Source organism: Glycine max, chromosome 1, assembly GCF_000004515.6.
Source record: "Glycine max cultivar Williams 82 chromosome 1, Glycine_max_v4.0, whole genome shotgun sequence".
Lineage (NCBI taxonomy): Eukaryota > Viridiplantae > Streptophyta > Magnoliopsida > Fabales > Fabaceae > Glycine > Glycine max.
This window is the reverse complement of record NC_016088.4, coordinates 57,746,325-57,816,981: the sequence shown is the minus strand read 5'-3', so window position 1 is coordinate 57,816,981 and position 70,657 is coordinate 57,746,325. Positions and strand designations below refer to the sequence as shown.

Sequence of the window (70,657 nt, the reverse complement as noted above, 5' to 3'; positions counted from 1 at the left end):
AGCACAATTCTGATCCTCTTTCTCGTTCATGGCTTCCGCAATGAATTCTCCTCCTTCCTCCCCGCTGCTGCACTCTTCACTGGTGGCTCCTTCGTCGTCTCCATCACCGAAGACAATCTCGCATTCAATCTCTCTAAAGTTAACAAGAAAGAACTATATTCTTTGGAGTCAACAAGTTGAGCCAATCATCAAATGTCACAAACTCTTTCAATCTCCCGTAAGTCCAGTGATTCCGCCAAAATTTCTTACGATTGCAGATCGTGACAACGGAGTTGTCTTTGCTGAGTATCAAGCATGGGAAGAACAAGATCAGTTCCTCCTTGCGTGGCTTCAATCAATGATTTCTGGTGAAATGCTTTCAAGAGTTGTTGGATGCAAATTTGCGTGGTAGATTTGGGACAAAATCCACTCACTTCAACTCTATCACCAGCGCCAAAGCTCACCAAATCTGTAATGAGCTTCGTGATCTTTCTTTTGAAAATCGCTCTATTTTTGAATATCTTCTTCAGATCCAAGCACTGGTTAATTTACTCACTGCCGTTGGAGAGTCCATAACAGCCCCGAGCATCTCGATCTTGTGCTTGATGGACTTCCTACTGAGTATGAGGCCATGCTCTTGATGAGGTTGCCAATTTTAAGATTGGTGAAGTTGAGACCATGCTCTTGCAGCATGAATCTCGCATTGACAGGGCCAAAAAGCATTCCCTGGTTTCGTTTAATCTAACTGAAGGAAACTTTAGGGCTAATGATTCATCTTGACCCTCGAATTCCAATTTGCAAGGTCAAGTTCATCTAAGACCTATGTTGCTACTATTCCTATGGCTTCCAATCATACGGCTTCCATTGCTTCTTCCTTTGTTGTTTCGACTGTGGCTTCTCATGTTGCTTCTACAACTACTCAAGCACTAGCTCAGCAGTGCCCTCTGTTCTGGACTCCTTACTTAACCTCAATACATGTTGCCACCACAGTTTGCCTATCCTCAACTGTATCCAACTCAGCTGCCCTACACATTACCCAATCATGTGCCTTCAAGTTCCACATCTCAGGCTGCTCCTCAGGCTTATCTTACCAGCACTGCTCAGTCTCCTTCACAGAGCTGGCATCCTGACTCTGGTGCATCTCACCATGTCACCAATATGTCCCAAAACATTCAGCAGTTAACTCCATTTGAGTGTCCTGACCAGATTACTAATGGTAATGGTCAAGGACTTAACATCAATTCCTCAGGTGTCTCTACATTTCTTTCTCCTTTAAAACCTAATTTGTCTCTTGTCCTAAATAATCTGCTGTTGTTCCCTCAATTACTAAAAACCTAATCAGTGTGAGTCAATTTTGCAAAGATAATGATGTTTTCTTTGAATTTCATTCTTCTTTTTGTCTTGTTAAATCACAAGATACTAAGGTAATTCTTCTTCAAGGGTTGGTGGGACATGATGGTCTCTACCAATTTCCTGCCTTACAGTCTTTGGTGCCTCAGACTTCTCAGTCTCTTGGCACTGCTGATTCTGCTTCTGTTAATTCTGTTTTTGTTAATAAAAATGCTTCTGTTTCTGTTGATAGAAGTGATTCTGTTGTTTCTATTGTAGATACAGATTCTTGTAAATCTGTTGTTCCCATTGTAAAATACAGCTGCTTGTACTTCAAGTTCATTTTGACTAGGTCATCCTAGTGTGGATGCTATGAAAATTGTCTTCAAACTGTGTAATATTCCACCAATTAATAAAAATGATTGAGTTTGTAATCATTGTTGTGTTGGTAAGTCTAACAAACTTCCATCTTCTTCCTCTAAATCAGTCTATTCAAAATCTTTTCAACTTATATTTACTGATTTGCAGGGCCCTGACCATATTCCTTCTCCCTCAGGTTTTAAGTATTATATTACTTTTGTTGATGCTCATAGTTGGTTGACCTGGGTATACATACTTAAAACTAAATCAGAAACATTGGAAGCTTTTAAACAGTTCAAAGCTATGGTTCAAACTCAGTTTAATCTTCCTATTAAAGCTGTCCAATCAGATTGGGGTGGGGAGTTCCGACCCTTCACCAAATTCCTCAATGACCTGGGAATTTTGCATAGATTAATATGTCCCCACACCCATCACCAAAATGGGGTTGTTGAAAGGAAGCATCGACATATATTGGAACTTGGTCTAACCTTACTCTCTCAAGCTAACATGCCTCTTCATCATTGGAAGCAATTCCAGTCTCATTCAGTCCCTTGTCTCCAAACTGAATGTTTTTTTCCCCTAAAGGATCAAGGTGATTTGGATTATTTTTTGGGAATAGAGGTCTCAACTCAACCAAATGGGTCTCTTATTCTAACCCAATCAAAATACATAAGGGATCTACTTTGCAAAACCAACATGGAAGAAGCAAATCCTATTTCTTATCCTATGGTTGGAGGCTGCAAACTGACTACGACAGGTTCTGAAGATGTCTCTGATCCTACCTTATATAGGTCTGTTGTAGGGGCACATCAGTATGTCACCATCACAAGACCAGAAATTTATTTTTCTGTTAAATAAAGTTTGTCAGTTTATGTCTAAACCCTCTGAACAGCACTGGTCAGCTGTCAAGAGGAATCTAAGATATCTTAAAGGTACCATATCAATGGGATTAACGTTTCAGCCTGCTTCCACCAAGCATCTTTTTTCTATCCATGCCTACTGTGATGCAGATTGGGCCTCTGATCCTGATGACAGGAGGTTCACATCTGGTGCAGCTATCTTTCTTGGTCCAAACTTGATCTCCTGCTGGTCCAAGAAACAAACTGTTGTTGCACGGTCCAGCACTAAGGCTGATTGGGTTTTATCTCTACTTTCTGAACTCAAGGTCTCTCATGCTTCTCCAGTCATTCTTTGTGACAATACAAGTACAGTGGCTTTGGCTCATAATTCTGTCCTTCACTCTCGAACCAAACACATGGAGTTGGATCTGCTTTTTGTTCAAGAGAAGGTGCTCACTAATCTGATTCAAGTAGTCCACATTCCTGCTGTTGATCAGTGTGCAGACATCCTCACCAAGGCTCTTACACCTTTTCTGTCTACAGGAACAAGCTCAAAGTGCTTGAGAATCTTTCAGCCAACCCCCCTCATGAGCTTGTGGGGGGGTATTAGAGTATACCGACTCTGATGGTTTTATTTTTCTTTTCTTTGTACTATTGCGAAGTGGAAACAGCGACACGTCTCGTTTGGGGGGAGAGTTACGCTTATAAAGTCAGTCCTAACCTCTATTCCAATCTTTTTCTTTTCTTTTTTCAGGGTACCCAAAATCGTGGTGGATAAACTGGTTCGTATACAACGTAGGTTCCTTTCGGGCGGGGGAAGTGACCTCAACAAGATTGCTTGGGTCAATTGGGAGATTGTTTGCCTTCCAAAAGAGAGGGGTGGTCTGGGAATCAAGGACATCACCAGCTTCAACTTGGCACTTCTAGGCAAATGGAAGTGGGAGTTATTTCATCGTCAGGATGAGCTATGGGCAAAGGTTCTGGTTTCAAGGTACGGGGGCTGGAGGGGACTTGCTGAAGCACCATATGATAAAAATAAGTCCTTATGGTGGAGAGACTTGAAGTTAGCTTTACATCAACCATCAATACAAAATGTGTTTCGGGATGGCATAGCATGGAAAGTGGGGAGAGGTGATAAAATATTGTTCTGGGAGGATAACTGGCTTCAGGGGGATGCAGCTTTGGTAGCACGATATCCTAGACTATATCTCAACTCCTGTCAGCAGAACCACAAAATTATGGATATGGGAGCGCAGAAGGATATGGGCTGGGAATGGAATTTCAAATGGAGGAGGCATTTGTTTGATAGCGAACTAGACATGGCTGCTAGATTCCTATGTGACGTGGATGGCTGTCATATACAGAGGAATAGAATGGATGAGTGGATTTGGAAAGCTGATCCGAGTGGTTCATATTCGACTAAAAGTGCATATGCTGAGATGTGGGGGGAGGCTGCAGCAGATAATCAAGTGCAGGATTTTGAAGAATTATGGAAATTAAAAATCCCACCCAAGGTTGTTGTTTTCGCATGGAGACTCTTTAGAGATAGATTGCCGACTAAGTCAAATCTGACAAGGAGAAATGTGGCACTCAATGACACATCTTGTCCATTTTGCAGGAGGACTGAGGAGGATGCAGCTCATTTGTTTCTCCATTGCCACAAAATCCTGCCTTTGTGGTGGGAATCTATGGCGTGGGTGAACATTCTGGGGGTTAGTCCGCAGTACCCAAGGCAACATTTCTCCCAACATGCTGCAGTTATGGTTAAAGGAATCCGACAAAATAGATGGAAGTGTTGGTGGATGGCTCTCACTTGGGCTGTGTGGCAGCAGAGAAATAAGATACTTTTCTCACAGCAAACTTTTGATGTTAGAACTGTCACTGAGAGTGAAGAGACATGAGTGAACGTGGGAGAGAGTGCGTGGGAGGGAGGGGAAGAGTGAACGTGAGTGAGAGGGAGAGGAAGAATGTGAGAGAGAGGGACAAAGTGAGAGAGAGGTTCAGTTCCTTTGAGCGAAACACAGAAAGGGAACGTCAGAAGGAAGCAGTGCTGCCGGAAGTCGGTGAGTCTGAGTGGAAAACGGTGAAGTCAAGGAGGAGTAGATATCTGCGCACACAGATACATGGCAGGAACGGACGTCGGCAGCAAACAACCCGACGGAACTGGAGGGATGATGCAGACATCACCTCTTTCTACTTCACTAGATTCTCAGAGGAGGTAACAAAGGCAGAGCTCTGGCAACACTTTAGCCAGTGGGGGGAACTGAAAGAGATTTTCATCCCCAACCGGAGGAACAGAGAAGGGAAGAGATACGGTTTTGCTCGTTTCAGAGGAGTAGGCGACAGGAGGGGCATCGAAAAGGAGCTCGATAATAGCTTCATACGGGGACTCAAGTTACACGTTAACATCCCCAAGTACGGACGCTGTGAATTGACGAAGGAACCACTCCGACAAAGGCTTGCGGGCGTAAAGGTGGACATGACTGAAAACACGCGACTGGGGAAGGCTCCTTGCGGAGCTACAGTGTATAAATCAGTCAACAGATCATACGCAGAGGTAGCAGCATTGCCAACACAGAGGACGAACCAGTTGACTAGAGCGAACAACCAATCTGCCGGAGGTGATTCATCATCGTCTACGCTGTCGCTAGACATCTCGGAGGAAGACAAGGCTAGATATGAAAATGTTTGGGTAGGCAGATTGAAGAAGCTGGAGGTTTTTGAAAGGCTTGAGGAGGAAGTAGCGTGGCATATAGGCCCAACCATATCGGCCAAATATATGGGCGACGACATGACCCTTCTTCTTGGCCTATCAGATAAGCGAGCAGCAGAGATCATTCGTGAAGAGACAGAACAATCTTCGTCACTGTTCTACTCTCTAACGAAATGGAGTCATCAACTGCGGATGGGTACCAGATTGATATGGTGTCGTTGCTGGGGTATTCCGATACTCGGGTGGAAGGCGGAATATATTCGGCAAATGGTGGCGGCAGTGGGTGATATGGTTGACATCGACGAAGACGTTGAGAATATGCAGAGATTAGATCGGGCTAGGGTCTTGGTGAGGACACCGCGGCCACCGCTAGTCCACCACACCACGCGCGTCCTTATTGATGGCGTTAGCTACTGCATTTACATTGTTGAAGAAAATGGCGGTACGGAGACAAAAGGGTACCGCCATGCTAGGAGCTCATGGACGTCCTCGGAAGAGATTATCTCTGACATAGACGGAGACGACTTGGCCACTGTGCGGTCGTGGTCGACGGATGTACCTCCGACAGCGGCAGTCGGCGAACTGGGCAGCGAAAAGGCGCATCACCGTTGCGACACTCAGCCAGCTCCTTTAACCACTGGTCTCGACAACGAACCAGTGGGTAATGACCCGTCCGACAGGTTGGTGGTCTCAAAGTCCGCCTCGGATATCGTGGAAAGCTTAATGAGGAAACAATTTGAATGGGGAACAGAAAAGCAGATACCAGCAAGTGTAACGTTTTATGAAAAGTCAATGGAACCAAAGGATTTGGGTGAAAAACTTCCTCAAATAACCAGTGCAGGCCCCTGTTTTTCTGTTCGTGATTCTGAGATTTCTCTTTATGAGGAAGAAGCAGCAACTCCCAAGTCTGGTCAACATGTGGAGTCTAGTTCACACGAGCCACACACCCCTTCCCCTGGTGTTTTAACAGCCCATAATCATATTGGGCCTTCCACCTTTAACTATACAGAAGCCCAGTTGCATGGATCCCATCAGCAACACCAGGACTTATCCAAGGATCTACAGGTGTACTCAAGAAAGAAGTGGTTCAAAAAGAAACAAGCCCATCATGACTCTTCAACAGAGTTAAAACCTGCTCACTTAGAAAAAGAAAAGGAAGATACTACGGAGAGACAGCGTGAATTAATATATCAAATGGGGCTGACCCATGGGGGAGATTCACAACAGCTCATGAGGCTTATGGCAGATTTGGAGCAGAGAGATGGTGACATGGCTGCAGAGAAGGGAGTAGACAGAAGCACTAATGATTATTCTCTCTTATAACTGTAGAGGCTTGGGGAGGGGGGTTAAGTGGGCTGCTATTCGCAAGCTCAACTTAAAGTATAAGGTGGACTTAGTTTGCTTACAGGAAACAAAAAAAGACTGTATTACTAAGCTTATCTGTCAGAACCTTTGGGGAGATCCTACTGTGGCTTGGGATAGTGTCCCAGCAATTCACACTGCTGGAGGACTACTCTGCATGTGGAATAATTCAGCCTTTGAGGTAGAAAGGAAGGTAAAAGGCACGAATTTCTTAATGTTGGCAGGGAAATGGATTAAGGAAGATATGAAGATGTCCATAGTAAATGTTTATGCACCTTGCGATAATGCTGGGAAGAGAGAATTGTGGAATCAACTGAAGCAGCTAAAAGACTCTAATCCTGAGGATGTTTGGTGCTTCCTTGGAGATTTCAACAGTATTAGAAGCATGGATGATAGGATAGGCTCCTCTCAAAGGACTGTGGGTGATTATGATACTGCTGGCTTCAATGACTGGATCTCAGATATGGAGTTGCAGGAAATTAAAAGCCATGGCAGTAGATTTACTTGGTGTAGGCCAAATGGATCTGTGAGGAGTAGACTTGACAGATGTCTGGTATCTGAGCAGTGGATAACTAAATGGCCTGATACTTCTCAACAAGTGTTGCATAGGGATTATTCTGATCACTGCCCAATTCTTCTAAAAACAGACATGGTGGATTGGGGTCCCAAGCCATTTAAGGTGATGGACTGCTGGCTTAAAAATAAACATTTCCAAGCTCTGGTCAAGGATGTGTGGTGTGGGGATCAGCAACCTGGATGGGGGAGTATTGTGTTGAAAAATAAATTGAAGGTCTTAAAATCCAGCATAAAAAAATGGAGTCTCGAGTTTGGGGATATTACTAGACATAAGATGCAACAATTGAAGCAGCAGTTACACCAAATTGATATTTCAGCCCAAGACAGACCCTTGGGGGATGATGAAATGCAGACCATGAAGTCTATACAGCAGGAATTGTGGGAGATTTCTTTTGCTCATGAATCAATCTTGAGACAAAAATCTAGAATCAAATGGCTCAGGGAAGGTGATAATAACACGGCCTTTTTCCATAAATCTATCAACTTCAGAAGGCACTATAATGCAATTCAAGGTATGCTCATTGAAGGTTCATGGGTTCAGAACCCAAAACTGATTAAGGATCAAGCTGTAAGCTTCTTCTCTGCCAGATTTACAGAAGAAAACCATGACAGACCTACCTTGGATGGGGTTATGTTTAATTCCATTACTCACACTCAGAGGGAGGAGCTGATTGCCCCGTTTTCAGATCGTGATCTTAGGGAGGCTGTGTGGAGTTGTAGTGGAGATAAATGCCCTGGGCCGGATGGCTTCAATTTTAATTTCATCAAAGAGTTTTGGGAGATTTTCAAACCAGATTTCAGGAGATTTGCTGATGAGTTTCATGTCAATGGATGTTTTCCTAAGGGTAGTAATGCATCTTTCTTGGCTTTAATTCCTAAATTCAATCACCCACAGTCTTTTGATGATTATAGGCCCATCTCCCTCATTGGCTGTATGTATAAGATCATTGCTAAATTATTGGCTAATAGATTAAGAAAAGTATTACCTGGCCTCATTGATGAGAGACAAACAGCTTTCATAAAGGATAGACACATCCTTCATGGAACTTTGATTCTCAATGAAGTTATAGAGGAAGCTAAAAGAAGTAAGAAACCAGCTCTGGTGTTTAAGGTGGATTTTGCAAAGGCTTATGACTCTGTTTCATGGAACTTTCTGGATTATATGATGGTCAGAATGGGGTTTTGCCCAACTTGGAGGAAATGGATCAAGGCTTGCAATCAATCAGCTTCTATATCCATTCTTATAAATGGCAGTCCCTCAAATGAGTTTGTCCCCACTAGAGGTTTGAGGCAAGGGGACCCCTTAGCCCCTTTTCTTTTCAATATTGTGGCAGAAGGATTGACTGGCATGATGAGGACAGCTCTATACAAAGGTCTGTACAGCAGCTATTTAGTAGGGAAGCAGAAGGTGCCAGTAAACATTCTGCAATATGCAGATGATACTGTCTTTGTGGGAGAAGCTTCATGGGATAATGTGTTGGTCATGAAGGCAATGCTTAGAGGCTTTGAGATGGCATCTGGGTTAAAGATTAATTTTTCCAAGAGCAGTGTGGGGATTTTTGGTGCTGATTCTAATTGGGTTCTTGATGTAGCTCACTTTCTCAAGTGTAGGCAGATGGAGATTCCCTTTCAGTTCTTGGGGATTCCTCTAGGGGCTAAGTCATCTAGCTGCTTGGTGTGGGAACCTTTGATTAAAAAATTTGAATCAAAGTTGTCTAAGTGGAAGCAGAGAGCTCTTTCAATGGCAGCGAAGGTCACACTGATAAATTCAGTGCTAACTGCTCTACCAATTTTTCTGCTGTCTTTTTTTAGAATTCCTCAAAAGGTGGCTCATAAAGTGAGATCCTTACAAAGGAATTTTTTGTGGGGGGGCTCCCAAGATCTCACCAAAATCGCCTGGGTGAATTGGAAAGATATTTGCCTTCCAAAGGAGTTGGGGGGTCTCGGGATTAAGGATATCTCTAGTTTTAATGTTGCCTTGTTGGGAAGATGGTTATGGGCTTTAGCCTCTAATCAAGATCAGTTGTGGGCTAGAATTCTTATCTCAAAATATGGTGGCTGGGCAGATCTTAATAATGGCAGGGATAGACCTTGGCACTCTTATTGGTGGAGGGATATTCGAAAAGTAAGTAAGCAACCTGACTTTAGTCCTATCCATCAACATCTGGTTTGGAAGGTAGGGGATGGAAGTATAGTCAACTTCTGGAAGGATAAATGGCTTGGGGCTGCTTCAAATCTTGAACAGCAGTTTAATCAGCTGTTTCTCATCAGTAAACAGCAGACCAGTTCTATTTCTAATATGGGTTTCATGTCCCATGGTCATTGGTGCTGGGATTTAAAGTGGAGAAGAAACTTATTTGATCATGAACAGGATGCAGCTGTGGCTTTTATGGAAACCATTAGTAATGTTCATATTCAGCCTCATTTGAAGGACACCTTGAGCTGGACAGCTGAATCTTCGGGTTTATACTCAACTAGGTCAGCTTATAGATTGCTAATCACTGCTAACAGCAATCATCCTCAGTCCAATATTTACAAGACAATTTGGAGGCTTAACATTCCTCCAAGAGCTGCGATTTTCGCTTGGAGACTTATCAAAGATAGATTACCCACTAGACAGAATCTCCTAAGAAGAAACATTCTCATTTCGGAGCAGCACTGCCCCTTATGTGGATCTCATCAAGAGGAAGCTGGGCATATATTTTTTCACTGTAAATTGACTAATGGACTTTGGTGGGAATCAATGAGGTGGAAGCGAGTGGTCGGACCTCTAGCAACAATTCCAATAGCTCATTACACTCAATTCTGTGATGGCTATGGTGTTGGGAAGAATCAAAACAGATGGCACAGATGGTGGATTGCTTTAACAAGCTCGATATGGAAGAATAGAAATCTCCTCATATTCCAAGGCAAAAGTTTTGAAACATCAAAAGTCATGGAGGATGCTTTATTCCTTTTGTGGTCATGGCTGAAATCTAGGGACAGAGACTTCTGCACTTCCTTTAACTTTTGGTCGTCTAATCTTGGAGACTTCTTTGGTTAATTTAGGTCTCTTGTATTTGTGGGGGGTTTGCTGTTTTAATTCTGTATTGGTGGGAGGTTTAGATGCTCTGCATCTATGTATTCACCAGCAGCACTTCTGGTGCTGCTGTGTCCCTTATGTTTAATATATATATATATTATCTTTTGCCTTTCAAAAAAAAAAAAAAAAAAAACTTTTGATGGTAACAAAATACTGGAGGACGCTGTTCTACTCCTATGGACATGGCTGAGGACTTTTGAGGAGAACTTTATGATTTCTTTTAATCACTGGTCGTCAAACTTACCAGCAGCTTTTATTCAGTAGTGGGGTAGCTTAGACAGATAGAGTTATTAGTAGCAACTACAATATGTATTCTTACCCAGTCTCTGGTTCCTATAGAGACTGCATATAGTCTGATTGGGGAACCAGGAGACTGATGGTTTTTGCTTCTTTGTAAATTAGTACCTCTGGTACTTTTATTAATATATTTATCTTTGCTGATCAAAAAAAAAATTGTTGACTGCTGTAGACAGCTGTAGTAACTAACTAACTTCAGTTAGTTACTCACACGGTTAGTTCTGTTATGTTAGTTAGCTCTTATATAAACAGAGCATGTAATGATTCTAAACTTGGGTTGAATAATAATATCTTCTTCACTCTCAATCTCTCTCTCTCAAAACTCTATTACTTGATGACCTCAAGATAGAATATGAGAAACCTATGAGGCTATATTGTGATAATAATTCTACCATCAACATTGCACACAATCCAGTACAGCATGACAGAATCAAACATACATAGATAGACTGACACGCCATCAAAGAAAATATAGAAAGTGGTCTAATAACTAGCACACATTCCTGAGGCTTCAATTGGCAGATGTGTTTACCAAAGGGCTCTCCACAAGTCCACAGAATGATTTTGCAATCTTACTTGCAAGCTAGGAATGATAGATATCCATTCACTAGCTTGAGGGGGAGTGTTGGCGTGACTGGCTGTATGTGATACGATTAGATATGGTATGTAATTAAGTAGGATTGTGATTGTAATTACTATAATTAGGGGATTGATTGTGTATGGTTTTAATTTGTGATTTGTTTCCTTATTTCCTTAATTAGGGCAGTCTCTTTAGGATATTTATATTTGTATCAATTTTCTACATTTCAATCAATAGGAACAATTCAATCTTTACTCCTCTATTTTCATGTAAGGGTGTGATACAGTTGTTTTGTTATATTTTAAAATTGTCAGAGGATAACTAGAGAAGGGACTAAAGTGCCACCCCACAAGGAGGTGACTTCTACACGATAGTATAAAATCAGTTCATCTAAGCAAGATTGTTAGTAGTAATAACTGAAAACATAAGCCTTGTGAGATTCATTATTTGGAAAAATATTTTATACTGGATGCTTCCTGAGCTGACCTCAAAAACTACATAAAATTGGTTATTCACAAAAATAAATCATCGCTTACAAGTATGGATCTTAATTCATTCTAAACAGTCACAAAGGTCAGGTACAACTTCTATTAAAAGAGAGCACCTCAATGTAACTTCTCATTTGTTACCATATACCTGAGTGTAGTTTGAGACAAGGACAATGCGGTCATTTGTTCTCTGACGTAAATGAGCAAGTAATCTTGCTAAGACATGCATTTTCCCTGATAGCTCAACCCATGCTCCATGCCCTCCCGTCCATGAGCCAGACCTACAATGTATACTACCCTTATAGGATGACTAAATTAAGATGTCAAATGAAAGGCTGAAACTTAAACTAAAAATATCTACCTTCCAGATAACATTTCAGGAGGGAAGAATCGGATACAGTCCTCAAAACCTGAAGTTCCTGGACTCCCACTTCGTATGGTATCATAGATAAGCTACAAGACACTAAATTCTTTGAGAATGAAAGTATGTGTGGAACTTACCTTATCAGACAGGAAAGTAGAAGAAAGATTTCCTTCACAATTTTTAATAGAGGATTTAGGGTTAAGAGGAGGAAATGGATGAAAAAAAAGAGTCTACTTGCCAATTTAAATGGCACTGAGAAGAGCTTTCACAATTTATTATTATGTACGAGGAAAGAAGTTATACAGACTGAACCAGTAAAACAACTTCCCCCAACTCTCCTCCGGAAAGAAGAAAAAAGATCCAGATCATACCTTTGGATGATTGCACAACTTTTTGAGAGCTGTTATGTAGGCCAAAATCTTTGATTGCTTCAGTTCTTCAGTAATTGCCCGCTTAACCTGTGATTGAGGACATGGATTTATCAATTCGGTTTTGATAATCTTGTTTCTATCAATTCCCAACAGTGTAAAACACCTTATGAAAAATAAATTTTGGCTCAACAAAAAATGGACTTTACATTTTTGGATTGTATAAAATGTTTATATAGTTCTGACTGCAGTGGAGTCAACTTGCAGCAAACAACTTCAACTATCTGTGCCACAAAAGAAATAGGTCATGGATATAAGATTAAGAGCATAGGTAATCACCAATTACCTACAGTTACTTTTCATGTGCTTTAAGGGAAATAGCTTCAGTCAATATAATAAATCAAAATATGTTCAAATACTTCAACAATCAAGGGCTGAAATCTACCTTCTCATGGAATCAGATGCCATTACCAAATCCGAAGGATTTCTTGGTGTGTAAAAGTTACTTTACTTAATCTAGCTAGTGGCTGTGGAAATCAACAAACATCTACAATTTGTGTAATGTTCACATCTGTGATGGTTTCTTTGAATGAGCAGCTTCATTGGGATAAAATTTGGCGTTTGGCTTCTACTTGGTGTAAACAGTCTTTTAGAAGGTTTTCTCTTGCAGAAAGTCAGAAACATTGAGGGATTGGGTAGCTTTGATCCATTGATGTTTAATTTAGTCTCTAGAGTTTGTTTTCATTTTATGTTCTAAACAGGATCTCTTATCCTCCTATCTCTTTGTACTCATCTCTTTGTTTGAATGAATTTCTTCTTTTATTATATAAAAAGCAAGCTCATACATTTCTAATTATTCAATGCAAGGAAAGAGAATTAATCTTTCAAGAACACTACAATGAAAATGCAGGGGAAAATAAAAAGGTTGCACACATTGTTTTTCTTTAAAGCAAAAGAACATGTGATTGAATAGTGCAACAATTCAGTAAGTTTGGCAGAAAGATAAAGAAAAGTGCAATACCTTAGGTGGTAAGTGATTTGATAACAATGCATTAGTCCTTCTTAATATGAACTGCAAAAACATGTTGTCCAGTCAATCTTCAGGAAAACAGAAGTATATTTTCTTATCAGAACACAAAAGAAATTAATTGCACTTCATAACCATTCAGCTATCAGTTCTATATAATAAATTCTTATAGTTATCAAGCAGGATTACAACTTCAATTACTAGTGATGGGTAATAATACAGCTTTCTAAAAGTACAGAACGAAATCTCAATCATGGGCATTACCCGGTTAACATTGACACTTAATTCAGCAGACTGTTCAGCACCTAGCTTCTTCTCTTCCGCAGTGGCAGCAGGTTCTCTTCCACAAATAATTGGTGCCTTCAAGGTACAAGTAAGCCATAGTAAAAATTAAGAATCAGAAGCAAAGAGAAGGGGGGATAACCCATTGTCCCATTCCAGCATCACATCTCCCGGAAACATTCTGAAGTTGGTTTTCCTGTTATCTTATCAGTGTCTAACGGAATATTCCATACATACTATACAATTAACAACTGGATAACTCCTCTTTCCTAATTACTTGTATATTCTGACATAGGACGAGCTAAAGCTTTTGAAACAATGTACATCCAAAATCTAAAAAGGCAATCAAAATATATAAAGCAATCAATATACCTCATAGTAACGTCGAAAATGTGCAATATCACCCAATATTCCAGGATTAGTAAAGTTAACCATTGCAAAGAATTCTTCTAAGTCATTCTGCAAGTGACATATGTCCGTAAAAATTTACAAGAGTGAAAAACATATGAGGATTTTGGATTGTAATTGACAAGACAGACGGACAATCATGCATAGATCCTCACTTGCAAGGGAGTTCCTGACAACAAAATTCTACGTTTGCAGGGGAGAGCTGCCAATGCCTAATCCAGGAAGTTTAGTGAGAAACATGCTAGTAAAGGAGGGAGAGGAAAAAACTCCAACAAAATACAATACCCGGTTTGTTATCGTCTGATCATTTTTCAGTCTGTGAGCCTCATCACATATGAGAAGGTCACATGAGTCAGTAGAGCTAAACTTTGACGAATGCATTCGAAATGTCTCATATGAAACAATGAGCACCTGCAAATCAGGGAATATTAACGGAGTACATATGTAGTTCACGCTATTTAATCAATAGAAGAATGGTTAGAAAATTCATTTCACCTGTAAATTGCTTTTGGGACTTGTAAAATTGTCAATCCCGGAGATGACATCTTCCCTTGTGCTTTCACATAAAGCAACAAGAGGAACTCTTTCTCCAACCCACTTTTTGATTTCAGCTTCCCAATTGCTGACAAGGCTGGTAGGAGTCACAATGATGGCCTTTCGAACCATTGGTTTGCCATCAAACCCTTGAGAAAGTAGAGTATATAGTAATGTGATGGACTGCAATGTCTTCCCCAAACTGTGCAAGAAAGAAAACAAAGGGACCCCTGTCCTCCTGTAATGAAAGAAAAGTGTAGTGTGATAATGAAAAGATTTGAAAAGAAACAAGTTACCCCATATCATCTGCCAAAATGCATCCGTGTATATTTGGTGTGGTAGACAGGCCTGAGACACAATCAAACATGAACTGAACCCCTTCTCTGCAACGAAAGAGTTAAAAGAAATGGTTATTTGGTTAAATTGAGTAAAAGTATGGTATGGAATGGACAATGATGTTGACCTCTGATGTGGACGAAGGTAACGAACAAGCAACGGATCAACTGTTATGGTGGTAAAATTAGCATTAGCATCCTCGGAGTCTTGAGGGTGCCACAATACGAGAGGATCAATCCCGGGAGGCAAAGAGGGCTTGAGCTCCTCGGCAACATCAGCAACAGCAACAGCAACATTGAATTTGGAGTCGTCTAAGGCAGATCTAGGAATAGGAATAGGAATAGGAGAGGAAGAACCCCAGGGAACAAACCTTTTGCGAGCGGAAAGCTTACGAGTAAGGTCTTGATTGTAAGCGGAAGCGGAAGCATGAGATTTAGAGCATGGAGGTTTGAAGGGCTTTCTACAAACAGCCGCTCCTTGCGATACTGATAGAAGTCGCGGTAGCAACGATTGTCTCTTCACCACGAGGTTGCCCCTACAAACACAAATACAATTCTCAATTTCATAAATTGCGCTGACGCTGTAATAATACCTTACTATACTACTTACCTGAGCAAGGCATCCACATTCTGAGATTTCCGTTCTTCGATATCGTCGTCGCCGTCGCCGTCGCCCGAATCAGAAGAACACCAACCCACTTCATCTTCCTCTTCCTCCATTCTCACGCTCACGCCGCCCCCGCCAAACATTTTCATTTAAATCTTATAAATTCAATTCCTTCACTAAATTTAATAACACTCGTTAATTTTTATTTTAGACCATAAAATCCAATTTGATTTTTTAATTTATTTCCCAATTGATTTCATATTTATTTTTTTATTATAAATTAAAATATTAATCTCTACATTTTAATTTTGAAACGTTAAATGCACAAAAAACTATTAGTTTACTTATCTTATTTATTACAAAACAGAGTTAAAAAATTAATTTTATTTAAGTATACCTTCTTCTACTACAGTGATACTCATTTCACTTTTATCACAATGATTCACTCATTTCTCTCTCTTCTTTCATTTTAAATTTGTTATTACTGTTACTAAAAGCAAGAAACTAAAATAAAAATCTGTTTATCAAATCTCATTTTATCCTAAGTTTTCAAACTTAATTAAACAGGTAATCAACTCAATCAATCAAGATATCGAATTAGAGTCATTGTTTGAACAACATGAATTAATATATTATTAAATATATAATTTTTCAATTAAAAATACAGTGTAAAGATATATTTTTATTATTTAAAATCGAATAATAATTATTGGTATAGTCTTTCTAATTTTTTTAACCATCCCGAGGTTTTGGGTTCTATTACTTCCAACCACAATTTTTCACAATATTTCCCCTTTGTTTGGATGCCAGTAAGAAAAAAGAGAAAATGGAAAAGAATAAATGAGAAGATAAAAAAGGAGAAAATAGGTGAAAGATAGGATGGAAAGAGAGATTGTTTGATTGAAGATAGATAAAATAAATAATAGAACAAAAATATTTGAATTAAAGTTGTTAAATTGATTCTTGGAAAAAATTAACATTTTAATCTTATCATGAGTGTTTATTTATAATTTATTTTTTTCAACTACATTTTTTTGTTCTCAAATGAATGGAGTTCACGAAAAAATCACAAACTCACCCACCAAAGAAATTATCAATTTTGAGTCTGATTGAAACTCAAATAAGTGACACACCTCCACAAGTCTCCTATTGTAAACATTTTTAAGACTTGCGTTGCATCATAAGACAAATTAGGATTTTTAATTATTTTGATACAAATAAATATCAAATTAAAAATGTTGTTGCGTTTGAAAATTAATAAATGAAAGTGTTGTGTCTATGTTTGTTGAAACAAACAATAATAGACACATGCTAGTTACTAAGCCTATAAGATACAAATAATGCTTTGTTGGTGTAATCCTTTGTGCAAGTTTGTTGAAGTGAAAAAAATAAGAAAAAAGTTAAGTTTAAACTCTTTTTAGATAAAAAGATATATCATTGTTGTGCATAATATGTCTTGGCAAAAAATTAATGTAATTAGTGAAGTCAACTAAAAAAAGTGTTGTTTAAGAAAGATAAATAATATGCTTTATATCTCAAAGTGGATGTATTTTTTTAACCTTTTAGTTTATAATTAGGAGGAAGAAATCCTCATTAATTTAGGATTCAACCGGAAAATAAGTAAAGTCTAACTAATAATTATTTTACAATAGTTTATTAATGGATGTTTTTAATTCTCCCAATAAACACTTACTTCTAATGATTTAGCAAACTCAAGCGCGTTTACACAAAATGATTACTTGTTGAAGAAGCCTATAATTTCAAGCCTTCATTCTTTTTGTATTCGATATTTTCTTAAGTTTGTAAAGTTCCAAAAACATCTTGTAAAACTGAAGAGAGAAAGATAACAAGTTTATCTTATATATTCATGTGTAAGATGCTTGTTTTGCTGTGTGCACCTTAGCCCGACCAAATCTTAGAATTTGTTTTATAGCCATAAAGGACTTGGTAAGAAAAAAAAAATACTTGGCTGATAAAAGTTTGGGAAAGTCTTTTTGTAAGAGACAAAAGTATCAGTGATAAAGTGGTTAAGAAATATATAAATAATTGTCATATCTAAAATGTTATCTTTTATAATAATCGTTTGATTCAAAAGTATTAAAATTAGTCAATGGATAAAATAATCTAAAAGATGTGTACACGAAATATAGGTATTTCTTTTTTTTATTAGTATAGATTAATATAGATTATTAGTATAGATTACATTTTGGGTTGTTAAATAAAATAATTTGTGAAAATAAAAAATATTCTACAGAACATCCCCAAAAGAATAAGTTATTTGGAGTTTTGTGTAGATTTTGAAATAGAAAACATTTGTGTAAGAAGCACAAAATGAAGGGGGAAATTATAGCAGTTTAATCAAATAAAAAAAATGTTCAAAGCATAATTGCGTTATTGAGATTTTGTAAAAGTTTTATTTAAAAACGAAGTTACCCGTAGGAAACATAAAATATAGGAGAAATTGAAGCAAATTACGCTATATTTTATATTATTAAAATGCATTTTCATAATTGTTTGATATTAATATATAGTTATCCAACCTTGAATGTGTAAATGAATGCGTAAATACAGAAAGACTAGAAGTTATGGGCTGGTTATCAGACAAACAGTAAGACTCAAAGTCTTGGACCGGTCGATGGACGAACGATATGATACAGTGACTAAAAAATCAATTTATAATTGAGTGCGGCTAGGTTTTGATAGTTGTGAAAAGGTCATAATGTCCCTTAGTAATTTTTTTAAAAAATAACCCTTGATTCTCTCTCTCCCGCGCGTTTCCGCTTCTGCTTCTACTTCATTCTTTGCGCCTCTTCTTCTTCATGTCGTCATCAGCTGCTTCTTCTTTGCGCTTCATTTTTTTCACCTCAGAGCACTTCTTCTTCTTCTTCGTTGAGGAGGTTGCCATCATTGTTGAGGAGGTTACCGTCCACCGTCGAGGTAAGCACCGTGAACCTTTTCTTTTTTTCCCAGTGTTGCCGACGATGACGGAAACCGCTATCGAAAAGTCGTTGTGAGCTTTATGGATCACCTGATCCATAAGCATGTTGATCCGGAAGATGCTTATGGATCAGGTGATTCGTAAAACTCACAGCTTCATTTTAATTGAAAATTTGTTAAATATTTAATACATTGTGAGCTTTTTTTGAAATTAGGAATTTTGGTTATTAGGATCACCTCTGAATATATGTTAAATATTTGATAAATAGTGTCATTTTGGAGAATATCTACTGTATCAATTTGATTTAATGCAAATATGTAATTGCCTTTTATGTAATTTTGGAGAGTATCTTAATCTAATTCTGCATTAAAGTCTGTACCATAGTATCAAACCAACCCATCAACACCACTAATAACAGAATCTGTTATAACAGAATTTTATACCACTCAGTTTGTTATTCTGTTTTGCAATGTGTAGTAGCTCTATATGTTCAAGCTTTCACTGTAAATATTGTACTAAAGTATGAATGAGGATATGAGAAAATTCCTTACGTATTTTCCTTGCCCTTTACTATTTCTGCACTTCCTTTAATTCTGCAATTCAGTAGTGTAACAACTCTTGAAATTCTTTAAGAAAATCCTCCCTTCAAAAACGAAAAATAACTTCCTGTAAATAATAAATTTGAAGATAAGACTTTCCATATAAGAAAGAAGCTGTTGGTTGTTAAATATAGCCACTATGCAAGGTTCAGTGGCAGTACTACATATAAAGTAAATAGGCCGTATATTGAAGTTGAACATAGAACAATAAAACAAGCTATAAGCAAGGAAAGGAAACTATCACAAGAAAATCATGTTCAAATGTCACAATAATCATCCTGTTTAAAGATGAATGATCTTTTTTAGTCTTAAACATGATGCGGTGATGCATTCAAAATTGACTTGTATATATGCTAACATCAAATAATGACCTCCTCAACATTATTGCTCTAAAGCTAAAAATATTCTACTATCGAATCCTGCATACATTGAAAAGTATAAAAATGAATGAAATAGAATGAATCCCATCTACTTTAGAGATGACGTTACTTCCAAGGGTAAATTATTACAAAAAATCATGTCTTGTATTTTGCTACCTTTCAAGTTAGAAACTCAAAATATACAAAGCTAGCTATGGATATGGCAGATATCTTATAAAACGAATACATGAAACTAGCTAAATTCTGATAAAATTAACATTTTCCCCAAACAAGTCTAACAAAAAGAATAATTAACACCTCATACAAGATCACATGTAACCAGAATAAATAAAGAAAAAGGGGGAACAAATGTAGCTGCTGTACAAGAACAAGAAGAAGGCCGCAAGAGGTTTCTTTGGTTTCATAGCATCAAACTTTTGCTTGCTCTTCTTTTGCTTTGCTTTGAATTTCTTTCTCGAATTAGTCTGCTGCACTGATCTTTTGATTCTTCGTTTGATTTAATCCACAACACTAGTTTGCTGAAAAATCCATTGTAACATAGCAATTAGTTATGTAAACTATTTCAGAATAACATTTATCTGGAACTATCAATCCGACACCCCCTCCTTCCCAAAAAAACAACACCTGAAGCCCGATGAATAAACCTATACACTCTCATTGGAACTTCGAAATGCCATCATTGTATTCAGTCCCTGGTCTAAAGTCTGAAGCCATCACATAAATATCAAGATTAATTGACCATATTACCTATATCTTAACCTAAATCGGCATTGGCCCATTAAGTTAAAATAAAAAGTCAATTCATTAAGTTAAACACAGTTAATTGTAAAGTTATGGATTATTGAAAATAAAAAAAAAAGATTGAATGCTGTCAAATAAGTAATGAAGGTGCAAAAACTCACATGAAAAAGCAATGCTTGTAAAAGAAAAAGTGAGAAGATGCTTAAAGATGAAGAGGTAGGTGAAGGGTTCCCGGAGAGTGAGGGGAGGAGGAAGAGGGGAAAGGGGAGGGGTAGAATAGAGAATACATAAAAAACAAAAAAAGTCAAAATCTGCCTAGAACCTATTTTTTTTGGCAATATTATTTTTGTCAGTTTCTCTAGGAGTTGTGGCTTTGTGATTTGCATATATCATCTGAAATAACTAATTAGAGAAATGATTCGAGCATCACATCAAATCAAAAAACCTAATTTACGGGCAAATATCACTGAATTTACACACATATAGCAAGTGACTTCAACTAGTTTGTTTTTTTTTTTGGGAATTGAAGGGGGCCAGAGGCCCCCCAAAAGGAAAATTACAATGAAACTAAATGGCATCTCCTCTCATATTTGATAAGAGCAAAGGCTGCATAGCAGCGGGAGAATGCTGAAACATCATAAAATCACACTCCAAATCATAAGTCATATTGACTAAAAAATGGCACATATATTGCCTTCACCATCGATATGCACCACATGAACTTGTCATCCTAGCTGAAGCATCCCATGAATTTCCTGAATGAGCTGCAAACTGAAGGCATTACCAGAATGTTGACCCAAAATAGTCTAGACCACTGCCTCCGAATCCATTTGCAGCTCCACCGCTTGAAACCCTTTCTCATACGCCATCTTGAGACCATGAAGGGCACCCCCTAATTCAGCAATATAAGAATTAAACATCCCAAGGAATTTTGCAAATCCACCTAGCCATCTCCCGAGACCATACCTTCCTGATTTTTAACAGAACCATCAGTAGTATTTATCACCACCCATCCGTCAAAAGGAGCTTTCCATTTGACAAATAGTTCCTTCACTAGATCACCCTGTCTTGTGCTCAGATCTACCCTTCCCACATTGCCATAATCAGTACAATGCTGTAAAATATGAATATATGGCTTGAAAGGTTGCACAGAATCACTCTCATACTCCTGTTTATTCCTCCAATACCACATAAAATAACAAGATGCGGCCCAAATTTCTGCCCACCTTTCACCCCATGCGGACCAATGTCATTATTCAGATTATAATGCAACCATTCATCAAAGTGGAGCCCAAAAAAATTACTTCTAGCATCCTCCTTCACCAAATGAACCCAAACAATGGAGGCTAGTGGACAATATCGAATAAATAGACTCCTCAACATTCCCATAATGGTGACAAATCGGGGATCCTAAACTCCACCGAGCAATCCTCTTATGAGTTAACAAACGACCATGTTTTTGAATGTATACATATATATAACTTATCTTAATTTGCTTGTTCTTCCACATTCCTCCATGCATGCCCTTGGTTGTGTAGAGAAAGGATTAATTTTCATTTGTCCAGAGTAAAATTAAAACCTTATCTTATCTATTTTTCATTTTAATTTTCAAATTCAAGGTAATGGAAAAAAAGGTAAATAAATAACTTGAAAAAAGAGAAGTTGAGAAAAGAACCAAATTAATCTACGCAAGTACTATGAAAATTAGTTACATCGGCACGACACCAAGCTGCATCTAGTCCGAACAAACTGCTTATTCATTAATCAGCGTACAAACTATGACAAGATACATGACAAACACGTGTAGGTAAATACACGTACTTAGTAATAACATATGATATATAGTACAGTTGATCCATAAATTAATCCACATGATGTTGTACGGTAATTAATATTAATATTAATTATATAGTACAGTTGATCTGATCCATATATATAAACGAATCCACGTGATGCAGCTATATATATATAGTATAGTAAGTATGAGGGAGATGAAATGGATGAACGAGAAGCTAGCTGGCTGGCTAGCGATGAAGATGATGGGGGTTGAGAGAGTTGTAAGTGAGCGGAGGAGTGGCAGTGGCGGCGGGGTGGGTGTGCGGGTAGTATCCTTTACAAGGGACGTAATGGAGATACTTTGGATTTGGGCAGGGCTTGATCTTGGAGAAGAATTCTGTGCATTGTCCGTGCGGCCTTTGATTTGGAAGCCCCAGAATGCAATTGTAGCTGACGTCCAGCACATTGGTTTTGATAAGGTTCCTGCATGCAGGGCCAACCTGAGTGAAATAGTTGTCGGATAAGGAGAGGTTCCCATTGTTGCGGAGGCCAGGGAGAAGACACAGCATCTCAGGAACCTCTCCGTAAAACTGGTTGCGGTCCAAGTTGAGGTACTGGATGCTTTGCAGGCAGGCAAAGGAGTGTGGGATGGGACCCGTTAAGGAGTTTTTGCTGACATCAAAGACGGTAGCCTTATCGAGGTAGCCAATTTGGTAGGGCAAGCAACCCTGGAAGTGATTGCCCAAGAAGAGGACTTCGGTGAGGGTTTTGGAGGCTTTGCCAATGCTTGCCGGGATTGGGCCCGTGAGCTGGTTGTTGGCAAAAGTGAGGTACCTGGCCGGTGTGGACCCAAAGTTATCGGGGAGATGGCCACTGAACTTATTGTTGTTGATGAAAATCACATCCAGATCCAAGTCAAAGAGCTGCGGTGGAATTGGGCCGCAGAGACTGTTGAACCTGAGGTCAAGGAACACCAGCTGCTGGTCCTTGGGCTTGGGCTGGAGCACTTCCTTCGGGAACTCACCCTCCAGTTTGTTGTTACTGAGATCTAGCTCGAAGAAAAATTTGTACTTGGTGATGTCGGTTGGGATGGCACCGCTGAAGTTGTTGGAGTTGACGTGGAAGAAAGTGAGCTCGGGTATGCTGTCCAAGATGCCGGTGAGCATGAGCGCTGTACATTTTTTTCCAGAGAGGCCAGCTCCATTCAGGTCTAATCCCGCAACTGCTTGCTGTCCGTCTGGATATTTTGCACATCGCACCCCCCTGAACTCACAAGTGTCTCTACCCTCCTTCCAGTTACTCGTATATCCATTTGGGTCATCCACCAAACGAGTGAATTTGATAAGCGCTTTGCGAGCTCTCTCCAGCCGTACGGGTGGCGGAGGTGGAGGTGGAGGACACATTGGAGGGGGTGGGTGACACTCGGGGGGAGGTGGTGGAGGAGAGCCATAAAAATTACCCCCGTGCACGTGGCCACTTGCTATGATAGTTTCCAATCCGGCCACCCGTTGATCTGCCGCAATGAACATAAATGAATGAAGCAATAATGACAATAATATTAAAGCGCACATGTACGTGATGCCCATCTTTAACTTCTCTCTGGCTACACGGTGTTGAAGTCCTGTGCTATATATATACATCAACCACCTTGCATCGATGAGAAAAGTCAAGTTTCACAGGCTTCCAAACTTTGGAGCACCTTTGGAGCGAAAAGCTCTTCTGCTTTCTTTTAATTCAGTGGGGAGCATTTTCTTCTTCTCCACACTCCATTCCTCTACTTTAATTTTTGGTAGGTCCTCGAGTTCTTTATTACCTGCACTCAACTCCCGAATACCGATGGAAAATTAATGACAACTATACACAATTAGATTGACGTACAGATATTTGCTCTTACCCCGTGAATTAAATTAGTTAGGGCTGTTCTAGGACAATTTCCGATCTTGCATGGTCGGCAGATAATTAAGGTACGTAAATGGTGATTTTTCTTTAGGTCTCCAACTAAAGAGAACACGTCTATTAATTTACGATTAAGAGAGGCGCTACCCTGCTGCATTCTGCAAGTCAAATTCACATGCCTATCGGCTATCATCTTATGCACCAATTTTGCAATAGGTAACGGAACAAACAATAACAAGGTTCATAAACTAATGGTAACATTTTCCTAAACTGTGGAGGAGAAGATGCACATATAATTAATTAAGGATTCTGAGGAGTTTGTTAATTATAGTATTGTGTTGCCTGGGCCTGGGGAGTTTGTTTGTGAGGAGAAGATGCAACTGATGTGATGTGATTCTGAGGGAATACCACTGCAGCCTTGCTGGCGATTCATTGCCCTTGCTGCTTTTAGGATCTTATGTTATGTAGGTCTCGTCACTTCCTATACTTAGGACTTTACTTAATTTGTCCCTTTGGGTCTTGGCCTGTCCCCTCAATGTAACAAAATATAAGTATCTTATTTGCTTTTACTTTTAATTTTCAGTACATGGAGAAGGGACAGTTTTTTTCTCACAATAACTAACATTATTTACTTTTAAAAGAAATTCAAATCCAATTTTTTGGTGATAAAGGTTGGGAGTTTCAAGGTAAAAGCATGTGACTATGGTCTGAGTGTATTAGCGACTATTGTTTCTTTTAGATTTTTTTAAATTAATTTTAACTCAAATTACTTTTTTAGTCTCTTTATATTAGATATTATATGAATTTGGTTCCTAAATCTATTTTGAGCCAAATATTTTTTTTTTATTTTGAAAAGTAAGTAAATTTTGCCTTGTCAATTTTCTTTCGTTCACCTAAAACTCCTAAACTAGTTTTATTCAAATATTTGAAAGTTTATGATAATTTTGGGACAAAGTTTATAAGTTATTATAAATTATTTGATACCTATTTTTATTCTTATTAATAAGAGAAAAAAATACACAATTCGAATGCAAAATATTACAAATTTGCAACCAACATCAAGTTATAAACTTATTTGATCAACTATTTATCTTATATTTTTTTAATTATAAAAATAGAGTACTTTATAGCACAAAAAATACTAAAAGATGAAGATAAGTGACTTAATTTTCATTTAAAATTATAAAAATAGATAATCATGGAATTAAGAATTCCATTTTTATTTTGAGACAAAATCTTTTATAGGTAATTATAGTTTTATGTTTTACTAAATTTAAATTTTGATTATTATAAAGGTTAAATATTTTATTAAAAATTAAAAGAGTAAAAAATGTTACAGAATAATTAAAGAGAGTAACATAAAGACAATTAAAAATAAGATAAAAAGTTAATTAAAATGATAAAGATAACAAATGAAGAAAAAATTATAAATAAACATATAAGTTATTAACTAATAAGATTATAAATTTAGTTAAATAAATTAGTGCAATAAGATAAAGACTAATATTTTAAAATCAATTGTGAAATGTAAATAGTCCCATTAGTGAGCGTCTGATCTGATGGCCCAGGAATCAAGTGATAGTGTGATACAGGTCTTGTACGGTATATAAATATAAATACGAAAAGGAAAAAGGAAGGACAGGGTTTGCGCGTTGGGTAGGTGAATTCCAATTTCAACGTTTCAAATTGCATACTGTTCTTCTCTTCCTCTCGGTGTCTCCACTGACTCCATGTCGTCGATAACGGGCATCCAGGGCCAACCTCTTGAGGTTACGGGTAAGCGAATGAAATTGAAATGAATGGATTTATGATTGTGAACTTAAAGACTAAGAGTGGATTATGGATGGCATGGCAGTGGTTTCGTGCTCCAAGTTGAAGGACACAGAATGGATTTCAAGGCAAGATCCGTACGTTTGTGTTGAGTATGGCAGCACAAAGTTCCGAACCAGAACCTGCACAGGTCGGTCATCCCTTTGCTTTTCATTTTCATTCTCATTGACTGGCTGGCTTCGAGTTGACCTCTCCTTTCCATTCCAGACGGCGGAAAAAATCCGGTATTCCAAGAGAAGTTCATCTTCCCCCTCATTGAAGGCCTTCGGGAGCTCAATGTCCTTGTTTGGAACAGCAATACTCTCACCTTGGACGATTTTATAGGAAGCGGAAAGTATGTGCCTCTTCTTCCTCCATCTATTCATCTATTCTTTTATTCTCATTTCTCCTCTCCTTCGATCTTCAGGATTCAATTGCACAAGGTTCTCTCTCAAGGCTTCGATGACTCTGCTTGGCCACTTCAGACCAAAACTGGCAGGTACGGTACCCTAATACTTCCCTTTCAATTTGGTCACCACTCATAGTAACTCATTTCCTTTGCCAGATACGCTGGTGAAGTCAAAGTCATATTGCATTACGCAATTGCAAATCATCAAAGGGTAAGTAACCTAGCTACCTACTTTTTCTCATCATTGGACTGTAGTCATATTATAATATGATTGGAATTGGTTGCAGCATAAATCAGTGTCAAGCCATGCTCCATCAGCACCTCCGTATGTGGCAACAACAACTCCTCCCGTCCCTTCTTCATATTCTACCTCATACCCGCCACCTCCTTCTGCTACTTCCTACCCACCACCTCCTTCTTACCATACAACTGGATCTTATTCTTACCCACCGCCACCGCCACCAGTAGCATCCACAGTTTCATATCCACTACCTCCAACAGCTTATCCTCCCTATTCCTCACATCCCCCATCATCATACCCTCCACAGCCCTCTTCATATCCTCCTCCCCCATCATACCCACCGCCTGCTTCAGCTTATCCTCCACCTCCATACCCACCACCTGCAGGCTATCCTCCTGGTAATTATTATTTTCTAATTCATGTCTACTACTTACTGCTGCTTGCCTTTCTCTAACTAACTAGATCCTTATTCAGGAATATACCCTCCACCGCCATACTGACTGGGATCTTCTACATTCTCCACCAAGGAAAAGGAAGCAACATCAACATGCCTTGTACATCACAATTCACTATCCCTGCTTTTCTATGTTTCTTACTATATTTTTACTTCACCACTTTTCTGGGTTTTCATGCTCCATATCCAACGCTGCTGTTTTGTCTTTAATTGCAACCTATCCAAATATATATGCAGGGCTATTAGATGGATTTGTGGAACACAATTTTGATGCAACACTACACTTAACACCCTTCTTTGTTTTCATTTACTCTTCAACGCACTCTCAGCCTTTCAATGCTTGTTCAAACACCCTGTAACTCGCTTTGTTTTTACTTTTGAGATGTCTAGCTTGTAAAGTGTGTTTATACACATTCAGATCCAATTAAAGGGCACAACTTTTTTATTTTCTCAATTGGATGTTCACTAACCATTTTCCAATTTTCTTTTGTCTCAGCTAAACTTTCTCTCTTTTACATGTAAACTTTTTCAACTTTCGATTTGTACCCATTGAACCTTAACTGATAGGTATTGTTTCCATATGTTTTAAGTTAAATCTTAGTCATTTATGTCTTTTTTTTTTTTTTTTACTTTTTAAACATTTTTTCTTATTTTTTCAACCATCGCCCCATGTTACTACTCGTGATTTCAAAAAGATGAATGAAGGATTTAAAAGTAAAAAAATGGTTAAGTTTTAACCTAAATCAATGATAAAAATCATTTTAACGTTAGTTATTTAACTCCCATGTTAACGGAAGATTAATATAAATTAGAATGGATCAAATTTGAGTATTTTTACTTAAAAGAGGTAAAATTTAAGAACTGTATATACTTTTTCTCTCTTAAAAATAGAAAATATATTGAGCATATTTCACTAATATACTAAGATAAAGATATAGAAGAACAAAAAAGGCCTATGGAGGTAGGCATGAAATTTGAAATAAAAAGTATTATAATAAGAAAATAGAACAAATAAATTTAATCGCATGATTGCTGTCATTTTCCATCTTGGCTAACACATCCTCACATGCATTCCTCTCACGGAGGGAATGAACATATATATATAAACTTAAAGCATTTTGTTAATACTTTGTAGTTTGTACTTTGTACTGTGCTCCAACCTTGACTTGGATTTATTGGCATCATGTCTAGAGTCGAGACTTAGGCTTTAGATAAGAAATTTTAAAATTTCAAAGAATTTAAAATATATAGAAATTTAATTACTTCAAATAAATTCTTTTATTTTAAAAATATTTTGTTTGGATAAAAAAATTCATTTCTTGTGTTTTAAATTCTTTATTTAAATAAACTAATTTAATTTCCATCACAAGGAAATTTCATTTTGTGTTATTTGAAATTCTTTTATTTTGCTCTAGAAAAATCCTCTATAAATTCCTATCATTTTTAAATGAAATATTTAATTTCCAAAAAAGTTATTTTGATGTATGGTATTTTAAATTCACTCAAGAATTGAATTCTTCTCTCAAAGTTTACTTAAAAAATAAATTACTACTTTTCCTTCCTGTTTTGAACCAAAATATTGGCTAGGGAAAGAACAGAGATGACATTTTGATGACTGAGATCTACGAGTTTACAGCAATGAGAATCCCGGATAAGTGAGTAACTATTCTGGAGCGTTATTCTTATAGATGCCCCTATTCGTATTTAAGAAAACTACATTCAACCTTATGCTCTTAAGATCCATTTCCAAGCACAGACCACTGTTGCATGTCAGCATATCCTAGCTGTTTCCTGAACCAGTTTCAAAATTCTATGTGCCATTGTCTGAAAGTGAAAGTGATAATGCAATTCGTTAGCATATTCATAGACGAAACAATTAACGAGAGGAACAAGTGTCACAAGCTAGCCTGCATATTTAAGAAAACAAAAAATGCAAGTTACCTAATTGATGAGAATGCATCTTATGGGTAAGCAATGGACTGTATATATTCCTGCTGCCACATCATCAAGCTTCAGGCCTTCCACGAGAATGATTTCCTAAAGCATTTTCACTTGTTAGTGTATATATATGCTGGTTCTAACTCCCGAAATTTGCTAACAAACAGTGAAACATAACACGTATCATTTCTCAATCGATCATAATTAAAAAAGTTTTCTTACCCTGTCTTTCAGAAAAACAAGGTGAGCTGTAATCAAGTGGTCGAAAGCAGCAACTGATAGTTAATCTATTCCTACATTGCATCGCATAAAATGTGTCATTGCAACAAAGTTGGTAAAGAAAAAGAAAACAAATATTTGAACTTAAAGTGATAGAGGTCTAGATTCAGAGTACTCGATCAAACTTCGTACCCCATTGCCCAGAGGCTCTTCGCTATGCAAAGGTATGGGGGAGAGATATTATACGCAGCCTTACCCTTGCATATGCAAAGAGGCTGTTTCCGGATTCAGAGTACTCGATCATTTGCCAAAAAAACAACAAATGAAATGGTAAACAAATTATCCACTAGGATTTGGGATGACTCTTTTATAGCTGCTCTGTCAGCACCGGAGACAACATTAATATAAGGGCACATAGAGTCTATAATCTATACTGCTTAGAATTAGGTCGTGTTAGTTAGGAAAAGGAAAAAAAATCAACTACGTGACCTAAAATCTGTGATATTGGGATAAAAGCAACCCAAACCCCAAAGCCTTACCCACAAGTTTAATGTCAGTGTTCTCCACTAGCCAATTTGCTCCATCTTCTGTGAATCCCACATAGCTTGTGTCAAATTCCTTCTGATACAACCGCCTAATAATTTTACAAGCTTTTCGTTAGTTTCACATTTCACTCCTATCAAACTACAGAATATTTGAGAAAAATACTCCCTATAACAACACCAATACATTAAAGAGAAATGTTTCTTCCTAGGATGAGAAGAACTAAAGAAAGATAAAGGGAAAAAAAATGAAGAGAAAGAAAGAATAAGAGAGAAAATAGAATCTGTAACATAAAATTGAAGATTATTACATGTAAGTATTTAATGTTCGGCAGAGCACACGACGTACGCCCCTTGGAATATTCAATGACTTCATAGCATGAGCTGGAAAATAAAATGGCATTTTCATTAAGAAAAGTTGTCTTCCAATTTTGTTTTAAGAAGCTATATATAATTGGTTATATATGCAGAAGTAATAGTTGAAGAAAGTAGGCCAGAAAAAGATTGTACTCCACTTGACGGTGATAGAATGCAAAAACTTGAGTTAGTATAGTAACTAGAAAGAAATTAAAATATGTTACATACCGCTGATGTTTGTATCTCTTGGAACATCAACTAATAGTGCAGGGCCTACATATTAATTAAACATGAGCATGGATCTGACAATTGATCGAAGTGGTGAGGTAGCATATATAGTAATATTAAGGAGTAGTAAGTCGACATGAAAACCTGCATGGAAATAGTGATCGAAAACGTGTCCGGGAGCATCGACATGGATGCCGCTGTGAGCAGGGATCCAGAGAACTTGTGACTAATATCAACGATCCATGATCGTACTCATCCTCCGCCACACATTCACAAACCCAACACACAACAACTCATTATCAGGGTATGCCACCAGTAAAAATTCATCTTCATGCTTTTCTTTGGTTAGTAAAGTAGTAAGTCTTCACTTTCCACTCAGCTCAATCATACATGCTACAAGACAAATTAGGTATATTCATGCATGAAATCAAAATTATTATTATAGAAATGTATTCGTTTATACTACTCTTGCCTTTTGTTTCTTAACTAATCACCTAGCTAGTCAACAAAACAGGCCTCCTAAGTCACCAGTCTGCTACCTAAACCCATTTGTTTTATACATTATTATTCTAATAATAATAAATCATATATAAAAGAAGGGATTAACTTACATCTAACATAGTGATACCTAACATTTTTCACAAAGTGATGATGAAGGGTATAATTTTACAAATCTTTTCATTTTCCAATTCAATACTATCTATTTATTCGTAAAACTATTTTCTTGATTGCATGGATCGATATAGAATCTTGAGAGTTAGTGAGGACAATTCATTTATAATAATAATAATAATAATAAATTAATTATACATATGAAGATAAATATATAAATTTTAAGATTATAAAGTAAATGAGAATTTTTTTTTTATGGTGAATGGGTTTCAATATTTGACAATATAGGAGTAAAATATAAAAAATTAACATTTATGTGTAATTTCATCAAAACGAGTGTGTGTATTTGCACACATTCACTTGAATATAAGTTTGTTCCCGGTAGAACTAACTTGTACTAATTAATTGTTTTTTGTTAAATGATTTTATCTCAAAATTTATCATTAAATTAAAAGTACATACTTATCACAAGTCTAGAAAGCTTATTTATAACTTATTTAGATGTAACATACATGTGAGTGTGTGAGAATGTACAAAAATAACATACGATAATCAAATACATAATAGCTACTATAATAGCTTATCAAATATATTCAATATGTCTATATACTACTTTTAGCTTATTTCAAAAAGTTCTTTAAAATAGCTTATGAAAATATCTTATGACTAATATAACAAAAAGTATAATCATATTGTTTGTTTAATATTAAAACAATTTATATATAAAATTTACATAGTAAGTAGTTATTCAATAAAATCTTAATTAAACTATTTATCCAAATGAAACCTTTATGTACAAAATTTTATACTAAAATTCAAAATATATCATTTGAATGTCTAAATTAACATAACATATATTTTAAAATATGTCAATGATTTAGTACCCAGTTTATCTCTTAATATGAATAAAAAAATTTATTATAGTAAAAATAACGTTAGCATAAAAGAAATGTCTTTTACTACTGATTGAGAATATGTATGAATTATCGTAGACTCTTAATGAATAAAAAATGAAAACATAAATTTCTTCCACGAAGACTGCTTGAAATAACTTGGATACACAAACAAATAAAATTGTATCCATGGGAAACACAGATACAGCGACTTTCTTTGTTTGTCCTTTTTCCCTCATTAAAGATACACAATCGATTGAGATATTCCAAACAGTCATGAATTGGCAAAACCGCTCAGAGACACTTCTACCACATTTCAATTGTTCTTCTAAAATTAACATGTTCTCATCAACAATACCCAGTCACAGCAATGTTGACCTGTAAAAGCTGGCTTCCTAGCCCTTGGCTGTGCATTATGCCCTAATTCATTGCCAAAGCTTGATTCCTAGCCCTTAGCTGTGCATTATGTAATTCATCGTCAAAGCTGGCAAATTTCAGACGGCATAGTACCCCATCTCATTGCTGACATTTGAATAATATTCATTATAGTTTAGATAATCCCAGAAACGAGAAAGCCCAAAATTCCCATGTTTAGGTCCCTTAATATAACATATGTGCAGTTCTTTTAGACTTCTATCAAACTTCTGCTTTATAGAAAGCACCTGCAAATAAATTCAAACTACAGGTCAATATATTTTACTCCCCAGCTTAGGACCAATTATTTGACAGCATACCTAACATATCCCAGATAGGATGATCATTCTTATCTAATGTGTGGATGTTTTCAAGAGACCTTTTGGCAAAGCTTAGGTTATTTTGAGGGAACCAGACCCTACAACTTAATGAGAACATTGAGAAGGCCCTCTCGAATAAAGGAATGTATGTATATTGCCTTACATCATATGTAGACATTCCTATGGATGCATAGCCAGTTAAGAATAATCACTAATATCTATATATAAAATGCCAAAGTGCCCAAAATATTTTTTAGGTAACAAACAGCCCTAGCCTACATGGTATTTTCATTCAATTTGGTTTTCTAAAGCATAAATGTACCAGATAAATGATGTATAGAGATTCAAGAAAAATTTCCTGGTTTACCTGGGATATATTGATTTTAGAAAGTTTGCCTAGCAAATCTTCTGGATCACTTCCAGAATCCCAAGAACCAACTGTAATACAAGACCGGAAATCGAGTGCACATTGCAAAATGCTCTCAATAATGCTGCCAACTGCCTTTGTTTCATCAGACAGGAAACATCTGAAACGAATATATACGCAAACAAAAAATAAAACACTGACTATCAGAGTCAGATGCTGAACTTACGGGTTATAAATATCACCAACTGAATGCAAGTTTGAAACACTACACTAGTTTACACTATTTACACACCACAATTTGCACACTTTTACACTAGTCATTAGTGTGCATGTAAATGATCAGCATGCATCAAGTGGTGAATAGGTTCACATTAATATACCCAATAATCACATAATACATGCTGATCACTAGCATAAAAGTGTTGAGCAAATTTCTGGACAGTTATCATTCTTTTTACACTAAACCCAGCAATAATTGAATTTGAAAGCATTACTTAAACCATTTAAATATGGATGGAAATCCAACAGATGCATCTCATGTGCCCCATCTTGTTTACCCTTTACTATTACTTTCCCTTAATCTTCTGGCTTTAAAAAGAAGAGCAACACACACCACTTCCTTGAAGCAGCTGCCACGGTGCCAAGTGCCAATAATAATGAGCACCAGTGTGATAAATTGTTGCCTGGCGTTTTTTGAGCAGAGACTTACTGAAAACCCCCATTGCAAGTTGCAACATGCCTGAATTGTCAATATTTTAAAAACCCTTTGATGCATCTTGGATTGGAAGATGGGTGAAGAGAAAAATTTATTATCCATCTGCTTTAACACATTACAAAATGGGCAGGCCCATAATGATCAAGCATTTGACCACGCATAAAGATCCACTAATCAGTAGACATTGCATGTGGCACCAAAATATGCATCACTGACTTTCAAAGATAATATTAACTTGGTAGAAATTTAACATAGAAGAGACCAGACAAGACAGAATTAATAATTGAAATTTGACCTTAAGTATTCACTATTTGCAGAAATTATTGCCCCTAAATTGACTTTCTAATAGCTGTCACTATAAAAAGTAATAAAAAAATAAATGTAAACTTACATGCATAACGAATCAGCAAGATATTCCATGTGCACTGATTCAAGATCCATCATATCTTTCACCTACATAATAAATGGCAGGAATATCCAAAAGATTTATAAAATAGTTGAATTACTACGCCATGTAAACAAGATCCAGCCATCAAAGTTATCAAAAACTAGAAAGCTATGAAATTAACAATTGAGGGAGGTAGAAGGAAAATATGGTAATCCAGATCAACAAAGTTCATCTCTCTATAACCCTTTATATGTGGTGGAAATTTTTTGTATTTCTACAACATTTAAAAATTATAATAGAGATGCTGCTGAGATGACTCTAAAATTTGTTTATAAGTTCCTACATAAAAATCTTAAAAGCATCCCACATAATAAACAATATTTCCAAATTTCCTCTTATGTTATGCTAAGCATAAAAGCCTGTTAGTGTCAAAACAGTGTTTCCAAATTTCCACTCAGGGTCAACTTGCAAACATACTCACCAAGGGGCTGAACGGCAGTAACTTTGAAAGAATTATATCCAAGCTGGGAATGGAGAACACTTATTCACCAGCTTGAGGGAGAGTGTCAAAACCGTGTTGCTTCTATTTTAGGAAGTTTTATATTTTATCCCTGCTGTATTTTTATTTTGTAATTGTTCTGTATCTTGCTATTAATACTAGGTGTGTATATTAGGAAGCAATCCCATAATCACAGGGATTTGTCCCCTAGAATTAACTGTCCCTATTTCCTAAAATAGCCAACAGGCTTGTGTATATAGGCACCTGATGTACCTCATAAAAAATATACAATAATATTCTTCCTTCTAAATCTGAGAGTTAGGAACCAAAGAACAGAAGACAGAGAGAAGATATGAAGTATATTATTGGTAGAACAAAAATGTACAGAACAAAGGAGAGAAGTCTCTCCTCCAAGGGTGTCCCCTTTCCAAAAGAATTTCTCCTTTCACACAAACAATCAAATTCACAGAATGAATCCCTATAATCTGATTTCCCCTATTTATAACCAATCCCTTCTATACAATGGAGTAACTGACTAACATCTGCCCTTATTCAGCTCTCATTTTAGTCATTAGCCAAAGCTGCAGCTGCTTGGTCTTAGAATGCGGGTTTAGGGCCTAACACTACCTACAAAATCGACTTGTAAGGTGAGGGTTCCCCCTCCTCCCCACTTATATACACTAATTTGGCCTTATCACTAGGTGATGTGGGACTACACCATCACTCTTGGTGTTGCAATTAAGGCAATCCCCAAAGAAGCCACAACTAAGGCGTGCTAGGAGGGGACCACAACTAAGGTGGCTTTCCAATACTCCCCTTCATGCCCAGGACCTCCAGCCTAAAGCATGACAAATGCAAGTGGCCCAACAATAAATCTAGGATAGGCTCTGATACCATCTTAAAAATGTGGGTTTAGGGCCTAACTCAACCCTACAAAACTGGTTTGTAAGGTGAGCATTGTCCTCCACTTATATGCACTAATTTGGCCTTATCACTAGTTGATGTGGGACTACCATCACTCTTGATGTTGCAATTAAGGAAGCCCCCAAAGAAGTCGCAACTAAGGTGGGCTAGGGGGGGCCACAATTAAGGTGGCTTTCCAACACTTTGACATCCTTGAGCAGTATAACTCTCTTGTATTAATATCAGTGTACAAGCATACAGCAAACACAAAATATCAAAGAATTACATCACAAGGTCAGAGGACCTAGAAATAATGAAAAATAGTATGATTTTGATTTATGGGCTTTAAAATAAAAGAAATAAAAAAAAACTTGCATCTCACAAATAAGGATGAAAGGATTCAATTAAATAGGAAAAATAGCACATTTGCAAAAATGATTAAATAAATCTCTAAGTTTACCTAATAACCTGTCATTTTTTGGGAAAACAAGATCTAGCTAATACATAAGGCATACCTAGCTATAATTCAAGCAGTGCCTAATTGTATCAGAATCGTACTCAAGTTGCATATAATTTTTTTTTTAAATTAATTTTGATGAGTACCCAAGTCCAAGTATACCCAATGAGTACCAGTACCCTTGAAAAGTAGTTTTCTACAACACATGCAATACATAAGCAGTTAAAAAACAAATGATTTTTTACTGAAAACAAATTATACTTTGAATTGAAGAAAAAGATGCCCAGAGAATGATAACTAAATAAATAGCTATACCAATTAGAAGCATTGGTCTCAAACCTTATGCTGAAGGGAATGAAGAAACCTGCACCATGATACATGAGATAATTGTGACTCTACATACTGCTGCAAAGTAGATACAAAATGGTTTATCTGGTGCCTGTCATTGAAAGTGGAACAAGGATGCTTAAAAGTACAAATATGAATATAAAATTTATATGAGGAACTATTTGAACTAGTAACAGAATCTGAGAAATGCTCATGATATCAAATAGTAGTATTAACAATGTGCCCATGTATTTAGAAAAGAAACAACTTTCAGTACCTCATCTTCATCAACATATTAAGATGCCCTGTCTCAAGCTGGTGTATTTCAGAATTTTGATTTTTATTGGTTGTATGCACCAAATCCTGTCCACCAAAATTCAAAGAAAAGTTCCATTACAATTTACACAACCAAAAGCCCTTGGATTCTTTTGGAAATTCTGACTGTAAGCATTTCTGAGCAACAGAAGCAAATTGGAATATCATACTAGAATGTAAGTACAGACTTTCTAAATTGCAAGCTCTCAATCATTTTAATAAAACTTAACAGTGATAAAATACAAAGAAATATGCAACGCACTATGCAGGTAAAAGAGAATATGATAATATATTTTGGGGGGTAATTTACAAAAATATACTTCTTGATTCAAATATTTCCTGTTTAGAAAAATTAAGGCTACAAGTAGTTACTCATCAGCAACACTTTGGACATAAATGACCAATTGTTCTTAAATTGAAATATTTATACAGAAGTATGGTCAATCTTTGGAGAGTCATTAGAACCATTGGAGGAGCTATTTTCAGCCACATGTCAGGCGAGAGGAGAGAGAAAGCTCAATGAAAAAGGGCAACTTGAGCAAGATGACATGGCACTTGGTAAAAAAACTGCACAAGGGTAAGAGAGGAGGCTTTGACAACATGGGTGCAGCAGAAGCAGGTCAGAGAATAAGTTGAAACAACAACTAGAAGGTGGACTTTTCAAAGGGATGCCATCAACTGCACAGTGGACCAAAGAAAACGGAGCAGATCCTGGTAGGGAAGTTGATGTGACTGCAAGCTAAATGGTGCCAATGGCAACGGGTTACCAGAAATTGGCCAGTTGTGTGAATCTAATATTTCTAAGTACATTAATTACTATTATTTCCAACACCAAGAATTCCATTTTGTGCCACCCCCCTCCATTTTTTCATAAATAATAGATTTTTTTATACCTATAAAAGAAATTGTATTAAAAATAGAAAACAGATTGATTGCAGTGGAACATATTCAACCAGAATAAGGCATAACACAGATAAGTGGGTGTGTTCCGATCATCCAACCATGAGTTGTTTTATTAATTAATTCATCAAAGGTAGAACCTTGGCACATGTTATTTCTAACTTCTACTTAGACATGTTACTCCATTTATTATATAGACAGAAAATCATAAATATATTTAGGAGATATAAGATAATAAATGCATATTTGTAACAATGAACACAAGGGAAAAAAAGGAAAAAATTCCCCAAGAAATCACACCTTCAACGAGCACCATACATCTGTCAATGAAAAAATGGCAAGCTTCACTTGTATCAAAAAGCTGAATATATCAGCATATACTTTCAATGCAGCAGGTGTTAAAACAATACTGAGTGGCCACTGCACATGGTAACCCAGTCCTAAGAAATCAAAAGAACGGACCCCTGCCATTATTTACAAATTCATTAGTTGATGCCAAAGAGAGGATAATTGGCGGGGGAGATAATCAAACTTGAAAATTGAAATCAAACTGATAAGAATAAATAACAACTACAATATTAATAAAAGTGAAAAAAACAAAAAGCTAATCAAAGTTGTTCTTAGTAAATTATTATTATTGTGGTGATTGTTATTTATACAGGAAATGAGTACAGTAATATCCAAGAAGAGGCACTCACACGGAAACTGAAAATCCACCTTTATTTATACAGGAAATGAGTACAGTAATATCCTAGAAGAGGCACTTACCTGGAAACTGAAAATCCATTTTTATTTAATTATATAAATGGCCTGACAATTTTTAAAAATTTTAAAACCAAATGAAAATTTATTTAAAATCAGGAATATGTAATAGGAAAATATCCTTAGAAGTAGGAAGTGAGCATAAACTTGGCCTATGTAGTGAAAATAGAATACTGGGCCTTTAGGAAAAGTAAAAATGGACTTTGTAGTAAAAATAGAATTGGGTAGCAACTGGGGAATCCCCTTTTCTATTGTATGGATGTACCAATAGCAGATGCAGAAAGAGGCAATTTCCCATGTCCTTTCATGTACACAAATAACCTATCCTTGTGAGTGTCTTGTTCACAAGAAGACTTCTGAATTGACAACTCAAGTAGACCTTGAATTTCTGAAAGTCTCTCATTTGCTTCTGTAACAGACCACTTCTGCAATTTCATGTAAACCAAAGAATGAGTAAACCAACAGTATTCATAGACAATAGTCAGACTCAAACAAAGAGACAAGATAAAAAAATCATTCAGAATCAGAATTTAGGAATACATGATGCCAAAGAGACAGGATAAACAAATCTGCCCAATCTGCTAACTCCATAAAATGATACCGCCGTAGTGCCAAAAGATGCTCTTGCAACTTAAATGCTTCCTCAAGCACATTGATGGCTAGCTTGCTGACATAATTGTATCTGACATCTCTAAGGACAGGCAACACTAGTACAGTATGCTTTCCTAAAAGCAATAAATATATTGAGCATCTCAAACTCAAACTCATTTCAATAGTGGAATAAGAAAAAAATGAAAAGAAGATTTAGACTTTTTTTAGTTCTTTACTTAACATTCATGATAAATTCATACTAGTTTAATCTAAGTACGCAGAGAAATAGAAGCAAAAAGAATAATAGTAACAATAAAAAAAAAAAAAGAAAAACCATACATAAACTAATCAATCAGTTTACCAAAAATAAACATAAAGATAAGGATACTGAAGCATGATTTCCTGCAGCAAGCACTTGTCAATTATAATATCGAGTGGTATCTCAAATGCTGACAACAAACTTTGTTTTTGAGTATCATCAACATTGACAGTTTTTCCAAAACTACCTAGTAATCTTTCCCAGCTGCTCCCACCAGATACAACTGTTAAATGTTTATGGTCCATCAAGTCCGGTGAAGCATCAAAACATACTTTGGGAACATCAACCAACCCATTCTCTCTACCACAGTCAATTTCTCCATGTTCATTATTCTTATCATTACGATTAGACACATTACTATCTAGTGTAAATGAAGATGCACTTCTACATCTAGAGTTGGTGGGTACCTTGTCCATATAAACCTTACATGGGTCCTCTACAGTAGAAAAATTGAAGTAAGGCAAAGTTTGTTCATGATCAGCCTTGTATTTTCCCCCATTCCTACCCATCAGGTGAAGAATTGAATTCCTTGTCAACATAGGGTTCACACTAAGGGGATTAATGCTGGGATGGTTACACTGATGGCCATATTTTTGTGGTTGGAAACCGTACAAATGTGAAGTGAGTGTATTATTGTCAGGTTGATCCTCCTTTGTGGCTTCCCCACTCAAAGTATTGCTAATGGTATTAATGTCATGGCATAACATAGAATATTTCAGGGGTCCCAGGTGCTTTTCAGTCACCTTTGGCTCAACAGTTCCATCATTATCAAATGATTTTTTCAAAAAGTGACCCATTCCTGAACAACTGTCAATCAAACTCTCTCTATCTTGAATACTGAATTTACATAAGCAGCTTGAATTCTCTGGATTTAGAGGATTAGACATGTGACTCGATATCACTACCTCATGGGAGGTCTTCATCAACACATCAGTAGCATCCATTTTATCACAGATTCCATGCGAATCACTGCCTGAGCTTTCATGATGGCAGGAATTTTGTATTGAATTATTTAAGGTACTACTCTTCAAGAAGCTTAAAGCAGATAAATGATTTTGTTGCCCAACTACTGGACAAGACCAGCCACTAAGCTGATCACAATCCAATTGCTCCTCAGAGCTGTATAAGGATGAGCTTTCAGATAAATCACACACATCTTCCAGCAAAGAGAACTCATCTATTGTACTTGAGACATCAGAGCCCAAATCACCAATGCCCCTGAGAATATCTATAAAACATCAATGAAGCAATAACAAAGGGAAATAAAGTTGTCAGGGAAAAAACTAAGATGTCAAGCAGCAAATAAAAGAAAACATGTTACTCAGTACTTGCATCTTCATGCTCACATTTCGGGGAAGGGGGGATTGTAGGATGAGGGGAGCAAGAGATTACATATTTAAACTTCTTTTATCTGCTGTGGGGCAACCAACAAAATTGTTTTCTGACATGATCTGGCCTAGTTTGTCTAAGGTACCTCCACCATTATCAAAAGAAGGTACTAAAGCACGCATGGCTACCTGCAAAAGGAAAATGTTCATGCATAAGGTAAAAAGGAAAAGAAATAAGCACCTACTCAAAATGGAAAAAGTAGTCTTCTTTCCTAAAACTATGGAGTATGACCACCTGCTGATATCTAACTTCTAAGCTGCTCAAAAGGCTTTCAATTTTTTCATTCATCCTTTTATAATAATTTTCTCTTGCAAGAACCATAGCTTCTATAACATCTTTGCTGAAAGTCAATGGAGAAGAATAAGACAGACTACTTGAAAAGCCACTCCAACAGGGTAGAAAGTCATGACAACTGTGTTCTCCAGAAGCAACATGAATGCACGTTTCAAGCAATTTCAACAGTACTTGAAGCTGCAGACCAGCTCTAACAAGTGGAACCAAGAAGTCTTTGAGAAATCCAGGAATGGGAACTCCATCTCGCACCTGATGTTAGGAAGACCCCATCATGAGAATCTATATAACAAGGCCACAATATAAAGTTATGATGCATATGAAAACTGCTTGCGGCCAGCACAGGAAAGAATTACCTTGACACTTGCTAATGGAAAGTCAACAGAATGGCCAGCTTTAACATGTGACTTATGAGGTAAACAGTCCATATTTTCTATAATAAATTCCTTATATGGGTCATGGACTTCTGCTTTGAAAATCCATGATCTTATGAACCCACAATATGGTTCACATGATTGAAGAAAAAGAAACTTGAGCAGGGTGCAGTGAGCAGGATCAGCTACCTAAATTGAAGAAAGCTGAAAAGATTAGAAGAAATTTCAATAAAGAATTTCAGAGACAATTTGATATTGTGCATATATTATAACAATAAGTTCACACTCAAATAAGCTAACCTGTAATTGTGCAAACAAAAAAGTTAACAGATTCCCCCCTCTGAAGAAGTTACGAAATTCAGAAGTAGCTTCAGTAATCAGGTCCTGGAAAGCAGTGTCTGGAAAGCAATGAACCCACTTTTGTAGGTTACAAACACTAGCAAGGGCTTCAATCTGAGTCCTTAGTTCTTTAGTGTGCAGGTAAAACTCAAGAAGTGTAATTTCAGAATGCACTACATTCTTCAAACACCCAGGCACAGTGAAATCGACATCCTTAGATGAACGCCTTAAAAGTACAGATGTATGAATAGTGTCCAATCCACAGATGTAGCCTTCCAAGACTTTTCCCACAGAAACAGCAAAGGCTTGATTAACGAGAGTAAAGGGAGGAGAGTCATGATGAATGAGTGGAAAAGTGTCTGTAAAATAATCAACAAAAGCACGGAGAAGAAAGAGCAGAGAGCCGGTGCAGCCAATAGAGATAAGTATATTTCCAAGAGAACGAGTGGTGGAAGCACGATTCCAGAGGAAGGACCTGACAGATGGATCAGAAGAAAAGATGGCAGACAGGTTTTGAATAATAACAAGGGAAGATTTAGCACCCTGCATGGCATTCACGGCCAACCTCACCAAACTAGATTCCTGGGGAAATTGGGGAATGATGAAATTAAAAAACTAAAAAGGCAAATGGAGTGAGTGAAAAAGGGAGAGGAACTTACAGAGAGAGTGGAGAGGTGGCAGAGAGGTTGGTTTGAATTAGGTATAGGAGAAGAAAGCAGTAGCCCACTTTCAGAAGGTATGGATTCCCATGTGTCGGGGGGAAGCCATGGATCCTGTAGCTTCAAATTCTCCAAAAGAAGGGACGCAAACTTGGTATCAGCCATGTCTCTCTCTCTCTCTCTCTATGTTTGCAAAGGAAAGATTTCTTGTCTACCAGTAAAGGAAAGGGCGCCTCTGCCCCAACTGTTTTCAGATTTTCAAAAATGGATCTCAGAATTCAGATCGGCGTCTCCCCTCCCGGGTGCTTATTTTTTAAAATTATTTTCATAGACTGACAATGTAAAGCTTTTTACATTATCGATTAATTAAAACTTATTTTAAATATTAATTATCTTACCTCAATCTATAATTAGATAATAATATTAAAAAACTGATTAATATTACATTCTAATTAAATCAGGTGTTAAATAATTTTAAATTAATGCTAAGTTTTCAAAGTATAATTTATATGACAGAATCTTTTAATTCAACTATAAACTTTCAGATAATCTTTTTTCTAGTAAGGAGTTTATTGAATAATGTAAGTGTGTATAACTCATAAATATAAGTTGATCTCTCATAATAAAATAACTAGTTTGTGAATGTAGAAAATGCTTACTACTATTTTGGAGAAACAACAAGTTATCTTTTTTGTATATATTATAATGCATTTCCAACCATCGAAAAACATTAAAAAAAATTATATGATGGATATGTATAAAGATACAATTGGTTAATGAATTTGAGTAGAAAATAATAAAAATAAATAAAAGCATAATTCAATTTTATCAAATTCGTGAAGTTATTTTCAATGAAATCTAAATATATTGCATGTAACAATATGTAAAGAATTCTAACCCATTCAATATATCAACAAATGATACAAAGTCAAAACAAATAATAAGAAGCAGTAAAAAAAAACAAATAATAAGAAAAGTTCTTACTTAATTACACGAATAGAAAAGTTCTTACTTATGCTCAACGATCTCGAATTTTGGTTCAAACTGAACCACTAATACATTTCTATAATATAAGTAAATCATTCTTGAATGATTTCCTAAAACTGATTCATGTATTACATTTGATGCTAACATGAATCTTAGCACCGTAAAACTATTTTATAAAAATAGTTAATCACATTATTGGCAAAAAAAAACATCTCTAAAAAACTAATTATCAAAATATCTATAGCTTTTTCATTAAGAAAAATAATTTCAATACTATTAATTTGATCATGTCCGTTAATTCTAAATACAGTCAATGATCATAAAAAAAAGTACAGTCCATAAACAAATCACATGAACCTTTAGTTTCCAATATATCAGGAACGATATCGTTAACAAATGTAATACTGAGAGCTATAGTAATATATGGAATATTTAATAATAATTTATTTAATTCATTTTTTATATAGAAAAAGTAAAGTACAGAGGCAAATCCGAGCGGAAGAAATTGCCTTTGATGACATTAACTCAATAATTTGTGACATCCCAACTTCTTTGCATGTATGGAGGCAAATCCGCTACCAACTCAAGCTCTTCAACTAGTGAAAGATCACAACTGGAAGCTGATTGCACATTCTGCAGTGCTTGAGATATATTAGGCAAGACCATTTGCTTGCAATGAAGATGTAAACGAGGATGATTCTCAGAGATGCTCCCTTTATTCAAATTAAGGCCAAAGGGGAGTTTTTCTTCATTGAGAAGTTCTTCACGTGAGTCCTCCACATTAGGCAAATCAAAATGTCCCCACTTCCTGTGAGCTTGCCATCCATACTTGTAGTCTCCTACTATTGGTGTACCTAACACCTCAGCACAGTGGACTCGAAGCTGTGGTACCAGTACAACGCAGTTAGAATAGAAATATGGTGAGGCATATGAAATGATTTAACATTTTAAGTTGTGACACAAATATCATCTTGTTACCTGGTGTTTTCTACCAGTTAAAGGGGTCAGCTCCAACCAGGTGTAACCTGCACTATTTGAGATGACATAAGTAGGGGTTGCCAATTAAGAAGAGCTGAGGGGAAGAACTTTGCACCTGCAGGATAACTCATGCCAAAGAGGGAGAAAAAAGACACATGACAAATTTTCTACACAAACGTATTGCAAACAGGCCCTGTTGTGATAAAAATCAGACATCTTCCAGCTGCTAGGAGTACTTATGCTGTTTGGCAGACTGTAAAATTCTATTTCCCAAACATGAAACTAAGTCGATGTCATACTTGATATGTAACTATTAGCTCTTTTTGTCTAGGACTCTCAGCTTTTCCAGTATCAAGTGAAAATGTTGAACTACATTATTTAATAAAACAATTTGTAACCTAACATAGTTTGGAAGCATGAATTTTTTGACATTGCAATAAATTTATAAGCAGTGGTGATATATTGCTTCTAGAACAGAACACTAATGACATTTAATGACTCCATCCTATTAACAATTAGTGTGAGTGAGAGTGGTTGAAACTAGGGTCCTAATAAGTTCAAAATGTCACAAAATAAAATGCAAAATGGGGAAAATAATGAAATTTATTCTTAACATTCTCAAAAGATATTTGATCAGATTTAATCTTAGAATTAAAAGTTTCATTACCAACCTTGTGATGATGATGCAATCACTCGGTACTCTGTAATTGCATGCTGTGATGACATTAATGTAGAATTGTCAACGATAGTTATTCGATCAGATCTCCCATTGTCAACCACCACCTTAAATCAAATAAAGAACTACAAGTTTACAACATTATTTTGCAATAAATGAGGAAAGCCCCTCAAATCAATGTCCATTTACTTTAATGCTGGAAGCTAATTTAGGTTATGGGCTATTATATTGTAACTGTAAGGCCTAAGCATTCATGTCACGCAATTCCAAAGAGTTGGTGGCAATTCGTGTGTATGAGGCTGCATCTTATGGATACTAACACGTTTGTTTTGAACTTGTTTTGTTGGTTCACAAGACATGTAAAGCATTAAAGGAAACACCATAACTGAAAAAAGGATTTATCAGAAGACTAGCTACCCAGAAGAAACATCAAAGTATTAAAGGACTAAGGGAAATTCCCCACACATAACATTCCCCACCATCTGAGTAATATAATTGTTCAAACTTTTTTTTAAATAGTGAAGAACATGGTAAATTTAGTGATTACTGACAGCATATACCATTGGTTGTTTAAAATGTTAGATGGTTTAGTTTTAAGAAAAAGCTATGATTCAGTGCAAACCTTTTTTCATTTATGCAGACATTACATACAAATAATTGCTGTTTTATAAGTTTGACATTTGTGAGTATGAAATGGATGAAGCATGCACAATGTATAATATGCCAGGAGTAGGGAGGATTAACCAACTGAAATTTTCTGGTAAATATAGTTAACAAGTGCCAATATGGATACAACCTTACCCAGTGAAGCAGTGACCAACCCCTTTGGACGTCTAGGACATCCAAGGACCAGTGCCCAGTACCTTCTTTGTAGTATTCTCTTCTCTTTGCCAATCTAACGGCACCAAATCAAGAAAAACAATGAAATGGATATAGCAATATGAGAATGTGACCATAATAGACTAATGATCTGAATGCTTTATCACTCACATCATCTGACGCCCTGGAAGTTTTCTCGCGGAAGATGGAATGCAGGACTGTTGTACTGGTGTGTGTCCTTCCCATGACCAGAATGCCAGAACAGTCTCTGTCTAGTCTATGCACCTAAAAACAATAAACTACGAATCATATTGGCACAGAACTAAAAGATGAGATAGTGAATGTGAATAATGAGCTCACCAGACGAGGGGGTTGAGAGTAACCATAATTTAAAGATGCAGCAGCTACAGCATCTAAACTCCGTTTGATATTAATGCCACCCTAATTAATTAGAAAGCAGGAGAAGGAATTAATGAATGGAAGAGCATCCGAGAATAAGAATGGGGACATTGAGATGAGGTACCTGCACTGGCATTCCTGGAGGTTTGTTGAGGACGAGAATGGCGGGATCCTAAGCACAAAATGAGAATGAGAAAGAGAAATGCGGAAAGAAAAAAGAAGGGAGTAAAAGTTGAAAACCTTATAGATAACAAGAGTACGGATAAAGTTGATTTGTTGGGGAGTGAGATGAGAATGTGTAGGCGTTTGTTTAACTTTAACAGATTGAGGAAGTAAGATACGGTCTCCTGTGTTCAAGGTGTCCTTGGCTGCCACCTTCCATTAATGAGTTAGTTTAGAAGAAGAGGGAGGAGGAGGAGAGGGAGAAAAGTCATACACATACCCTTACCCTTTTGAATGTTTGTTGTTGTATAACAGTGGCAGGGTGAATTCGAACCTGTCTTAGACGGAAAAGCTTGTGCACCAGAGCTCTGGGAAGGTGGGGGCAGCACCGAACAACCCATTTGAGTGCGGTGGTCGGAGTGGACGAGAGTTGATTCAGCTCCACACTCGCACTCGAACTCGCACTGACGGGAGGCAGAGTAAGCCATTTGTCCTCCCACGGCCTTGTCACCGCCACCGAGAACTGACGCTGCCCACTCCTCAACGCTCTCAACATCATGGATTGTGCCGCCCTCATCTCACCCAATTCAATTTACCACCCCCATTCGTGTTTTTTTTTTTCTCTTTTAAAATATTACTAACATTTAACTAACTTCTTTAATATAATTTCTCAAATGCTTAACAATTTAAGAAAATTAATTTTTCAAATTGGTTTAAAATAAGAGTTTCATGTGCTGACTCACAATATACTATCATTCTTGTATATCTTTTAAAATAATTTTTGTACAAAATTATCATACATTAAAATTTATGATTAGATGATATTATAAAATTATTTTATATTATCAATTAATTAATTATTTTTTTTAAAATAACATAATTAAATACTAAAATAGTGTGATTGTGATAATTCATAATAATAATAATACAAGAGTACACATGTAGATATTTACCATACAAGCATAAAAGTAGCTCAACCTATCCTTTAAATAATGATTGTTTAGTAACAGTTAAATAGAATTTGGTTAACTCTTTTAGATAATGATATGAAAAAGTTTGAATGATGGTTTAGTATCAGATGAAAAGTGTGTAGGAAATGGTGAAATGGAAAGAGTATTTCACATGAGAAAAAGGTTCAAATGTATGAATTTTTACATTTTGAAAATTTGAGATGAAAACTTTTATATATTATAAATTGATATTTAGATATCAAAAAGATTAAATGGCATGAGGAAGACCTTTGGGTAAGGGTGTTTCACATGCAATTGATTTATTTTTCAGATAAAAATTATTTGAATTAAACATAAAATAAAATGCAGGTCACTTTTAATATAACATTAAATTTAAATCAAACTAAAATAATCTTTTACAATTTGATTCAGTTGAATTTGATGATTTTTTATTTTTTAAATATATTATCATAATTTAAAATTCATTAACTAAACTTATAAACATTATGCTATATTATTTTAAAAATAATTTTTTTATTAAATTTTGTTTAACATATTTTAGTAAAAAATTATTATTTTCACTTCTATTTAACATCATTACAAAATGATGTTGTCAACATAACAATAATTTACACATCACTTAGTATTTAACATTATTAATATATCATTTTTTAACATATGAAATAAAACATGTATCTTGATTATTAAAAAAAGTTAACATATTTAATACTTAATACTAATACTAATTACTTTAGAAAAAATAATATAATTACAATATGCGATCTCTTCCTTTAAGATTGATTTTTTATAACAAAATCTTGAAAATTGAATCAAATTGCAAAAAATATGTTATATTTTAAAATTTTTGTTTTGACGGTTTGATTTTGAAGATAATGATGTTGTGTGAAAATCGTCCAAGTTGATTTAAACATGTGGATAACAATTTAAGCAGATAGTTGAAAAGTCGTGAAAAAGCAGGAGAGAATAAAGTTGAAATTGTTAGCATGCAGTGCAGGTTCAATGAACCAGTAGGTAAGAAATTTCTTCCTCAGTTTCTCCTTAAAACTCTAAAACTACAAGTAAGTCTCGTTGTCTGTCTAGTTAAGTAGTAATGGCGTTTACAGAATTTTGTAGACTGGACGAGAGGTCGGTGATAGAGTACGTAAAGGGCGTTCCAGGCCTGTGGTCGAAGCTGGAATTGGATGATGATAACATAATAACCGTGAAAGAGATCGGAGATGGTAACCTCAACTTTGTGTTTGTGGTGGCCAACTCCGTTATCATCAAGCAGGCTCTGCCTTACATTCGTTGCATAGGGGAATCATGGCCACTCACAAAGGACAGAGCATACTTTGAGGCCATGGCACTCCAAGAGCAGGGACGCTTAACTCCTCACCATGTCCCCCAAGTCTATCATTTTGACCCAACCATGTCCTTGATCGCCATGCGTTATCTGGAGCCTCCTCACATAGTACTCAGAAAAGGCTTGATTGCTGGAATTCAGTATCCACTCCTAGCACGCCACATGGCACATTTCATGGCAAACACTTTCTTCTTTACTTCTCTCCTTTTCCGCTCCACACTAGATCACAAACGGGAAGGTATGCATGCATGCTCTTATCATCCTATTTTAATTGTAATTCATTCTATACTTTGTATCTTGTTGATTACTTTATGAGTTTAATGTTTGTGCTTGTAAAACAATTTTATACTGTCATCAAATCACAAATAATAACTTTTTTAAAAGTCAACAAATTTTATAATATATGATAGATTTTGATTGAATAACTGTGTAAAATTATTTGCACTATGTATAATCCTTTTTCTCTTACTTTATTAATGCATTGGCATTATTCCAGTTGCCAAATTTTGCGGGAATGCAGCGTTATGCAGGCACACTCAGCAGGTTGTTTTCTCCGACCCGTATCAAATTTCTCAATACAATCATTGGACTTCTCCTTATCTTGATCCTGATGCCGAGGCTCTTCGCCAAGATGATCTCCTCAAACTTGAAATTGCTGATCTCAAGTCTAAGTATATATGCATGTCTGCCTCCCTGCCACTCCCACATTTTCCCATGCTTTAGTAAATAACTTTTTATTTTTTCCTCCAGGTTCTCCGAGAGGGCACTGGCACTCATACATGGAGATCTGCACACTAGTTCTGTGATGGTTACTCCTGAATGAACTCAAGTCATTGATCCAGAATTTGCATTCTATGGACCAATGGGTTTTGACATGGGTGCATTCTTGGGAAACCTCATCTTGGCTTTCTATGCTCAGGACGGACTTGTTCATCAACCCAATCATTCAAAAGTACGTTTGGTTAAGATGAAATGAGAGAGAAAATTATAGAAACGCTCCTTGACTGATTAGAAAGAGAGAAACAAAACTTGGGGGGGAACTTACTCTGCTGTCTATTGTTCTATCTCCATCTTCATTTCTCTTAATTGGTTTTATCTATTGTTAGAAAAAGTGTTCTTAGCACTCCTCTTAGTTTAATTACTGCTTTGGAATACAGGATGAGTGACTGTGTGTGATTAGGCATTTCATTATGATTCTTATTAATCGTTGGAGATTACTGATTAAAAGGGAAAAAGAGTGATATTCTTTGTCTCAAACCAACAGAATACAATGTTTTGCAGGCATATAAGGAGTGGATTCTTCAGACAATTGAAGACACTTGGAATCTGTTTTATGACAAATTCATTGCACTTTGGGATGAGCACAGAAATGGTGCTGGTGAGGCATATCTTCCAGCAATTTATAACAATCCTGAGGTTCAGCTTCTTGCACAGAAGAGATACATGACAGATTTGTTTCATGACAGTCTTGGATTTGGTGCTGCCAAAATGATAAGGTCACACTTTTCCTCTATGACATAATTTAACAAAAAAACTGAAAAGAAAATAAAAACAAGATAAGCAGATACTCCAGATCAGAGATTGAAGATGCCATATTATGAGTGATATGACCTTTAAATTATTTCAAATTAATCTTGAGCATATGTAGTAGATCTTGTTTTAGGTAGCGTACGTGCATAAGGATTCACACTCAATTGCTTGTTTGACAGGAGAATCGTTGGTGTGGCCCATGTTGAGGATTTTGAATCCATTACTGATGCTGTTAAACGGGCTACCTGTGAACGGAAGGCTCTTAATTTGGCTAAGATGCTTCTCAAAGATAGAAGAAAATTTGAAGGCATTGCTGAAATTGTTTCAGCAATTCGGCAATTCTAGTCTACACAAGGTTTTGCTATATCGATACTTCCATAAAGTACTGCAACTCCCAATCCTGAAGATTTTAGTTGAGGGTGTACCGCTAGTTAATTGTTACAGTTTCCCTGTCAAAATCGAGGATAAAGTGCTTTCTGTTTCTTCACGACAGTTAGTTTCTAATCACTGATTATCATACCTATATATTGCTTACCGAACTAGTAAAAGTTTTATACTCAATAATCAATCATTATCTTTTAGTGTGTTGTTTTGAAATGCATTAGTTGGCTTGGCAAACTTTGCACCAGTTAGGTAGAATACCACCTTGATTGAGGGCTGTTCATGTGTAAATAGGCTAATTACTGAAAGTTGATATGGGATGCCACCAGCTAGCTTGTAGGTCAATTGGCACTGACCTAGTCCCAATTACCCAGATGTTTGCACCTCCAATATTTATGGGATCTTTGGAGAGCCGTGAGCATGTAGTTAACAATCCTAGTCAGTTACCTTAGGGTGGTTGGTGCGTAGAATTAGGACAATCTATCGAGAATCTAACTTTCCAAGTGTGCAGTAGAGGGATGTAATTCTTTAGGAAGCCATATGACAAAATTTAAGTGAGAATTGTAAACTTCATCACTGCAGTAGTCATGATAAAGCTGTATAGAAATAAAAAGATGACTCACTTAGAAGGATTTGAGTTAGCACATGTTATATATCGTTCTTAAACTCTCCTTCTGTGAGATCGATAATTGGGTATCTATTTAAGTGAGAATTGGGACTTCATCATGCTGTTTAAATCGGCAACAAAGCCATTTTTGATACCATTGCAATAGTCTAGGAAGCGAGCAGTGACATCGTATCCTTGGTTCCAATCACCACCATGCCCTGGCTGACCCCAGTAGTCTGCTGCATAGCCAGCTTTCAACCTCACATAATCGGCAATGCCTTCAATGAGTCCTGAAAGAGCCTGGCCATTTCCATCCCACTGCAATACGTTGATAGAGTATCCCAGTAATCTCCTTTTCTACATCTCTGGGAAACCGTTCGATGAAACTCGAACTTTCATGAATCTCGTCATTGCTACAATATGCGATTTGTTGTGAAACTATGAGGGATAAACACCGGGAGATTTATCCAATAGGCCATAAGCAAACCATATAAGTGAAGTCCATCCATGTTTTCTACAATCAGGTTCACTTGTTGGACATTCTTCCTGTCAGCTACAGTGCTCTGGTGAAAGAGCTTCAGTGTGAAGTCCGCGGCAGAGTCCAGTGTTTGCTTCGCATAATCGGCACCAACTTGTTTCTCAAACATCTTGCCACCAGTGCTGGATCCAGCATTGTTTGACAAAACATATTCAACAGCTAGAGTTAGTACCAAGCACAGGAGAGGCTTAAGATATTCAGCCATTGTTGTTTCGTACAATAGCAGGAATTTGAATTCAAAACAGCAAGTAATAATGAGGTGTTAGGCGCATGACATAGATCAATTAATGTTTGGCAAACAAAGTTGGGCTCAAAGATAACATAACTTACAGACGTTTAATATTGTTTTCTATTAAACGTATTTCACTCGAATCTCATTCACTCACCGCAACAAAAGTAAACTAGTTAATATTGTCAAATCATATTCTTATTTTGTTTTAATTTCTATAAATATACATGCTAAAAATTTCTGAGTTCTGTCAATATTAGAGAATGTGTATATGTATATATCCTGTTCTTAATAGTCAAGTATCCCTATTTTAATAAAATTGAAGAAAATGGACTCTGCATGTCAATTGCCAAGTCACGTACGGATATGCTTCCGCGATTAATGTAGTTGCACAGATCATGACATTTACATGTTATTCTTGGACAATAAAAATAGGCCTCCTTTGAACGTAATCAGCACCTTGAACTTGTTCCACATGCTCATCCAACCCAATAAAATGAATGAAGCTTATTATTCTTTTATAGAGAAAAAATGGAAAATTATTCTATTATTGAGTAGAATAAAAATAGAAAAAAAAAGAGTGAAATGTAATTTCTCCCTGCATGTGTAAATACCATGTTATAACTATTATACAATCAATTTCAACAAGCGAAAAACAGAAAAAAAAATTAATGAGAGAAAATAATATTTATATTTTTTGGATGTAATTGGTTGTAAGTTAAGTATTTTGTAAATACTTATGATATAATTTTCTCTTTCAATAAAAAGTTTGCAGTAATTCGGATATATGTGCATAATTAGTTGAACTCCTTTATCAATTTTGATGTGTGACTATTTCATATTTATTTTGTCTCTCAGAGATTTGATTATAAGAAATTTATGTAATTCAACAAAAAGAAGTAATATGACATTGTTCATGAAAGAAATTTTAATTTGTGTTATTTGACGTTTTAAAAATGGAAAACAATGTATAATTTTAGAATCATTTCATCTCATGTATGTCACATGTGATGTGATGTGAGTTCTCGTAATGGTATCACAGTGGATTAGAAGAAGAGTAAGTTAAAAAGAAAATGTCACTTTGGATGCATTTTCCATCTTAAGTTGTAGTATAACTGTTATGCCGTAATCCGTGGACGTTTAATTAGACAACTAGTTCATGTAAAAGGAAGGGAATATATAATTATCGATATTTGATCGAAGATAAGTTTTAAAAATAAATAATTACTCGTTAAATTTCAAACTATTTGGATTCATAAAGTATTGATGAGTTGGTCACTGACTTTAAAAATAAAATAGGATAGATTGTTAATTTGTTATTCATCCATTTAATTATATGATCCATCAAATTCGATTTAAGTAATTTTTTTAAAACAATTTGATTGCGCCAAATTATCATATGGTTACAAAGGCAAGCTAATTTAGTAGTTCATACCTTGGCACGTGCTTTTGTTTCTTTTGCTAGTTTGCAGTCCTTTGATTATGGGATGTCTTGCATTGCTGAACCGATTGCTTAAAAAACAACTTCGATGGATTGGGTTGAATTTTATATGGATAATTATGAATAAATTGTTTTGCCACTTATGTATGACAATACTATAAAAGTAGACAAGAGTACTTTATCTTTTCCTTTTTTTTTTTATTTTAAAAAAAGAGTACTTTATCTTTATTATTTTATGCAACAAGTTGATGAAACACATTTATTGTTAGTTAAATACATTAACATTCACAATTTTCTGAATCAAAATAGAGAGCTCCATATATTCAAAGCTTCCTATAAAAACCTCAAGAGAATACAAGTAACAAAAAACGAACAGAAGAAAATGAATACAGCGAGAACATATTCATATTCTTTGCTAATATTTATTGATGAGGGGATTACAGATGAAAAATCGAGGTTGCCAGTAATTCATCGATAATAATGAATTACAATAGACTTTTTTCCATTGCCTACAGTTTTTGGCCCACCGTAATAGTACCAATTTTTCTTGTTTTGTGGTAAACATAAACAAACAAAAGAATTCGTTTCACACGTTGTAGTTTTTGAACTCATCACAAAAACAAAAGATAAAAGTTAGTTCTATTAGTTTTTTAATAAAAAAAATTGAGAACCAAAGAGACAAAGATTTGAAGGAAGAATATGTAAATTTAAAGAGAAAAAAGATGCAGGATGAAATAGAGGAATTCAATTTTATTCATCAACCAATATAAAACTAGTAATTTATCAATATTTCTTTATACCACTTGGAATCAATATAAAACTGATAACTTGTTAACATTCAAGCAATCTTTCTCTACTAAAAAAACTAGACAAACTTTCTTTTTTTTAATTGAAGGAGCAACTTATTCAACAAACCGAAATAATAAAGGTAAAGAGATGAAGTTGTACAGTTCTAAAGCAAATATTCAACAGATTCAATAGAATCGGTACTGCTTTGATAACCTCGTGTTATTCCATGTATTTTTACATGTTCAAATGCAAGGAGAAACGGTATTGTCAGAAAGGTATACAAAAAATAAATTACATAGTGTGTTGGATCTGCATGTGTCAAATGTGATTTGACAAGAGTATAAATCCTGATCTCTATGGACAAAAAAGAGGGCAAGTTTGTAAGTTCAATGACCGCGTCCTCTGTGGCTTGGCCCAGAATAAGCCCGGTTGATTATCAAACTTATGAAGGATGGATCAGCTTTCAGCGGTCTCATTCCCTCAACCTTGATGGAGGAGTACGAGACCAAGACCAAAAACATCATCACATAAATAGCCACTGAAAGATAATTATAACCCCTCTTCATTTTCTATCTAGCAAAGCTATTCACCTAAACACACAATTGTTTGAAATGGTGTGGTATGGAGCATGATCAGGAAAATGTTAGTATATATAATGTTTGAAGAAGAAATTAAGGCATTTTCGTTCTTTGACTTTTGTTGTTGTGGCTGGTGGCCGAGTTGGAAGCTTTTTCTTTTTATGCTTTGAATTTTAAGTTTGAATGGCCAAGAATAGATACTACTACTTTCTAGTCCCAAGCCTTTGAAGTCATACTCTGGCAAAAAAGTATGACAATAAATAAATAAAAGAATCATGTTATTGCTACACTCTTTTTAGAGTGTAGGAAGTCGAAAGAAAAATAGAGTGGTAAACGTGATTAATAAAAAAATAAGTAAATAAATAAATGAGGTTAGAAAAAGTAAAGATATTATTCATATGTATGAATATCTTTGCTGAAAATAAAATAAGGAAAGGAGAAAGAAAAATGTTATTTTAATTTTAAACGTAATGAATATTGAACACGGCTTTTTGACTGTTGAAGGGTTTATGGCTTGTACACTATAAAATATTAAGAATAAGTCAGTGTTTGTACAGACCATAGACTATAGAAGATGGTGTATGTGGGATTGGAATCTAGTTTATTCTAGCTAACGAGTTCTTTCTTTGACGTTACTTATTTTAGTTTACTGGATATTTTTTTAAATTTTCAAATATAAATTTTAAAACATAATAACCTGTTAACTAAATTAAATTAAATTAATTTTTAATTCTGTTTTGATATATCTTTTACCTAAATTTAAAAGTTTCAACGTGTGGATCTAAGAGTTGCGCGGTTTGCTTATCCCATCACCAACCCACCACGTACACATGATGGTTTTGGTAAGTAATTAATTTATGATTATCAGATAGCATAGCATAGGATGCAGAAATTGAAATTGTTTACCATGCCCATCTTGACTTTCACAATTTTGTATCCCTTTAGCTTTACACGATTGCACCAAATCTAAGAAAAGGCTACCAACCAGACAACTGTATCTCCGACAAATTTTAATATATATTCTTTTTTATATCTTAAAATTCTTGTTTTCATACTTATAATGTATACACCTTAAGAAGTGAATCGTGTCTCAGTAAGCAAAATGAATTTACCATTTTTTCAACAATGAATTCACATTTTTAATAATTCGAACTAATGCTAAATTTAACCATGTCAAACAGAATTCAGCTGAAACGGCTCAGCTCACCTTTACATATAAATATAATATACAAAAAAAAAATGAGTTATTAACCATATTAATATAATTTTTTATTACGTACACAAATATTATCTGACGATATCAAATTCATTATTTTTCTATTGAAAAGTTGATGCAGACTAAATGATTAATAATAATAATAATATAATAAATTTAATAATGCAACTAAATTGATATATACATGTCTCAACAGTAATGAGTACATCTCTAAAAAAAACACTAATAAGTAAATAAATGTAATTGATTTTGGATTAAGATTATATAAGAAATTAATCTAGGCAGTATATTTAGGTTTCAGAAGTCAAGCATGGGTACTTATTCAAAAGTTAACCATCTCTCAATTATCTTGACATAAACAATTCTTTGAAGCAAAAATCTAAAAAGCAAATTCGTATGTACTACCAATTAATTTGGCGAAAGACCAAGCCAAATTAAACAGCCGCTCTTGTGAGAATGAAATTGGTTGGTCAAATTTCTCCGCTTCCAACCAGATGCAATGTAGGAGTATTGACTTGTAAATAACAATTATAAACATATATTCACTTTCTCTTCCACTTTATTTTTAATCCATTTTCTTCATATCTCTTTTTTTCCCAATCTCGTCACATATATTACTTACTCTCCTGTCTTTACCTTTCCTTGTTTCTCTCTTTCTTCCACCTCAATCCACTCGAAAATGGAGAGATGTTTATATCATTCCAATTGCTAGTGGCAAGAAAACTACTCTTCCAAGGAGTCTTGGATTTGGCGTCAATGTCAAGTTACGTGTAATTTGATTGGAAAAAGTACGGTCCCCAATCCCCACATGCCTCACTTGCAGAAAATTAATTAATCTTCTGCCTTTTGAAAGTCGACTGAGCTACAGTACCATTTCACTGTGACACCCTGTCCATGTCCAAAGATAAACCAAATCTGTTAAAAATTATTGATGAATAAAATGCACAAAAAAATAATTTTTTTGGTACTGGACACATGTACAGTGCAGCACTAGGACATTATAGGATACAACAGGTAGGCTTCAAAACAATTCAGGCTTCATACTTACAGCATCTAGAAATATCTACCTAAATTCATATCACCTGAACCAACACCAAGTAATACAAATATATTTTCAATTTGATGTTCAGTGACTGCAGGTCATAAATCCCAAGTTATATGAGAGAGGGCTACATGTACAATTTCAACCATAATTGTGAAAGATGAGTGCATCCATAGAAAATACTATACCAGAAATCATCCATCTAAATGAACCACCTCTCTCTCCTACCCAAGTTATATGCAGATAATAAAGATTAATAAATCAATAGATGACAAATATTAATGAGAAGATCAATATGTGAAGTTTAACTTCACAATAAAGGTCCTATAAAATCAATAGATGACAGATCAATTTATACATTTTGAACAGAAAGTAAAAGGCAAACAAAGCAACATAAAATTTCAAATTTATCAATTAGATGAATGTTTAATTAACTGATTAGAAATGCAAGATTCATTAAGACAAGCACATATACTGCAGAAAATGATTAGCTATCGTATTAAAGTCAGACATACTCAGCAGCATCAGTGGTGAATAGCAACTGTTGAATTGGATCTGACCTCAGTTAAACCAGAGAATTTTGCTCAAGTTTCCCATAGTAGGTAAGAATTCACTCATTTGAGTGCTACTATGATTATAAAAGCAAAGTCCCTCCATAATTGTCATCAACAGTTGCCTACAAAATTTGAGTCAAGAGTACAACATATATTAATGGAGAAAACAGAAGCATATGCTGAAATCCATGTGTTTCAACTACACCAACTCAATATTTATATAAAATTATGTAAAAGTACAAAGATTTCTAACATGATATTTACTTCATACAACATTCACATTGAATCCAGACATAATATATGATTATGTATTCAGCATATAGTAGTACACATCAAGCTGAAGTCCCACATTCAAAGAACCAAGACAGGTTCCAATAAATAGTAGTTAGTTATTAAAAGCCAAGAGGAGGCCCTTAAAATGCAAATTTTTCTTCTTCTCTTGCTCTAATGACCCATATAATGTACATGAGCCTCTTGCTTTATTTCCAAAACAATGGAGCTAAAAAATTGTCGAATGTGAACTGATCATCAATTTTGACAGGCAATTCACCAGGTTTTTGCTTTTTCTTATGAGGTTTTCATACTTTGGCTGGACCAGCAAGATTACCAATTCCCAAATCCCAATCCAATAGCTCAAACCGACCAGCTCAACCCTCTTTTCTTAACTATGGTTTTTTCAATGTTTGTTGGTTTTCCCAATTTCGTCATACATGTGCATGTATTTTATAACAATTTCATCTGTTGATTTTCCTATCAATGATTGTAATTCAACATCAACATATTTAAGGTGAAAGAGTTTATTAGGAACATAAAAGGAACCAATTACTAACAAACATGGTTAGAGATACAGCAAAGAATCTGAAGACACTTTAAAGAACTCCTTTTTGTGCATTTTTCTATGAATGTTGGGTGTATCCTTAGTCCCTGGACCAATTACTGATTACTATAATGTTTTACGGCTTTGGTAGAAGTCAAGAAGCTAAATTTTATAGCCATTTTTGCAATCTATGCTACAATTTAGTGCATTTGGTTGGAGCAAAACTCTTTCTACAGAAGATTCTTTGGTGCATTACTTTTTTTTTTTTTTTTTTGCTCAGCAAAACTAGATATGATATATTAATAATGAGTACCAGTGGTACTGAAGATACTCTTTGGTGCATTACTTAATTTGGAATAAGATTAGGTATTTGGCTTCTATTTGGTATAAAGCACATGGCCTATTTAATGGGGTTTCCCTAACAAAAATGTTGTGGGATTTGGTTCATTCCCATGATTCTTTTTCTTGATTGATTTCTGTTTTGTAGTTTTATTTATTATCCTCTTTTTAAAATTTTTTTTTATAAAGAAACACACCACTTATTTTAACTTTGAAAGCATAATTTCTGTATTTGCAAAGATTTTAACCAAGACTAACAAATACTAGTTCCCTTAAAATATACGTTTCGTAAATTACAAACCAGTTCGTACTAGATTTACATTCTATTAAAATATTGCCTGTGCCCTGCCTGTTTTTGCCCCATTTTGTTCGATTGATAAATAGCTGATGGTGAAAGAGAAAGTAGGCTGTAGCTATACCTGAAGGTAAGGACATACACTATTATATACTTGTAGGAAAAACTGGGACTTAGCTGCAAACCTGAAAACAAATTCTGAGTTACTCCAAAGACTCACAAAATAATCCAAAAGATCTAGTGAATAAAATGACTTTGACAATATAACCACGGCCTATACATTATTTTTTTTGATAATTATGTAACTTTGCCATTAATCAAAATTGACATATAACAATTCTCAGGAATTTACCAAAACATGTCTTCACTGGATATGAGCCAAAAGATGGTCTGTGGTACAGACACAGAAGACAGTATGTTACCAATTAACTAACCTCATTTTTAATCCATTCTAGTGTCTAGGTCTAGTTTAGCACAATCTCCATTAACAATAAAGGACTATATCTAACAAACATATTGAACACAAATAAAATTTCTGTAGGGTGAATAAGGACAATCACATGATGAACACAATAAACCTTACAGAAGAGTGTCATACCAACTTGTAACATACCTTTTCAGAAGCCGAAAACAAATATAAATCTCTTCAATATCTCTTTCTATCTTCACTTTGATATACTGCCTCAGTAGCTCACACATAATGTTAACAGTTTCATCAGAAAACTGCTGGGCCAGATTTAGCTCATAGAATTCAGATATAATTTGGTGCAAAACTAAGGATAATGTGCTAGTCAACCCTGATTTGTAATACATTTCTGCAAGTTTCTTTAACATTAAGCAACTGCTAACTTTAAACTTCCCAACCCAATTTGGGGGATTCCCGGCCCATAAGTTGTCATGATAACTTGATCCAGGAAAATTCTCAGAAATTTCAATGCCTACTGACAATGAATGGTTTTCAAGAGGAGGGGCCACAACAACATTGGAGCAAATCTCTGCCCTCCTGTGTGCAGGAAGCTGCTCAACAATGACAGCTTTCAAATCCTCAGGCAATTGTTGAAACACTGAACCATCAACTTGACTAAAAGAAGAAGGCAATAAATCATCTTTTTCAAAACTTGAATGGTGAGTAACCTTGAAATAGGGTCCACACACTGAATATGGTACTGCTTCACCTTCACCTGTGCCTGCCTCATTCTGCTTTGCCTGGCAGTAAAACATGATATCTGTTGCTAAATAAAACATTTTTCGATAAATAGAACAATAAATGCAAATAAAAGCAAGCAAGACTAATATTTCTTCCACTTTAATGATTAACTGTAGTACCAATTACCAAAACCACCAAAATATAAGTAGTTACATAAATTGATAGTTTGATATTATAAAGTATAAACAAGGAAGACAGATCAATTCAACATTATAATTTGATTAACTGTACATGGCAGTGGGATTTTAGGTAGGGAAGGTGAAAAGGAGAGAATATAAATACTAAATAATATTCTCTTGTGTATAACAATGTGATGCAAAATACAAAGCTCTAACCCCTATTTATGCTATAAATAAGGAAAAATGAAACAAAATATGAAAACCACTCCTAAAAGATCATCCAAGATATGATAAGATGCAATAAAATAGGGGGAAAATAATTACCTTATTTTTTGATAATGGATTGTTTTGAGGAACCGGCTTAGAATAGGAAAGTTCCTCTTCCTTTTTTATTGCTGCCAACAAAAATAATTTGAAAGCATGTATGGAAATTTGAGTTGAGTATATGTCCTAAGCAGGTTACACTAATGAAACAGAGAAAAGCTTACCTTGCTCCAAAAATGAGTTGCCTGAAGGGCTAGAATTCTCACTTGTGCTTTTGCTGTTAGCAATATAATCAATTAACTTCCCTCCGTAAATTTCATTTAATTCTGAAAATACTTCCGGGGGAAGATTCCGTATAACTTCCACATCAAGGTTACATAAAGGAGGGGGTGTTGAAATTGGGTTGGTACTTGCTTGGTTATTAGGTATTTTATTGTCCATTTCTACTGAAGACCCTGGCAAATCTCTACAAGCACGACTGCAAGTGCTATCCCTGTTCTGCTTGTCATGACCTGAACAAAGAGAAACCACCAGAGGTTTTTCATTAATTCCATCATTAACAAAACCTCAAAATGAACCAAAAAGAAAATTTATATAAGTTATGTGGTCAAATAGGGGTTTCCATTACCCATAGGATATTTCTGATTTTCAATACTTGCATATCCAGAAGTGAGCCATGATTTCAAAGTATATTTTACTGTACCTTCATGAAGCAAATAATGTTAGACAACTATAGAGAAATTATTTAAAATAAGAAAATCAAAGTTTAAAACCAAGGAAAAGCAGTAAAGTTTTTCTAGAATACTAAACAGAAGGATGGAAAGATGAAGAACATCATGGTAGCAGATCTCAGCTTAAAAACTTTTGTTTCTATTTAGTTCGGTAACAGGCATTACCAATAAATTTAACTATTTGCACAACCAAAAAAATATATTATTACAGCCCAGCTGGTTAAACTTTGCCGTGAATAACAGAGATACCTTGTTTAGAAGCTTCTGCACTTTCAAGCCTGGAAACATGCAAGCCAATACCTCGAATCTCCTTCACATCTATGTGAAATCAACAAAAGGAGAAGATGAAGATGTTATGATATCTGATTAAATCTGTATTAAACATATATGGATACCCTGCTACAAGTTGAGGCTGAAACACTAAATAACATGTTAAGGAAGAAAATACCATCATAAAATTAAAATATGAAGTCCAAAGGCATAAGCACTAAGCAGCTTAACCACGCAAGCATTTATTATTTTAGAATATAATACACAATATGCAACCTGAAGCCCTTTGCCTAACTGTCTACTGAAACTTTCAGTATAAACTCAAGGGCAAAGGCCACTACCAACTCTGGTCTATCATCAGCAATGCACCTAAAATTGCATAACTTTCCAGTCCACCATACTATAGTACTATAGTCATATTTAACATGACAGTTTTCTTTAGTTTGGGGCTATTTCATTACTAAATTTACCAAGAGCAATTTAACAACTATATGAGGTTTCACAAAACCAAACTTGTCAAGAACCAATCATCTAGAAGTATAAGCTGAGAAGTGGCGATAAAAAAATGGGTTTATATCTCTACCACAGCCCCTCAAGAAAAACTAGCAATTTGAACTTGAACCATGGATGAAGAACTAGCCAACTATACCTTTTAATCAAATTTTAATTTAATTATGAAGAATGGAAGAGGAAAGTATTGAATCCTAAAAGCATAAATTTAGAGGAGGCTCATGAATAGCTTTCTACAGAAACAGAGCATTGTATATATGATAATTATCTCCACTGTTACACACACAGCTAATTTCCATTTTTCAATTATCCCCAAAATTGCAAAAATAGTAATTATCTCATCAGAAAGTTGAAGATAGTGGCGGTTTTTTGCCGCCACTATTTTAAATTGATTATTTTAAAATTAAAAAGTTAACAGAACATTAACGTTTCTAACAAAAAACTGGAAAAAGGATCAAATTGAAACATTTTAAAACATAACGGACCAAAATGAGACGTTTTAAACTTAATATACTAAAATGAAATAATAATGAAACTTAATGGACCAAAAGTGGCATTAAGCCTAAAAAGAATAAGCAGGCCAGAGATAAGATACCTATGTAAAAACATCCAAGCAACTGCTTTACTATTCTTTGGAGTATTTCCACATTATCAGTAGCAACAGGAATCTACAATGAGAATATCAAACACAAAATCAGACCTTAAAACAATTAAGAAAACACTTTTTTTTTTTTTTTGATCAGCAAAATTATAATTACCGTTACTGAGTGACTCAAATTTTCACAGTCTCCACAGCCCATAAACTTTGCAGGTTCATCAGCATTTTTTCTTCTCTTTTTGATCTAAATAAGATATATGGAAGTATTTACAAATATTAATTGTGCGGACTCCGGAAAATATAAGCAACATTATTATAGATAATAATACATGACAGTTTCTGAAATTAAACAGGACATGAAAAGAAGATGACCAGCTAAAACAGAGCTGATATCTGAATAATATTAAAAAAAAAAAAATCTTACTGAGCTAAAAGTAAACCAATACCTTGAGAGTGAAAGTGCGCCCCTGCACTCCACAACCCTGCAATCGTAACGAGACCTCCTTGCAAAGGTTTATTAGGAAGTGTTCACACTGGAATAACTTTTAAGTCAACATTTTGAATGCTTCTGTTTTATATGATTGTAAGGTTTAGAAATATAAAAATGATACAGAATGTAAGAGAATACTAACGTCTTTTATATCTTTGAATCTCACACCCCAATTTACATCAGCCCCAACAGACTTACTTTCCTGCGGAAGTGTAGATAATGTCATCTTAAATACAAGTTAATCAGGAAATAATAATATTCACAGGCGAATAAAAGGGATACAACAACACATTTGAGTTGGAAAATTAAAAGCAACATGTGAGGCCACTAGCCAGTGGCACAATGATTTTACATCATGCTGCTGTAGAGCATAGCACAACCGATCATTTTCAAATGTACAATGACTGGTGATGGTATTCATATTAACCTGACAATTTATATCCTTTAATCATTGTTCACTTTCTTACAATTGTTAGCCAATCTCTAGACAAGGACTGGAATAGACAAAGAAAAAGGGTACCATTATAGGAAAAAAAATGGAAAAGAAAAAATAAAATGGAAGGAAAAAGAAAAGAAGCAACACATGCATGAACACACATACATAATATATCATATACTACAAATTGGAACAATCTAAATGGAAGGAAAGAGAAATGAAGCAACACATGCAAACATACACATGCATGTGCACACACAGACTCATTATATGCTATTATACAACAAATTGGCACAATGTAAAAGGAAAGGAAAAATAAAAGAAGCAAGCAACATGCGTGCACACACACACATAGACACGGAGACATATACATCTCTCTCTCTCTCTCACACACACACACAGTACATACATATATCCAATATCTCAAATCCAAATGACAAGGAATCAAGTCTGGGCTTTAGATAAATATTCCCTAATCCCTACCTGAAAGCCTCCAACTAACCGGTTATCAATTCCTCTGCTATAAATCCACAGCATTTCTCCTGTTTTCATACCATAGTCCTTCTGCAATGAAGCCTGCAGATGCAAATAAAGGTACACAATATAAAATATTACAAATGCCTTTCAACAACTGGCCCAAAAAGGAAGAGGAACATGACTACAGTACAGAGTATGCAAGTAAATGAACCAAGTAGCAACATAAAAACAAGTTTGTGCTAATGAATAAAATTGGGTTGTAGTTCTTGAAGGTTCTTTCCTCAAATTCAAGCCTATTTTTTCTTTTTCAATGATTATTGTCTTCTATATAATTTCCAAATTTTCAACAAGTTAAAAATATTTTCTCCCTAGTTTCTATTCTCTTTTAATAAGGGTCCTAAATTCATGAATCAAACCATGTCCTTCCCCAACTTGTGGCAAAAGAGAAATGTCTAAAATGAGAGGAAGAATGCTTATAACAGACTAAAAGAAAATATTATTAATTGACCTTCAGAAGGGAGTCAAGGAACAACAACTTTCAGAATATAGGGACAAATCATAAGAAAATATAAATTAAAAAGTGAATGAATAGTAAAACCTTGGAAATCATGCGCAACTGTCCACACGTGTGAACATTCTGTTTCTTCAACTTCTCCTGTAAGACATACCCTATTCCAGGAAGTGCATTAATTGGGAGTTGACATAAATGATCTTCAACCTGGAAAGGCAAAATAAATAAGTGAGCAAGTAAGACATTGACACATTCCGCACATCAACTATAATATCAAAATACATAAGCTGTACAAACTAAAAGTAGGTTTACTTATCCAAGTGTACTACAACAACTAGAAATCATAATTGGCATGATGTGATCAGAGTCCCAATTTTTTATAGTAAGTTGATCTTTAAGATGTTATCAAAATGATACAGTATAAATTGAAAACACATAATATAAATCACCATAACACTCTTTCTAGTGAAGTGTAAACGGTCAATTTCAATACATCCAAAATACAGGTGAAACCTAGAATTAGCACCTTTAATGGAAATCCAAAACATCATGGTCTAGAGTAATACAATTCCACATCTAGCATACCAGTATTTCTCATTGAAAATTTATTAAAATACAGAATCACAAATGAAACAATTGGCATCAATATTTCAATTTGTAAATATATCAAGATAAGCAAAAGCTTTCAGCATAAAATTCATAAAAGGAACACTATTATAGCCACATTAAATACAGGAAAATTATTTACAAAGAAAAAGGATGTAGGACTTGTAATATGATTTACATCATACCTTCATTACACCACAAAATCAAAGAAAAATTTAAAATTATGAAAAAGACAACAATTTCTGAATAAAAGAAACTCCAGTACGTACTTTTTCTGTAGTTATGTGATATTGACCATTCGGTTTTGCAGTTCTAGTAGCAATACGAGCCATAAGCATATTTCCAGCTATACCAGCACTAGCTGTACATCCAGTGGTCTTATAGATCTCTTCTCTAATAGATGAAGCTAAGAGTTCAGGATCTTCAACCTCTGAATCTGTGGCATCTAAAAATGCTTCATCACAGCTTACAGCCTGCTTCAAGTAGCAGTTACAGCATTAAGGACAAGTCAATTGAAAACTTTATGCACTTAAGCAATGTCAAATCATAAAAGACCTGCACTTTCTTGCAACGCTGATGCAATATACTATAAAATTGATCGGCTACCTGCAAAATGTCCAAGACATATTTGTAAAAATTAATTAAAAGGAGAAAAAACACACAAAGATATGCTGACATAAAATAAAATATTCTGACATTCTGCTTTATAAGCCACTCAACTATGGATTGGACACCCTACTAATTCTTACTTCCTCATAAGCTTCAAAGTTGTATGGAAAGATAACAAGATGGGGACAAAGCGCCTTGGCATCTCGAACAAACATACCAGCCCTAATACCTAGCAAATGATCAAAAGCACAAGTTACATACCAAAAAAAAACAAATAAGTAATATAGCTATCTGAGTCATATTATAATATATAATTTGGCATATAACCAACCATGACTACGAGCTGGGTAGTTCGCAGAGGAAATCTCAGCAGTTCCATTTGAATTATTTGAATGACATACAGCTACAGGCTGGCCCAACAATTCAGGGTGGTTCCTGATAACCACTGAGACAAAAAAGCAGTCCTGGGGCAGCATACAGTTAAATTACATATCTATCCAAAATCTGAAAAGGAAAATTAGTTGACAACAATAATTTTTTGAACATCCATGTATTAAATCTTACCATGTCAACATGGATAATGACTGAATTATGAGAAATATCAGAGGCACTATTATTAGCACTTTCATTGTTAAACCCAGTAGACAAGGTGGGAAAACGCTTTCGATACCGATTTCGCCAGGTTCCTATAAAATGTAGTCGTGAGCTCTGCACAAACAAAACTTCAGTCAGGATATTGCAAAATAATGTCATCCCCAGAGTAGATTAAAAGATTGGTAACATTAACAATGGAAGAGAAGTTATGATTGCGTAACACAGTAAAATCATGTGGAAGTAAAGTGAGGAGCAAGTCAATATCGTACAAGTATGTTTACATGCTTATAAAAAGGTCAATACCCCCAGCCCCACGCAAGCAGTTGCTTTTATATCTTTGTTCTTTTTTTACTGATGCAGCAAACACAAAATATAATGGACACGGCCACAGGGGTAATCACTTCATCCACCTCATCTATTGAAGTTCAAGAGACATTATCTTCTGATGCAAGAAATAATTATCATTGACTTGTATGCTTGATTGTCAGTATATCTTAAAGAGTAGTAAAAAAAAATTCAGATGACTACTATAACAGCCACATAAAAAAAGGCAGGTTATCAACAAGAAAGTCACCATTGCACCAAGCAATATGAAAATTCAAAATCTTCTAAGTTCTAACTTCACTACCTTGAAATAGTTTTCCACAAAATTAGGGTCTGCAAGAGTAGAATGACACTGTTTAGAAGGCTTAGTGCCTGAAGAATTTGGATATTCTTTTACATTCAGCTCATCTGAGCATGGAGTACTAAATGATGTAGAAGGTGCTTGATGAGCGGGTTCAAGTTCACCTTTGACATTTCTCTCATCTTTAGTAGCAGCATTGCTTCCTCCTGCATGCTCTCTAACACTAGTTAGCTCTTCCATCATAATTGCATTAGTATTCTCAGGTATAGTATCATCAGATTCAGTACTAATTTGCCCGCTAAGTTCACTCATATCCCCAACTTTGGATGAGTGTCTATCTTCTGAATCTGATCGGCCAACCCTCATGGATGAATCTTCAATATCTGATACTACTTGACAAAGGTCATTTGTATAAGCATCCTCTGACATTTTACTACTTTTCAATGTGAAGAAGGCTGACAGTTTTGGTTGGTTATTAGCAAGCTGGTCAAGTTGATAAGGCACCCCTATTAAAGCAATATTTGAATAACTTGAGCCACGATGATTTGGAAAGCCAAATATAATATTATCATATATTCATAACCCCAGGAAAAAAAATGAAGTAAATAAGCAAATAAATGAAAAGGCAGGACCATATAGTAAAACTTGAATATGTGGACATTATGAAAGCATTCAAAACATTTTTCCATCTGCTTTCTTCCTCTCAAAATACAAAGTAGGCATTTTTTTTCAAGGAAAAAGAAAATAAGTGAATGAGAAATGCAAAAACTTACAGCTCAAGAGTCTATTAGCAGCAACAGAATCTAAAATCCAAGTGGGTTTCACCACTGGCAACCCTGCACTGAAGGCTCTGTATTGGACCATCCAATAATTAAATTTAAGTGATGCAAAAGTGTGATGTGTAGGACTCAAATCTCCAAATTTAAATAAGGGCATAAAATCAAACCTGAGGTTCTTAACTTTACTATCAGGCAGATTACTGCAGATGATATGTGTTACACGATGTCTAGAGAAATAATTCTCAAATCTTCCGCCATACTTTAGCATGTAGCTCCGCAGTTCCTGAAATTTACAATGTTCTGACACACTTAATTCCTAAAACAGGGAACGATGATCTCTACAAAATTGTGATTAAAAACTAAAAAACCCACCGCTCCACATACCTACTTTCCGGCCATGTTCACAATCACAAATTCAAGCAATCAGGGAGAATGATAAAAAGGAAAAAGGAAAAACGATTAACCTGGTTGGAAGGAATCGTGAAACCATCGACAAAAATTGAAACTCCACTGAATAGAGAGGCACTTAAAGTCAAAGATGAGGTGGAAGCCTGAGCTTCAAACTGGTTGTGTAATTTCCGATTCTTCTCTGTCATATAACTGCATTTGCCATTTACAGTACAGCGTCAATAAAAAAATCTGCGTAACACATTGTTCTCAAAATGAGAATTAGAGAAAACCTGGCAAAATCGGAGAAGGCGGGTTTTCGGGAATTAGACTTTGAGCCCCAAGCAGCGCCTAGGGTTTTCTGGTTGGGGGTTGTCTTCTTCTTTTTCTTCTTCTTAATGTAATCGTTGGAGGATATAGAATTAGAGAAACTTCGTTTAGAATTACCAGAGCGAGACGAGTCTAAACTCATTCTGAGGGAGGAGAAACTAGTGTGTGTATCCACCAAGATTGTTTGAATTTGAACCAGCACTGTTTCTACAAGAACCAAACTAATAACAAGTCAAAGTTGTCTCATGCTTTTTATTTTTTTCAACTTAAAACCACCTTTTAAGATGCAAGTTGTTTGGTCAAAGATTTTCCTTTTTAATTTTGTTTAAAACTAGTTATTTTATCCAATAAAAAAATTAAGTGAAATTATTTTTAAAATGACAAATTATTGTAGCACATGCTATTTTTTTCCCGATTATAAATAAAAAGGCTTTCTGCCATATATTTTGTTGAATCATTTTTTTATACGAAATGAAACTGATAATAACGAAAGGAAATGACGAAAATTTATGCCCAGCAGGATTCTAATCCGCTTTTTATATATATATATATATATATATATATATATATATATATATATATATATATATATGTAAAAATAGAAGGCAATAAAGGCACTCGACTCAACTAATTCAACTACATGCTCTTGATATAAAAAATAAAAATAAAAAAAAAACTCCGCTTATCTAATAAACAAGCTCCTCCAGATAGCTTCTTTAAGCTACTTAATTTTAATTTTTACTTGTTAAACAAGTCACTTATATTTTTTTAATAACTTTTATTTAAATTTGTTTGACCCAATTTCTTTTTTTAAGGAGAAAAAAAATAGTCACAGAACGAGTTGGGCCTAACACTATCCATGTATCTTTTTTATCTTTCAAATTTATTTAATTTTTTTTTATCTCCCAAGTTAAAAAGTGATTTTTTATCTAAAATTTAGAAACAACTCTTTTTAATTCCTAATCATCAATGGTGTTACATTCATTATTTGCATGAGTAACACCATACTCCTTGATGATATATCAATACTCTTTTGTCTCTAATTATAAAATTATTTTCATAAATTTATTTGATCTTTTTTAATTTCTAAATGTGTTAATTATTTGTTTTCTCTACATACATTTACTTAATCATTTTTTCTCCTAACATTAATAGAGATCAATTAAGTGAATAGAAAGATAATAAAATGATAATTTTGAAATGATAGTTTATATAATTGTCATATTTGATTTAATTAACTACTTTTTTTAATAGACGTGAATTAATTAAAAACTCTTATAATTAAAGACGGAAGGATTAATAATCATATAAAATATAAAAATATTAAATATATTTGTAAGCCAAATGTTTTTGGTAGTCAAATTTAAGTGTGCGTTTTTTATAATTAAAAAATAAGTAATTCTTGTACAAAATAAGTTAGTGATACTTTTTAAGAGACTTAAAAAAAAATTAAAAGTTGATTAATGTTTGTTTATTGTTAGAAAAAACACTTTTCTTACAATGAAGTAATTGATTTTTATAAAAAGTTGTTTCAAATAGCTTATAGTCATAATCAGATGTCTAGTTCTCTTCAGCTTTGATTATTTTGAAAAGTTGCAAAAAAAAAAAGTGACTATATAGTAAAAATAAACTTAAATAAACGTGCTTAGTTTTTAAATTTAAAAATGATTTTTAAGACCCTTTTTAAAATAATTCATTTTAGTTCTCAAAGTTGACACTAAATTATATGTTTTCCGACAATACTATTTATGTTACTTTTTTATTTTATTTTTTGATATGTTATAGAAATTGAGGATGGTTTCAAGAAAATTTATAATAATTCATATATTTTGTTTGATTAATTGAGTTAGACTTCCTTATTATTTATTTATGTTAATTCTAAACTCTTAAAATTTAAATTAATAAATAATGTTTCAAAATATATTTTTTTGGCAATTTTAAACCCTCAAGATCCGGTAAAGCAAAATAAAAATATCAAAACAAAATAAATCTTTCATTCAAACATTGTTTTTGCACATTCTAGCCATGTCACCATAGGTAAGTCCCAAAAGAAAACGCAAGTCAAAACTCCTTCCATAACATGACAAGGTGACAAAGAGTGTGGGATAGAAAAATAAAAAAAGCCAGGATGATCAAGAAAGATGGCGATGACAGTGGCCACACATGCTGCGGAGTGCGGATGCAGAAGGGAAGGTGAGAAGGAGAACGGGGGAGATATTAAAATAAAAGAATTAAGATCGAGGGACAAGAAGAGGCGATGACATAAAAATGTTCCTCCTAGTTCTGCCACCACCCCTGTACTACTCCCTCCCTCAAAAATTTGTTGCCTTGAAATCTGACAACAACCACCTCTTCCATTCTTACTCTCACAAAAATAGTCACTCTTTCTCTCTTCGACGAAGACATTTCCTGATTTCCCTCCACATCCATTATTTATAACTCAAGCTCGACACCTTTTTCTCTAAACACATAAATGACATCTTCAATTTGAGAGTTTATTTATGACTATTTATTATTATTACTGGGTTTGTGT

At 35.2% G+C, this 70,657-nt stretch overlaps 6 protein-coding genes and 3 pseudogenes across 20 annotated transcripts in view; 2 read left to right on the top strand and 7 right to left on the bottom strand.

Annotated features, from left to right (window-relative positions):
* LOC100781631 (protein CHROMATIN REMODELING 25) overlaps positions 1–15,678 on the bottom strand; it is a 20,071-nt gene extending 4,393 nt beyond the window's left edge. The window contains exons 1-13 of the mRNA XM_006573850.4: positions 15,534–15,678; positions 15,052–15,459; positions 14,885–14,971; positions 14,550–14,790; positions 14,340–14,465; positions 14,210–14,266; positions 14,019–14,105; positions 13,629–13,724; positions 13,359–13,409; positions 12,547–12,621; positions 12,341–12,427; positions 11,967–12,058; positions 11,754–11,886 (exon numbers count right to left, since the gene is read on the bottom strand). Of these exons, the coding sequence (XP_006573913.3) occupies positions 11,754–11,886; positions 11,967–12,058; positions 12,341–12,427; positions 12,547–12,621; positions 13,359–13,409; positions 13,629–13,724; positions 14,019–14,105; positions 14,210–14,266; positions 14,340–14,465; positions 14,550–14,790; positions 14,885–14,971; positions 15,052–15,459; positions 15,534–15,673 (1,680 nt within the window). The 5' untranslated portion in view covers positions 15,674–15,678. The remainder of the gene's footprint in view (positions 1–11,753; positions 11,887–11,966; positions 12,059–12,340; positions 12,428–12,546; positions 12,622–13,358; positions 13,410–13,628; positions 13,725–14,018; positions 14,106–14,209; positions 14,267–14,339; positions 14,466–14,549; positions 14,791–14,884; positions 14,972–15,051; positions 15,460–15,533) is intronic.
* A 6,252-nt stretch (positions 15,679–21,930) lies between these two features.
* Positions 21,931–23,713, bottom strand: LOC100781083 (uncharacterized protein At4g06744). Its single transcript, XM_003516730.5, has one exon. It carries the CDS (start codon positions 23,602–23,604, stop codon positions 22,213–22,215), a length of 1,392 nt encoding a protein of 463 aa, XP_003516778.2. The 5' UTR covers positions 23,605–23,713; the 3' UTR covers positions 21,931–22,212.
* Positions 23,714–25,475: 1,762 nt separating this feature from the next.
* LOC100778230 (protein SRC2 homolog) lies at positions 25,476–27,227 on the top strand. 2 transcript variants are annotated; one of them, XM_003517557.4, is made up of 7 exons: positions 25,476–25,636; positions 25,716–25,820; positions 25,898–26,024; positions 26,097–26,168; positions 26,235–26,289; positions 26,366–26,717; positions 26,794–27,227. In XM_003517557.4, exons 1-7 carry the CDS (start codon positions 25,591–25,593, stop codon positions 26,817–26,819), a joined length of 783 nt encoding a protein of 260 aa, XP_003517605.1. In that variant the 5' UTR covers positions 25,476–25,590; the 3' UTR covers positions 26,820–27,227. The 2 variants fall into 2 exon arrangements, with proteins under 2 accessions (XP_003517605.1, XP_040873599.1); XM_041017665.1 differs by having other exon boundaries at positions 25,898–26,168.
* Positions 27,228–28,282: 1,055 nt separating this feature from the next.
* On the bottom strand, positions 28,283–30,656 carry LOC100780541 (cyclase-like protein 4; annotated as a pseudogene).
* Positions 30,657–31,692: 1,036 nt separating this feature from the next.
* On the bottom strand, positions 31,693–42,208 carry LOC100780017 (uncharacterized). Of its 2 annotated transcripts, XM_006573848.4 has the most exons (14): positions 41,892–42,208; positions 41,194–41,814; positions 40,876–41,082; positions 40,463–40,771; positions 40,232–40,356; positions 38,909–40,057; positions 38,470–38,611; positions 38,195–38,354; positions 37,468–37,631; positions 36,230–36,315; positions 35,965–36,064; positions 33,770–33,831; positions 32,664–32,823; positions 31,693–32,224 (listed from the first exon to the last, which is right to left on the bottom strand). In XM_006573848.4, exons 1-14 carry the CDS (start codon positions 42,054–42,056, stop codon positions 32,057–32,059), a joined length of 3,618 nt encoding a protein of 1,205 aa, XP_006573911.1. In that variant the 5' UTR covers positions 42,057–42,208; the 3' UTR covers positions 31,693–32,056. The 2 variants fall into 2 exon arrangements, 1 of the variants encoding a protein (XP_006573911.1); XR_001389066.3 differs by lacking the exon at positions 31,693–32,224 and having other exon boundaries at positions 32,743–32,823; positions 35,941–36,064.
* Positions 42,209–43,217: 1,009 nt separating this feature from the next.
* LOC100779473 (RNA pseudouridine synthase 4, mitochondrial) lies at positions 43,218–46,539 on the bottom strand. Of its 7 annotated transcripts, none has more exons than XM_014777553.2 (9): positions 46,193–46,539; positions 45,991–46,125; positions 45,875–45,922; positions 45,712–45,792; positions 45,523–45,623; positions 45,334–45,427; positions 44,528–44,639; positions 43,857–43,903; positions 43,218–43,760 (listed from the first exon to the last, which is right to left on the bottom strand). In XM_014777553.2, the coding sequence occupies exons 1-9, from the start codon at positions 46,487–46,489 to the stop codon at positions 43,404–43,406; spliced, it is 1,272 nt and encodes a 423-aa protein (XP_014633039.1). In that variant the 5' UTR covers positions 46,490–46,539; the 3' UTR covers positions 43,218–43,403. The 7 variants fall into 7 exon arrangements, with proteins under 7 accessions (XP_014633039.1, XP_003516775.1, XP_006573909.1 ...); XM_003516727.4 differs by having other exon boundaries at positions 45,329–45,427; positions 45,523–45,636; positions 46,199–46,539; XM_006573846.3 differs by having other exon boundaries at positions 45,329–45,427; positions 45,523–45,636; positions 46,193–46,538.
* Positions 46,540–47,885: 1,346 nt separating this feature from the next.
* On the top strand, positions 47,886–50,336 carry LOC100777697 (methylthioribose kinase-like; annotated as a pseudogene).
* Positions 50,337–50,666: 330 nt separating this feature from the next.
* LOC102661582 (uncharacterized) lies at positions 50,667–51,486 on the bottom strand (annotated as a pseudogene).
* Positions 51,487–55,764: 4,278 nt separating this feature from the next.
* Positions 55,765–68,382, bottom strand: LOC100778409 (DNA repair protein REV1). Of its 7 annotated transcripts, none has more exons than XM_003516726.4 (24): positions 68,088–68,381; positions 67,872–68,007; positions 67,575–67,690; positions 67,402–67,478; positions 66,632–67,134; positions 65,974–66,117; positions 65,741–65,873; positions 65,550–65,638; positions 65,356–65,406; positions 65,070–65,273; positions 64,282–64,401; positions 63,690–63,782; positions 62,913–62,972; positions 62,727–62,813; positions 62,441–62,524; positions 62,278–62,350; positions 61,152–61,220; positions 60,800–60,874; positions 60,396–60,683; positions 60,232–60,302; positions 59,195–59,787; positions 58,706–58,766; positions 57,092–57,252; positions 55,765–56,422 (listed from the first exon to the last, which is right to left on the bottom strand). In XM_003516726.4, exons 1-23 carry the CDS (start codon positions 68,264–68,266, stop codon positions 57,211–57,213), a joined length of 3,348 nt encoding a protein of 1,115 aa, XP_003516774.1. In that variant the 5' UTR covers positions 68,267–68,381; the 3' UTR covers positions 55,765–56,422; positions 57,092–57,210. The 7 variants fall into 7 exon arrangements, with proteins under 7 accessions (XP_003516774.1, XP_006573904.1, XP_006573905.1 ...); XM_006573841.4 differs by having other exon boundaries at positions 57,137–57,252; XM_006573842.3 differs by having other exon boundaries at positions 60,800–60,868.
* Between the last annotated feature and the right edge of the window lie 2,275 nt (positions 68,383–70,657).

Coding starts and splice junctions, on each gene's coding strand:
- LOC100779473 (XM_006573846.3), bottom strand. CDS start 46,489: ATGAGGGCGGCACAATCCATGATGTTGAGAGCGTTGAGGAGTGGGCAG. Junction 45,637..45,711: donor ACTCTCAACCCCCTCGTCTG/GTGAGCTCATTA, acceptor TATTGTTTTTAG/GTGCATAGACTAGACAGAGA. Junction 44,640..45,328: donor TCACTGCTTCACTGGGTAAG/GTTGTATCCATA, acceptor ATTTGATTTAAG/GTGGTGGTTGACAATGGGAG.
- LOC100780017 (XM_006573848.4), bottom strand. CDS start 42,056: ATGGCTGATACCAAGTTTGCGTCCCTTCTTTTGGAGAATTTGAAGCTA. Junction 38,612..38,908: donor CTGCAGGAAATCATGCTTCA/GTATCCTTATCT, acceptor TAGAGATGTCAG/ATACAATTATGTCAGCAAGC. Junction 32,824..33,769: donor CTTGCTGATTCGTTATGCAT/GTAAGTTTACAT, acceptor TATTCGTTTCAG/ATGTTTCCTGTCTGATGAAA.
- LOC100778409 (XM_041017645.1), bottom strand. CDS start 68,266: ATGAGTTTAGACTCGTCTCGCTCTGGTAATTCTAAACGAAGTTTCTCT. Junction 67,479..67,574: donor AGTAAAGTTAAGAACCTCAG/GTTTGATTTTAT, acceptor GGTCCAATACAG/AGCCTTCAGTGCAGGGTTGC. Junction 63,783..64,281: donor AGTTGCGCATGATTTCCAAG/GTTTTACTATTC, acceptor TTGCATCTGCAG/GCTTCATTGCAGAAGGACTA.
- LOC100781083 (XM_003516730.5), bottom strand. CDS start 23,604: ATGTATATATATAGCACAGGACTTCAACACCGTGTAGCCAGAGAGAAG.
- LOC100778230 (XM_041017665.1), top strand. CDS start 25,591: ATGTCGTCGATAACGGGCATCCAGGGCCAACCTCTTGAGGTTACGG. Junction 25,637..25,715: donor CCAACCTCTTGAGGTTACGG/GTAAGCGAATGA, acceptor ATGGCATGGCAG/TGGTTTCGTGCTCCAAGTTG. Junction 26,718..26,793: donor ACCTGCAGGCTATCCTCCTG/GTAATTATTATT, acceptor ATCCTTATTCAG/GAATATACCCTCCACCGCCA.